The sequence below is a fragment of the Falco peregrinus genome, chromosome 2, assembly GCF_023634155.1.
Source record: "Falco peregrinus isolate bFalPer1 chromosome 2, bFalPer1.pri, whole genome shotgun sequence".
Taxonomy (NCBI): Eukaryota; Metazoa; Chordata; class Aves; order Falconiformes; family Falconidae; genus Falco; species Falco peregrinus.
This window is the reverse complement of record NC_073722.1, coordinates 69710316-69782404: the sequence shown is the minus strand read 5'-3', so window position 1 is coordinate 69782404 and position 72089 is coordinate 69710316. Positions and strand designations below refer to the sequence as shown.

The window sequence follows — 72089 nt, the reverse complement described above, 5'->3', positions numbered from 1 at the left end:
CAAACTTGCATACTGAGGATACACCAAGGAGTTTTCTACACCTGTTCTTGAGCAAGTATCTATAAGAGCACTATACCACGTTCAAGTAGGAGCTAGAGCAATGCCAAACTACTACAAGCTCAGAAAGCATACAGCAAAGGGCTTGGAAGGCCTCTCAGTCAAGCATTATTGAGGTCTCTTCCCCTTTCTTTTGTTTCATTAGCAGCATGTTTCATTAGCAGCAACGGGATTAACAGAGGTTTTTGTTGAAATCTAAAGAGAGGATAGAGGGAGCACCAAAGAAAAGCCACCCATGGCTGTTTCGGTAGCACTCCACTGCTATCCTCTTGCATGGCTCTGGGCAAATTCTTCAACTGAAACTAAACTTCTCCCAAGAGACTGGGGAACCCAGTGCCCAGCCAACAGGCTCGGGGTGTACTGCTCAGGCAGACCTTACTCCTGCCAGCTCTGGGTAGGTTTATGGGGTGTAGCGGGTGTACCTACGCTGACTATTTAGCCCTACAGCAGCTGTGAATGACTAGCAAGGTTTGGGGTTTGAGTTACTAGTGAGAGGGGGTTTCCTCCTAAATGTGTGTTACAGACCACTTGGGATGGGCCAGTACTGAAGCATCTGCTGTTCCTGTGACACAAGTGAATGAATAACATTGCTGAGACAATAAATGCCCAAAAAGTAGGGTAAAAATTTAAAAAGAAAAAAAAAAACTATACAAAAGTCAGCACCTTCTTCGGCTCCCTCAGAATTTCAGGTTTCAGCCCACTTATTTTATCCCTTTTACCCTCCCCATTGACAGTACGGAGCACTGCAGCTGGTACTGTAGAGGACAACTATCTGTAAGGTTGTTTTCCAGCTGGGGTCTGGACTGACTCCTTCCTTGCCATTTGGCATTTGTCATTCCTGTCACAGATACAGTGAAAGCATGCATTTTTCAGAGACCCCCTGTGAGCTGAAGGTGTTCCCCATCCTTGAAAAATCAGATTTATTTCCAGGTAAAAGCTGCACTGGGTATGCCGACATGGAAGATGAGCCTACTGTATGCTCATAACCTACTTATGACTGCTTATCTATTAATGAATAAGGCCTCGGGAAGTCAGGTTTAAAACAAAAACAAAATTGATAGCTAGGAGAAATGAAAAAGAAGGTGAATTTTCAAAAGCACTTAGCATCAACTTCTAATGAGTACATTGATTTCCAACACCATTTCCAGCAAAATAGCTCCAGTATATGAAATAGGCCATAAATATAGCAAAGATCTAATATTAAATCATAAGCACCTCATACCCCAGTCTTTAGACCAAGGCTGAAGCATGTAACTAAGTATTTGGAGGACCTTCTTTTCTAGAACTCAGCTTGAGGCACTTTGTATTTTCACAAGCTGCTCGTGATTTGGCAGCTAAGGCGGCCAGAAATGGTGGCTCCTAAAAGTTTGTAGACACTTCAGAAAAATCTCGGTGTTCAAACCAAACTGCCTGAGAAGATTGGCCATCCTAGACGGCAAAAGGCAGGAAGCTGGAAGATAAAAATCCCGCTCAACACCAACACGCAGAAAACAAAGTCAGTAAGTACTGAAATAATTTTAAAAGGTCAGTGGTGTAGGAAGCAGACATTGAAAGGGAGAAAAAAAATCTAAATAAATGTAAATCCATTCAGTCTTGCCTCCTACAAGGCATTCAATATTTTCCAGCAGCGCTGTGTTAGTTGCTCTGCCTTCTTGGGCTCTGAGGAGCGTTCCTGCCCGCTCACACCATAGTAAATGGCCTTGACCCAGGCGTTTCCAAAAGGCAGCATCTTGCCAACCTCTCACAGTGCTGCCAACAACAGCTTTTTTATCCCCAGCTAAACGGGGGGGGTGGTTTAGGTTGATTTGTTTCCCCAGTGTCCCTTGGCTCTGAAATGGATTCCTTTGGGATTTGAACGTGCCAAGATGCACTGACCTCTAGCTTGCACTCTCCAGTTGGGCTGTTCCCATGGTGTGTTGCCAAGGTGATGCCAGGAATGGCTCAGGATGGCCCAGAGCGAGGACTGAGGGAGGAATTGCGTCGATTGGCTGGGCATGTGTTTTCAGGGTATTGTCTTAATTTTATATACTTAAGGCATCTCTTAAGGCACTTGAGCCATCAAGAGTGGGCTTAAAGCACTTACCTGAGGCTACGCCATTGAGAAGAGCAGATAAAAATAAAGGCAACGGTCAGAGCTCACTGTTCATCGAGGTTATGTGTGGGGACTAAGCATGCAGTACGCAGTGCAGGTGAGCCCATTCCAAAACTCACCTTCCTCAGCATCCACATCCCTGGAGTGGGCACGGTGCTGGCCAATTTATTGTGGCTTCTGCAAGTTTCTCTTCTGTGCCTGCAGGTACTGATGGATGAGACATTTGAATTCACTGGAAAATGAATAAATATTTTACTTCTTTTTTTTAAACCTTTCTGTTCAGCATTTTCAGGCTTCACTTAACAGCTGGAATAGGTAGTTTATCTCTTTTCCTTACTTTACCTTTCTTCACTTGAGTATCAAAAGCAACGATGTAGAGGAAACAGTGGAAGGTATGCTGGTTTTGGCTGGGATAGAGGTAATTTTCTTCACAGTAGCTGGTATGGGGCTATGCTTTGAATGTCTGCTGAAAACAGTGTTGATAACACAGGGGTGTTTTAGTCATGGCTGAGCAGCGCTTGCACAGAGCCAAGGCCTTTTCCACCTCTCGCCCACCCCACCAGCGAGCAGGCTGGGGGTGCACAACCACTTAGGAGAGGACACAGCTGACACCAACTGACCAAAGGGCTATCCCATACCGTATGGTGTCAGGCTCAGCAATAAAAACTGGGGGGAGAAGAAGGGAAGAGTGGGCATTCAGAGCGATGGAGTTGGTCTTTCCAAGTCACCATTACACGTGATGGAGCCCTGCCTTCCTGGGGATGGCTGAACACCTGCCTGCCCGTGGGGAGTGGGGAATGAATTCCTTGTTTGGCTTTGCTTGTGTGTGCAGCTTTTGCTTTGCCTACTAAACTGTCTTCGTCTCAGCCCACCAGTCTTCTCACTTTCACTCTTCTGATTCTCTCCCCCATCCTGCCGCGGGAGGAGTGAGCAGGTGGCTGCGTGGTGCTTAGCTGCTGGCTGGGGTTAAACCACAACAAAGACGTGGGGATCCGGGGGGCTGCATAATAGAAGATAATGATAATCAAGGTAGAGGGTGATGCCTGCTTTCTGCCTTCAAACCGTCCAAAGCATCTGCTCAGCCAGTTGGTAGAGTCAGGTTTCTCTTGGGGAAAATAAGTTCCCTTTTGGGGGCTGGGGTTGAAACTGCTCTTGTGAAACATCTGCTGACAGCCCTGGCCCACATACCTATGTCTGTGGAAAAAAATCTCCCAGGAAAATTAGGAAAAGAATTGATGTTTTCTGTCCTTTTGGGCAAAGGTTGAAAGATAAATAATTAAAAAAAAAAAAAAAAACAACAAAGCAGACACACCGAACAGCTTTCTCCTGCCATCTTTATGTGTAAGAGGAGCCCTGAGGGTGGTCCCCCATGGGCGAAACGGGGTGCATCTTCAGATGCCCTGCTGAAGAAAGGTATAGGGCATCCATGTGTGCTTCACAGACTTGCAGGGGAGCCTCTGGGAGAGATCTGGGTGGGACGGAGAAAAGGAGCCCAGGTAACAAGTCACAGTCTGAATTCAGCTGTTGCCTGTGAAAAGCATGGCTGAGAATCTAATTTTTGGTGTTACTTTGCAACACTTTGGTAAAACAAACAGCCTCTCTGGACCAGCCGCGGCAGCCTTGCATGTTGGAGATGTACAAGGATGAGGAGATCAGCTCAGTGTGAGCACAGCATGACCGGCCATGGGGAAAGATGCGTGGGCCACACCTCCTGGGTGACCAAAGCACAGGTTAATTTTTAGCCACAGTGTATACTCAGTGTTGGGCACACAGTGCCCTTCCCTGCTATTTTACCATCCTCGGCAAGCAAACGTATCCTGGGCCAAGTTCACCCCTGGCCAGTGGAGTTGCACCAAGGTGCAGCAGGACCTGGCCATGGAAAGCTTGTTTTAAGAGGATGCTGAAGCAGGGTGCGGCGTGTCAAAGTGGGTAATCGGGGCCAGGGAGACCAAAAGCCGGGGAAGGAGGGTGCGATAGCTCTACTGAGGCCACGTCAGTGGGACAGTGGAGCATAAACAGCCACAGAGGAAAATGAAGGCAGAGTATTTAAAGCCGGTGTGTATTTTCAAGGCAGAGCGAGAGACATCTACCGGTCTCTGCATCCCCCGCTGCCAGGGCCCCCTCCCACTAATTACGGCAAGGTTTCCTCTCCTTTCAGCTGACAGCCAGGGAGCGTAATTAGAGTCTTATAAAACCCCAAAAAGTCACAAATGCAAAAAACGGGCTAAACAATAAACACTGGGGGCTGAGGAAGGGCGGGGGCATGACGGCCGGGTAATGCCTTGGCTAAACGGTGCGCGCATCGACACTGTCACAGTGGCGGCAGCCCCGAGCGCGCCGGTAGCCCGCTGCAGACAGACAGCTCGAATTAATCCCAGGAGGCACGCGTGACAGGCGAGCCAGGCAGACAATTAGAGTGAAGGAGGAAATTGGAAATGGCAAAGGTGTGAACATATGTCAAATTACAACTAAATGATAAATTACAATTCTGTCATTGAAATAAGCAGTAATTAAGAAAGATTCCAGCTAGTCCTCTTGGAGGAAAAAGAGGAGGAAGAGGAGAAAGCAGATTTTCCTGTTATACAGCCCCCCCCCCCCTTTTTTTTTTAAATAATATCGTTTCCATGTATTGAGTGTATTGTTTCCATCCATCGCGTATGTTGGGGCTGGTTCATCCTGTTTCTTTCTGACTGCGTTCGTGTACTTAAAATATAATACCTTTCTTCCCCCTCCCCCCTCCCCCTCCCCCCACCTGGCAGAGTGACGGTGTCAGAAATGAGCAGGGAGCTGATAGCAACCGATAAAAACCCATGCAGAGGGATTAGGAAAAAAAAAAAAAAAAAGCCCCCCCCAACTGCCCCCCCGCCACCCCCAGTCTGTTTAAGCCGCCACACTAATTATTTTAAACAAGCCCAGTGCAGCACAGCTGACAATTAGGAAACGCTGCCTGCTGGCTCTGGGGATTCATGCGAACCCTCCTCATCATCGCTGGCTCCACGTCCTTCCCATTTCGGCAGCTGCGAGGGATGCAGGCAGGCAGGGCTGCCTGCCTTCGCCGCCTGCTCAGCCAGGGAATCACGACCCTGGAAGGCAGAAGCCCAACCCAATTTGGGGGCTGCGGTACCTGGGGCCCCTCCGGCCCCTGGGCACCTCCACAGCCAGTGGTTTTTTGGAAATGGGATTTCTCCGGTACGTGACCGCTATTCCCCAGCCAATGCTATCTGCAGAAAGCCTGTGTCAGTAGTTGATGGCACTTCCCCCCACAGAAGGGGAAAGCACGCCCGGGTAATGATGAATGTTTAGCTTCATGGTAGCACATTTTTCATGTGAAATTAAAATAATATTGTGTAAACAGCACCTTTCGGCCAAAGATCTGGAGGTGCTGTGTAAATACAAATGAGGTGTGTGGGGGGTTAATTGTCCGCTATATATATAAGTAGACTTTGTACCTCAATATGACCCTTTTATACATAAAACAGTTATTGCAGAAATTTATCTATTGACAATAATTGTTTAAAATCCACTAAAGCTGGTTTAGCGTACAAATCAATACTAAATCTCTACAAAGCAATCGGCTCTCTTTGCGTTTCATTACACCTATTAGGTTTAATTAATCTGCAAATGGAGTGACATAAAGATTTTTTTAAACAGCAACATAGGCTAATTACAGGTCAAAGGCTTTTTATACGCATCCTTATAATTTCTTATGTATACATCCATTATACGCAAATGGGTAAGAGATGGCCTATAGGTAGATTTGCACATTTACGTTCTGGCTTTGAAATGTAAGGTTTTGCCCCATACCTCTATACTTAAACAGGAGAGAAGGGATAAAATAATTCAAAGAGTTAAATGCATCAGCGTGCCTCCCTGACAGCGAGGTTGGCGCTAGTGACCATCATCAGGGGATAAATCATTTTGCAGCCACTGCAGCCAGAAAGTGAAGTTCAGATCCTGGAGAGCTTAATTAGGAAGCATGTTAAAAGTGAAAGGGTGAGAGTCATGTTAATTATGTGGGGTTCCTCTTGGAGCAAACCCAGGCAACAACTGTGCTGTAAGGCTAACGTGGCATCATGTTATCCCCTGAATTAATCAACCTGCATTACTGGTATGACACAATGGCTTATACAAAAACCCCATCCAAATGCAATTGCAAATTGCAGAAGGAAGCTTGGATTTGATTATACTTGATTGCTGTGACATAACCGCATGTTTTTGGAGCAGCTTCATGCTCCAAATGGTATTTCAGACACCAAATGGGGTGTTACAAGAGCTCTCCAGTCTTGCCATGAACATGCAGCCCAAAGGTTATGACCAGACCCTGAGGACTGTTGGGTGGGGGTATTTTTTCCGTCCTTAGAAAGGTCCATAGAATTGAAGTCCTGCTCTTGGTTATCACATGTGAGAGAGCTTTTGATATGAGGCACCAGTGGCTTTGTAGAAGAGCAGTCCAATAAATTTCTCTGCTTTGTCATCTTGTTGAGGGTTTAAATCTTGTTAAAATCCTAACTGTGGGGTAAATACATGTAACCCTTACCAATCCTGCCTCAAAATGAATGATGATGATGATGATGATGATGATGAAGAAGAATGAAGTTTAGCTTGAGTAATCCATCAGTGATGGTAATTAGGATCATGGTGAAACTTCTAGCTGTGGCTCTCTGAAGACTTTCAGCTCCCCCACTTCTCCCCTCTGGAATAACCACCACACTGAATTTCTGGAAAACTCTGTCAAAATTACCTGCTTTCAGACATTTGCCCCCAGGCACGTGTGACCCACCAGCAATTTTCCTTTAGCCAACCAGCAAACTACTGGGAGAGGGCACACACTGGTTCCCCAAGAGCCCTCTCTGGGGTTCGGAGGGGCGCAGTTCCCCCTTACAGGCACCTCCTTGTTCATGCATCATCTTGCTCAGGCAGCGCAAGGAGAAATCAAATATGGAGGGGTTTTCGATAGTGGTGGAGAACCCCATACCAGCACCTGTAAAAGTCTTAGACAGTATATCAGTGCGCTGTCAAATCCTTTTCAGTGATAAAGACCTCAGTGATACATTTTTCCTACATATTCTTGGTTCACGCAGGGAAAACTCTTTAACTCTTCTGTGGGCTTGTCCCACAAAACCTCTGCCCTGTTAGTATTACTTACGACTCAAAAATGTTCATAAATCACAGTTTTCAGCTGTGATATTAGTCTATCAAGATCTGAGGTGCAATCAATAAGGTTTTACTAAGTAGTCCTTATAAATGATGTATTAGAGTAGTTGACAAAGGAGGTCTGAAACACTTCATCCTTTCCATAACGTTAAGTATAAAAGAAATTAGAGAAACCAGTGGTATCAGCAGGGAAATGGTTGATTTGACTGGTGATCGTGCCATGTTCTCTTGCTCTCTCTTTCTCCATCCACTCACCTCCCGTATGCCTGAAGGGTGGGAGGGTCAGCCTGTACTTACGTTTCAAAAACACCACATGGAAATTGCCTTACAGCTGATGCTGTTTCCAAGCTTTTCTCTTGGTTTGTGCTGTAAAGGTTTCAAAATCCAGAATTCTGTCCAGAGACCTCAACCCATTGCAAGTGCCTGGAGCAGGTGCCAGGAAAGGACCTCTGCGGCCATTTCCACAAGAACCCATTTTTCCGGAGGGGTTTCTGCCTTAACCCCACCAATATCTGGTATTGCGTCACCAATCCTGAGACGAAAAATAAAAATCCATCTCTGCCTTTGTCGGCCCACTGTTTGATGGGGGGGGGGGGGGGGGGAAGAATAGGAGGCAGGGAGCATCTCAGCGGAATATACATGTACTTGCCCACTAGACATATTAAAATGCAGCAGCAGCAGCTGTCATTAGCCACTCCAAACACTGAGTTATGGCAAGGAAAGCAGAGCTTATAAGCACAATGAGGGGGAAAACAGTATTTAAAGCCAGGAATATATTTGGCATTGATAGTACTCTGAAATCATTTGGCATGAGAATGCCACCCATTACAGAGATGCTTGAGCATGTTGTTCAACCCTTTTGCAGCCACAGGTCTACAATTGGGTGTGATCATCACACATGGAAAATGAATTTGCAGAAAAGATGGCCTGTGACAGATATTGGACAATCATTAACCCATTGAGGCTGTTCCTTGTAGATCCAAAGCAAAAAGGATAAGAACTAAACACTAATTATTCAGACTATTCTAAGAATCCCTGAAGATATATTCCAAAATTAACAGCATATAAGGTAGAAAAGTAAAGGAAACTGCAGGAAGAGGCAGACCAACTGTAGTTTACACAACATTCTTTCCACAGTTTTAAGAAAAAATAAATTATCATTGCAAATACTTTATCTCAACAATCTGGGACACTATTACTAAAGATTTTCTACCCTGACAAGAGCCCAGTATTACAGCCTTCAAGAATCTTGTATTAGATCACAGTTGTTTTTCACATTTTAGAAACCCCAAGTTTAGCTTCCATTTGAGATTAAAAGAACATAAACCTAGTAGTTTTACTGTTGCCATGCACATTAAATCATGTTCTAATAAGAAGCAGCTGAGTGCACCAAGCAAAGCAGATTCGGACAACTACAACCTCCTTCGCTCTGCATCGCTTTCAGAGATTGGAAACAGGCAGGAGCACATCACGTTTGCAAATGTCAGGCACCGCAGATACGTTTGAATTCATAAAAATGTCAGGCTAACTTGGAATATTGTTTTATGGATTCATTTCCGCCCTGTCCTTCCCCCATCCCTCCACACTTTCAGGAAACCTCCTGTGATAGCGGTCACTGGACTTCGCCGTGCCGCTCCAGTCAAGCTGTCCTGGCCCTGACTCAGATAGCTGTCTGCAGCTGCAGCACATTGATTTATCTCCCCACTGGGGTTGCAGATGATGACCAAAACACCAGAGTAATTTAGGATTTGTGGTCATCTGTATAATCTGATTCCCCCTCCCACCACCTACCCACCCACCTTATTTTTTTATTTTCAAAACCTATAGATGCTTCAGAAGCCAAAGTAATGCTTCAGTCTATCTCCTTCCCACCAGTGTTCTTTGAACTTCATTTCATAACCATAATGCTATGGTAGCAAAAACATCTGAAAAGGATACAGCAATTCGCAGCAAATTAAAAAAAAACGTGTCCCAGAGTCTACGCAAAGAATTTATAGTCAGCAAATGAGTATGGAGAAGCCAGTACACAAATCATAGTCCTGATTCAGCAAATATTTGGCAGGTAACCTGATGTGCCCTGCAAGCCCAGAATGAAATAGGACAGGGAAAAAAGCTGAAGGAAGAGACAAGCTGGGAGCTGTGCTGTTTGGGGAGGAAGCAAGAGCATCTTCCATCATCTTTTCGAGAGCGAAGGAGGGCACTGCAGACCAGCAGCGAGTCCACAGTGTGTTCATCAACCACAGCAGCTGCAACATTTACCAGTGACAGCACCTTCAGCCCCGCTCTCCCCTCACAAACATACTGTGCCCTACAGCCACAGGCCCAAAGCTGCTGTACAACACCCTTAGGCACGGTCACACCGTACCCCTAGGCACCAGGCTGGGAAAAAGGTGGTGAGAAATTACATTGAGATGGAGGTAGGGGAGAGCTCACCCCACTGGAAGACAAGGGTGGGACCTGAAGTTCAGCTTCAAGGAGCCCACGATGCTCCAGCCAGGTCCCCCTCCTCCAGGGAGACTGGCATGGAGCTGCGGAGTGTGAGAAGCTCCTGCCAGGGTCAGCTGCATCAGCGCCAGGTGGTGGGCAAAAGCAATGGGAGACCCCACGGGACCCCCACTGCAGCCCCAAGCCCGTTGCTACGGGCCCAGGGGTGCATTCCCAGCCCCCTTCTCCTCTCTGGTTTGGGTCCCTTGGGCTGGGACCACACACAGAGCCCAGCACAGGGGGGGTCTCTCCCTCCCCTGAGCCCACAGGTACCACACCAACACAGAGGCCAAGGGGTGACAAAAACATCCAGAGTACCGGGCTCATCCATGACACTGCCGCTTCCCAAACTCCCAGGCAAAAGAGACTATCATTACCCACTCTTAATGAGGCCCTTAATGATGATCCTGTTGCTCGGTGACTGGCACATTACCGAGAGGTGCATATAACAACGTATATCCAGAACTGCTTATAAATTGGTGACCTATTCTAACTTACACTTGCTGAGGACCTGACCCAAAATATTTATTCCTTCGTGGAAAACAGATACTTCAGGTCTCCTAATGGTCTCCAATGTTCCCAGCTGACCCAGTTTGGAGTGTGAGCTACACTCAGCCTTATTTCAGCGCTGAACTAGTTCCATCAGAAATGGTTTCCTTTAAAACTGCTGCTAACAAATGACACACCATGAAATGTTTAAATTTTTTTTTTTTTTTGAGAAAGAGAGAGAGAGAAAGCAATGGAACTAATCAGAAAACATACTGGGTAAACTGAAACGAGCATTACGTAACATCAATAGAGCTCCTAATTAATTCAGATTCATTCAGATTTTACAATCCTCTCCAGAATCTTTTCAGACGGAGGGGAGAAAACTATAAGATAATATAAAAAATACACGTAACTGCAGCTTCTGAGCATATTAATGGAAAGTAGAAAAGGCAGGAATTTTTCAGGAGCAGAATAGTGTCTACAGTGATAGATGCAGGGTACAACAAAATAGGTCAAGAAAGGGAAGTATGTGTAATGAATTATATAAAACTCTACGTATAAAAAGGAATGTATTGATGAAAAGTGATTTTAAAACAAAGGCTCAGATACAAATCATTAGTCCTATGGCTAAGACTAATATGTATTCTGCTGTAATAAGCGATGTCATTACAAGTGAATAACAATGCTGTAATGGGCGAGGAACCTCGCTGGGGGAGGGGATTATCAAGCAGTTAGGAAACCTCTGAATTATTTGCGTAGTCTTAGTTACCTCAGGTGCTGGCAGGGGCTGTTCCCACAAGGCAGCGGTGATGCCAAGGAACACGACGAGGGGAAATCCAAAGTTTGGAGCGGTGATGGGGATGCCTCTGCAGGGCCTCTGGTAGGGGCTGGCCCACAGGAGCTGTAGGAGGGTGCTGCTGCATTGGGCAAGCTTGGGAAGTGAAAGAAATCGCCCTACTCTTTGCTGGGGGAGCAGAAAGGACTGCCGAGTGCTTGAGGACAGAGCGAACCCCCGGCTGCATGCACCACTGCATCCCCACGAGCTCACCCCTCGCGTGTGCTGCCAAAGCCCAGCCTGCCTGCTGCAACCACCTTCTCTGCTTTTCGCACTTCTAATGCATGCCCAGCAGGCAGGCAGCGCGCATGAGCCCTCTCGCTTCCCCTCCTTCACGCCATTCCCTTGGCGCCAGAGCCCTCTGGCCCGTGCAGCATCACCACACGGGAGTGACAGGGCCTGATACGTGCTGTCTTGCCGAATTGGCGTCTCCGCGGCCGTGAGGGAATGGATGTGTAATGCTGCGCCGATACCAGCCGAGCAATATAATGCGGTGCCATTAGGAGCATTACTCATAGCTGATGAACACATACCTTTTCCAGTGAAACACATACATTCCAGAAAGAAATGCATAGATCATTTGCTGAAGCACATTTATTATAGCAAAATGTGTACCTCAACTAATGAAACGCATAGATCATATAGTAAAATGATTATGCTCATACCTAGCAGGCTCAACCATTTATTTATTTTTAACCAACTGATTTTGGTTAGGAGGCTGATGCAGCCCTCCCCCTCCCAGGGATTAGCAGTCCAAAACACATTCTTTCTTCGAAAGCGTATTTATATTCCCACGATACAAACCCAGGTTCCCATCCCAAGCTCACCAAAATAAATCAGCAAGGAGCACTCTCTTACAGGAGCTGAGCATCCAAGTTGAAGACAGTTTTGCTATTGAAGATGGATTTTGTTATTGCGTATTAGTGGGTGCTGCATCTGGTATGCTTGCTAATTAAAAATTATGGCTATGTACCATGAAACATTTTAGGCACTCTCCCTGAAATGTTAGTTTTGCTGCCCACCTGAGACATCTTCTGCAACCTTATTAGCATCTTCAGCCAGAAACAGGTTGAGTCAGTGCCCCTCCAGGGTCAGCCATAAACCAGACATTCCCAGTACATAAATTCAGTTGGCTCCAGCTTGCGCTTGCCCTGAGGAATGAAATGGGTCAAACACTTTGTTTATGACTAAGGAATCCCCTAGTACACACGTACCAACCATAACAGCTCAGCCACGCTGAGGCCGGGTGTAAATCCTGCAGCTATGCTGCAGCACCAACATCACTCACACACTGACTGATTGGGAAAAAACCCAACACCCTGACTCATCCCGTTCCATGGGATCCCGGAGCAGACAAAGGTCAGCCGGTCTCTTTCATGACTGCTTGTTTGATTAACGACAAAGCTGTATTTTGAAAAAATAAATGAGGAGCCTGTATTTTATTGGATTGGCCTTTCTTCTGCTGAATTCTCTCTGTTTGAACAACCAACCTAGGGGAGGGGGTTAAAAAGCAAATTATTTTGGGGAGTGAGCAAGGAAGGGAAAATAGACCAATAGAAGCAAAAAGCAGCAGAAGATCAGGTACGAAATGTCTGCACTCAATATCCCCTTCCCCTTTTTTCTCCTGAAGTCCATTGGCTTCCAATTGTAGAGCGTATCGATTTGAATTTTTTTCATGTTAACTTTTAATTGTCTAGCTGCAGCTGCAGGGCAGCACCTTGCTGAGCCCATTTCCAGCCACCATCCCGAGCGCCCCACCAGCCCCAGCACCCCGTGCTCTCCATCAATAGGAAATCAAGCGACTGCTCGCAGAATAACTCTCCCTGCTTTTTGCACTTAGAAGCGAGGCTTTTTCAGCTTGCTCGCGTGTCGCCAACCTTTGGAGCAGCTTCGCCGTCCAACTATCAGCCCTGCTGGAGACTTTTTATCTTCCTTACAAACTTATCTTTCGAACATGCTTTTTAATGTGTAATCGTTGTTTGCTTCAGCAGGGGAGGCTTCCTTGGGGCTTATTGTGCTCCACTGGCCCTATTGTTGTGAGCCTTTCTGATAGAAAATGTTGCAGAAATACATGCGGGTCGGGCTGGATATTTGTGTTTGCATTTCATGGAGATAACGGCATTTTCCTTAAGTTATATGAGTCCCATTTCATTATTTTCATGAACCTCTCAGTGAACCTCAGGCTTCACTACATAATTTATGGTCCCTGATACAATCCAACGGTGTAATCTCATGATTTATGTGCTTCATTTATAATTTGATCATTTCAGTATAATATGTGTTTTCCTAGATGATTTATGTACTTTTTTCCATAACGTATGTGTTTCATGCCATGATATACGTATTCATCAGCCACACGTTATACCCCTGATGGCACTTTCCCAGGGAGGAAGGTGGGACACCCCAGCTCGAGGCCAAGTCCCGAGGTTAATTGCAATCAATTCACCTTCCATGCAATTACACTTCCATCTGTACGCGCCTGTGAAGTGAGCATGCTTAACGTCGTATCAGCGGGAAAGCAAATGTGCCTCTTTTCCCCTTAGAGCCAATAAAGCCAGCCGTGGCATAGGATTACAGGGGGACAGCGGGAACGGTTTAGCCCTCCTTTCTAACATTTCTATTGAGAAGGTGCTGAGAATAATTAATTATCTCCCCGTTGTGCTGATTAACACAGGTCTCGTTTTGGCATGTCGACAGAAGCGTATCCCAAATGCTGACGAGGCAGCAGCAGCCTGCTCTGATTTCTGGAGAGCATCCTCATGCGGCACAAAGCCCAGGCTGAAGGAAAAAAACTTCAGGAAGACAAAAACACACCCCTCACCAATTCCACCACCCCACCCCCCCCCAAATGAGGGCTGGAAGGAGCCCCAAGGACCACCCTGTCTGCCCACCCAGTGGGATCAGCTGTGCCCAAACTCTTCCCCACAGCGGCCAGCCCACCTCCTTCCTCCAGTCACATGCTTTCTTCCAGCGTTTTGCACCTTGACCATCCATCTCTCTCATTTCCAACCTCCCAGTCCCTTCCTGACAGGCAGCCACAGCTCCTAGCCCTGGCTGCAGCAGGGAGAGCATCACCTCGCCCCCGCTGTCCCACACCCACCATTTGGGGAGCCTCAGCCTCAATAAACCCCGTTCCTTCCCCCCTCCCATGCAGGACATGCTCCCCAGACTGCACATCGCCCCCAGCGCTCTCAGCTGAACTCTTGCCAATTAATCCATATTTTTCTTGACCAGCAGTGCTCACACCAAGGCAGACACTGCCAGCTGAGCCCTTGCTAGCACTGAGTGGTGCAGAAAGCCTTACTTGCCTGTGATTCCCCCCTTCGCTTCACCCGCTGAGGCGTTTCATTTTTCCACAGCCACGCATTGTGTTCAGCTTGTGATGCTCTCCAGCCCCAGCAGACCCTTTTCTCCTGTTGACCCACCATTTTGCTGTTTGTCACCCAGGATGTCTGTTGTTTATTCCTACTTAAAACCAGTCCTTTGCCCTTGCTTTACTGAACCACATCCCGTTTCCTCCAGTTCTCCCCACTGCCTCCCACAAGCATGTTGAACCCCTGCCTTCCTGTGGTCTCCCCACCTCTCCTCCCTTGATCCCTCTGCCCTCCCTTGCCCATCAAAGGGATACACAAAAACACCATGCATCCCACCACGGGGACAGGGCACATGGCTAATGGCTCATCGTGGGTGGTTTTCTTCCTCTCTTGGTCCACGACCCTGTGGCATCTTAAGGAGAGTGCAGTGTGAGACGGCATCAGAAGCCTTGCCGAGCAAAGATATATGATATTCATTGCCTCTCCACAAGGCTTATTGCCCTGTCATAGGAGGAAATAAGGTGAGTTTGACATGATTTGTTCTTGACAAATCCCTGTTGGCTGTTACTTATCTCAGTGCTATATTCTAGAGGCTCATAAATAATTTGCTTGATTATTTCTTCCAGCATTTTTCCATGCGCTAAGTAGACTGACTGGTCTACAGCTCCTTGGCCCCCTCGGTTTGCCTTTTTTCAAAGACAGGCACTCTGATTATCCTCTCCCAGGCTTCCAGGACCTCTCCTAGTAGCCACCAGTTCTCAAAAAAATACTGCCAACAGCTAATTGATTGTTTCTGTGAGCTCCCTCAGATCCAGTCTAGTGGAAAATATCCTGCTGTCTTCTTCTTCCACCCTAAACTCCATGTCCTGCTTGCTGAGATTAACGCTGTCAGCCTAGGCAACATTCATTGGTGATTACATGGGTAAAGCTGAAAGAAAAAAAAAATAAAGGCACAAAGTGCTTTTGTCTTCTTGGCATCACCTATTGCTGGCTTTCCCATCTCATTTAACAGTGAGCCACCCCTTCCTGGTCATCATGAGAAGTAACTAAAATACCTGTGGTACATATTTTTTTTTCTTTATGTCATTTTCAGGTTTTATCTCATTTTATGCCTTTGACCTTCTCAGTTTGCCCCTGCAGCTCCACAGTGTTTTTCTATTCACTGACTCAGCCCTACTTCTCACAGGGTCTCACCTACAAATCTTTCATTTTACTGATGTCCATCACTGTTCTTTTTCTTTCTATGAATTATGAACCACATAATTTTACGCTTTGACTATCCTAACCCAACTTCTATTTTCACATTTTAAACAAAGTACTTTCTGTTGATAGAGTCCACTTGTTTTCTGTACTTGCTGTCTCAAACACCTCTTTCCAGCATGCCCAAGGTCACCTAGGACGGGTTGCATCGTACTGTGTTCCCTTTCTGACAGAAGCAAGGGTCAACTGTTCAACTGTTAACTTTCACTGTTTTCCATTACTTGCCCAAATCTGAGCCGAAATTATACATCGGGTAGAGCTGTGGTTGATACAGACAAGATGATGTGCATATCTGCATCGGAGTCAGATGTTTCCTTTTCCTCTCTTAGAACCGCTCAATAAAATGTATCTATATATGGATGTCTATAAATGTATGGATGTATAGCAAATATAAATATGTGGGTACGAAACAAGCTGGTACTTTGAAACCAGAAGGGGTGGGATGCCCATGTGAACAGGGTACTCCTCCATTACCAACGCTGCTCATTTTCAGATATCCCGGCTGTGAGGTAGCGTGCCAAAAGAAATACCACCAAACCTCAGCTTTTTACCACGTTATGAGACAAAAGCCCAGTACAAGCTTGGTGTGTTACAACCCAGCTGTATAAACAGTAGGAAGCTGGCCTGTGTGGAGATGCTTTTAAGCGTAAGCCTGATGTGAATCCAGCCATGGTGCAGCCCTTCCAAAGCCAGGGTCTGAGGAGCAGGGACTTATGCAGCCTTCTCTGCTCCGCTGCCTGCTCTCCTCTTCCATGCAGAAACTTAGACTTAGCCCGTTGCATTCATGTTGCAACAGTGGTCTGCACCGAGGAGGAACATCTCTAGATTATCCCAAGACCTTGAAATTAAAAACTAGTTTGAGAGATTTTGATAGTATCTGGTGGGGACTCCCTCTTCAAGACACAGAAATCCTGAGCAGAGACTACTTCCTAAAAACATAAGAGATCTTTGTTTGATTGGAAATTATGCAAACAGCATTCAGGTCTGCACTATAAAAATTATAAATAAAATAAATAAATAAATAAATAAACCCAAATGCAACAAAACTCCCACAAAAAACATGCAGCCCCTCAGAGACTGTAATATACTTGTGGGGACCTGTGACTAGACCAGTTTTGTTAGATAATGTTTACTCTTCCTGACGATTAAAAGCATCTTTCAGGAATGTGGTGCTTAAGAGATCATATCTATATGCCAGAAAAGCTCAGGCCACTCGTATCTGAGATTAATTACAGCACTGGATAGGAAACAAATGTTGCTTTAGTACAAGCATTGATAGAATTTTGTCCATCTTAGCTAAAATCTGTCAACCAAGGACTGGCCTAAGGAAGCAGCCATCAAACTCCCACCACGTCAGTAAAAGACAAAGAAGAATTTATTAATTCCTGCCTCACTGGGACGAGACCTCCAAGAGAGTAAGGTTAGCTTGCATCCCCCTACTGACTGCTGTTTTCCCTTGGCCTTGCTCTCCAAGGGGCAATGCCACATCTGATCACTGTTGTGGTGTCACAGGCTGGGTACATCCTGGTGTGTCACCCATAACCCACCCATCGTGTAGCGCCTGCAGCCCTCCAGGTTTTAACAGTTTGGGGGAAGGAGGGGAAAACAAGAAGCAGGGGAAAGGTGCATTGCAGCATGTGGATGCACACCAAGCACAACAGCATAGAAAGACATGGATTCTGGAGAGACCTCTTTGTTGTTCACATGTTTGGGTGCACAGCAAGGCATCAGCCACCGGAGCCGTGACAGGACCTGACAGGGAGAGAGGACGGCTGGCAACCCATCCCAAACTGGCCCAGGCATCAGGAGCTACTCCAGTGCCAGAAATAGCCCTCAGCAACTGCAGGAAGCTGATGTGGGCCCCAGATAGGGCCGCAGTCCTGCTGGCCTAACAGCTGTCACTCCTGCGTAACGCCATGGCCACATACTCCAGGAATGTGCCTGCCATCGGCCAAACAGTTGCCCAACGAAGAGTGACCACACAACTTCATGCCTCGGTCCCCTGCTGTCAGCTGTCTATGAGCTGCTCTGACAGAAGGGACCTCAAAACCATGTATTCTGGTCCTGGGTCTGCTGCTGGGCAATCAGCTTCCCAGGGAGAAGTGACCTCACAAGCCGCGTGAAGGCTGCTGACAGAAATGACGTCAAACCCACACACTCCAGTTCTGGGTCTTCTGCTGACTTACCAGCTCCTCCTGCAGAAGCAGCCTCAGAAACACATGCCAAAGCCAGTGCCTGCTGCCAGCCCACCAGCAGCATGGGAAGCGGCACATCACAACCACCAGCAGCAGCCAGGCTTCCCACCTGCTCCCCGGACCACCCTGCATGCCCCCAGCCTTCCCACCCAGCCTTGACCTCGGCAGTCTCCCTCCCTTGACAGACTTCAATCCCTGCAGAGCAGCTGATAAAGGGTCTGCATACAAGTTTTCTCACTACTGACAAGGACCCTTTCCCAGCCAGAGTACCAGGAGCTTCCTGACCATACCCACCACCAGCAGCTTTTCCTCTCCTGTGGCACCTCTCCAGGTGCACCTCTAGTTCAAGAGTGGCCCCAAGGAAATATTGCATGGGGCTTGTGCCACCAGGGAGCCAGAAATCTTTCAGCAGATGAAGCAGATGGCACTTTCAATGATTTGCACTGTTCTTGCTAAGGAGCCACAAAGAGTGCTCCAGGGGAGCACCAAGGTGGGAGGACAAAGCGTGAAGTTTGACAACCACAACATAGGAGTGAGTAGTCGTTTCCTCCAGACACAGAAGGAAATGGGGCACTTGTGTAGAAGAGATTGTCCAAGGGCCAGCAACAACCTCACCTCAGTATGCTGGCTCCATCTGCCACTTAGATGGAGGTCTTAAAAATCCGAACAAACAAAAAAAATCAAGATCTGAGGGGGATCAGGTCCCAGGTTCTTGGTAGCAATTTTCTTTGAGTGGTGCATGGATGGACTGGTGATGGGCTGGAGGCCAGGTAAATGAAAAATTGTGGCCAGGCGTCTGAGGTAGTATATAAACCTAAAATATGGTTTTCTATCCGGTGTTCTTATTGATACAGATCAAGCCTGCAGCTGCTGTAAAGGCCCCCATTCCTAAACACTTTTGCATCAGGCACCCTTTCCACTAGTTTTCTAAGGTCAATGAGTATGTTTTTTTCAGCTGTAATTTAATTTAAAGTATCCAGTAGCAAACAACAGAGGATAAACCCCAGTCTTTTACCTTGACAAAGATAATCAAGGGTTTATAAATATTTTATTTGACAAGTGAAGGCCTTGGTAACACATGCATTGTACCCAAGCATTGAGCTCCAGGTCAGACAAAGACCAGATTTTGCAGGTGGGATTTGGCTCCAGGCAGCTGCTCGACTGAATAACCTCTCCGGCAGTGCAGATGTAACGTGGGCCTAGGATTTCCAAATGCCAAAGGACTGGGCTGGACACAGCTTCCACCAAACTCTTCTGCAAAATATCATAACATGGCTCAAGCAAGCACAACTCATAATAAATGCCAGGTATTATGGTATGGGAGGTTGAATCTGATGAAGAGATTTTTGGACATTCTTTGCTAGTGTCGCCATTTAAAGAGATTATTCTTAATTAAAATGCATCATGAAAGATCCGATGGTGGCTGAGGGATTCAAATGAAGCAGGTTTGTTGCTCCCATCATAGCTCAGCCTTTTAAGAAGCACAGAGCACACTGGCTGCTTCATTCCAATTCGTAACACCACAGAGCAAACATCATGTTTGGAAGACACATGAAGACTGGATGGTGACCACATTCTAAGTCTTCCAGGGCAGGTCTAGCAGTTCAGATACAGTTCCAGTCATTGAAGCTGACCATAAGAAGCATGAATAAATGTATTGACATTGTTCAGAAGTGGGTTTTGTTGAGGCAGGAGATGCAATGGACCATCTACAGTGTTATTGTTAACAAGCTGATAGTCAACCTTCTTTTTGTCAGATTACCTAAACAGGTATCTCCTACCATGGCACAAATGTATCACGTACATGGAGCAGCACCACGAGCCACACTGATTTAACAAGAGCTACGATTTTATGGCATTTTCCATTGGCTTTTTTCCAGAAGGTTGGTTTATTTTGCTGTCTGTGGAAGGCTTGACCAGCCATTCATTTTTGCCATCTAGCGCACTGTGACAGGTGCACCGCGAGATTTTAACTTACTAAATCTGCAACAGAAATACCAGAGCCTCTTTGCATCACAAACTAAACAGCAGCAGCAAGAGATGGAAAAAGTTTGTCTGTCCCAGTGAAGAACTGCTCACACTGCCAAGAGTACAAAGCAGAAGGCAAGAAACCAAAGCCACTCCGACACAACTAAGCTTACGTATGTCTTTTCCTGCCTCAGGCTTATTTTCTCTCTGGAGAGAGGGTACAGGGCTGACTGGGACTGCCCAAAACAGAGACAAGTGGCTAAATGCAGCTGGTCAGTAAAACCATAGTCTTGCCAGCCTCCCCCATGACTGCTGGAGCTGCATAAGGAGACCTAAGGCTCCCATAATCCACAAAGAGCATCTATATTTCTTGTGGAAATTCCCATTGATATTCCTCAGCCGGCACCCATTTTTATCCCTTCTCTCAAACCCAAAGCTGGACAGAGCATTCAGATTACACTTGTTATACAGCTCTTACATTTTTTACTAGAGCCACAGCAAAGGCCCTAAAAATGCCCCCAAAGCTCTTATAAGAAGGTTGTGGACATACTGGTGGTAATCACAAGTGGCCACTGAGAGCAACCCATGCAGTGCTCGGGTGGGAAGATGTACCCCATACCCCCTAAAGAGCTTTGGCATCAGCTTAAGCCCTGGTCTGGGGATCACAGAGCGAGGCGAGGTGACAGATTCATTCAGAGCCTTGGGAAAGCAGCCCTGGGTTTTTAACCTGAGGATTCAGAGGACAGCCTTCTTGGTCTCGTACAGATCTGACCGTTGGTGCCATTCTTTTAAACCTCACCTTTAGGACAGGAGGGTACATTAACTGCAGCTCAGCACCCTTGGGACTAGGCGCACCCATTGCCACAGAGTTTGCAGCTGGGTGCCCCTGGAGAGCACAGATGTGATGCAAAGGGGATTTTCAAGAGAGTGCATTGCACAAGCCGGGAGATCTGTGCCACTGCAGTTTTGGACCACTTATGAAAGCCAAGCTCAGCACAGCCCCGTCCATAAATGGGTACTTGTGCTAACAGAGGTGGGTGCTAGCCAGCAGTCCCTGGAAGGGTCATCAAGGCCAGTGCCTGGGAAGGTTTAGCAGGGAACAAGACAAAAACGTGATGCTATGCTGAGGTGCTCATAACCGTTGCACTTTTGAAGGACAAGGAAAGGAGAGCTCTGTTCTCTCGTGTCACAGCACAGCTGGTTTGCACTTTCCTTATAGCTTATGAACCTTTCTCCTGAATGCAGAAACCCAGGAAGCAGCAGATTAATCTTTGCTCTCAGGAGGCATGCAAAGACAAGATCAACAGTAAGTATGTCTGTAAGGAGCCCACAGGGGCCAGCACCCATGGGATCAGAAGTGCCCACTGCCAAAGAGCTGGCAACCGGGTGCCCATGGAGGCTGCAGGTAAGCAGCAAAGGGGTGACTGATGTCACCCTTCCCATGTTGATCTGGTCTGGGACTTTTATGTGTCAAGAACCAAGCAGACAATCCACCCTTGAAAATAAATCCTGGGTTCAAGTAGTCAACTGTGAAGGTACGTATGACATTACTGCTTGCCATTCCAGGCATAAACACCTTGCAAACAGCTTTGAGATGCACGTGAGGGACCGAAGTGGGTGTAAATTCAGTTTTTGGATGGGGAGGACCGAGCTGCTCAACGTCCTTCTGCTGGGGAAGGCCCCCGGCCAGCACCTGCCCTTTGCGCTGGCACCACGACCCAGGTGGTGAGGAAGAGGAGGCTGGCAGTGGGCACCCCAGCTGTCCCCAGGCACCCCCTGGCCCCCCGCCGCCCCACGGGGACCCCCTCCCACCTCTGACAAACGCAGAGACCCCACAGGCCGGGGAAGGTGCGTGTGTCCCCGGGGCTGGGTGGCCCGGCGGGGGGAAAGCGGGTCCCGGGCCGCCCTCCCGCGGCCTTGCAGGGGCAGGTGGGGGCCGGAGGCAGCCGAAGCCGTCGGGGAGCCGGGGGGTCCCTCACGCTGCCCCAGCAGCCCGGCCGCGAAGGCAGCCCCCGCTGTCCCCTGCGCCGGGGCACCTGGCGGTCCCCGCTCCCCGGCGGGGGGAAGGAGATGTTGGGGCGGCGGGGGGCCTTCCCCAGGCCCCGGGGAGCATGCCAGCACCCGCCAGGGCTTTTCTGACCCCCCTGCTTTCCCAGCATCTTTTGCAGGCTCACGGGTTTCTTCCTGCAGGACATCCCGACCGCCGCTCCACCGGGGCAGCAGCACTTCTAAGTAGGAAAAACAAGGTCCAAAGAGTTAAAAAGAATAAATAGATAAATAAATAAATAAATAAATGAAGAAAGAAAGAAAAGAAAGAAAAGAAAGAAAAGAAAGAAAAGAAAGAAAAGAAAGAAAAGAAAGAAAAGAAAGAAAAGAAAGAAAAGAAAAGAAAAGAAAGAAAAGAAAGAAAAAGAAAGAAAAGAAAGAAAAGAAAGAAAAGAAAGAAAAGAAAGAAAAGAAAGAAAAGAAAGAAAAGAAAGAAAAGAAAGAAAAGAAAGAAAAGAAAGAAAAGAGAGACAACTCTCGCCTCCGAGGCAGCGCTTGCAGCCTCCCCAAGCCCGAGGTGCAGCACCTTGCCGTCTGGAGTGACTGACTATAGGCGCGGCAAAAGCTGCTCCTCCCTCTTATTTTGCAAATTAGAAAACGAGCCTCAAATGAGTTTTCGCCCCCGGGGCAGCAACCGGTCCGCAGCGCTCCCGCAGCGCTCCCGCAGCAGCCAGGGCCGCGGTGGGCCGGGCCCCGGGGGCTCCCCCGGCGGCGCTGGGGGGGGTCCCCTGCCGGGGACAGGTTTGGGGTTAATTATTCGAGGCGATGAGCGCAAACCCGCCCCTCGCGTCGGCGGGCTGGAGCCGGGCGGGAATATTGGCCGGTTCTCGGGAAACACGGGGAACTTTCCCTAAAAAATAAAAGAAGAAAAAAAAAAAGGGGGGGAACGGGGGGACGGGGGAGCCAGCGTGTTTCTCTCTCCCGCAAGACTCCCGTAAGCTTTTGTGTCTGTGTAGCTGCAACCTCCCGGTTTCCTTTGTTATCGGGGCGCGTTTCACTCTGGTGTCAAAGTGTGTCAACTGCGAGCCGCCCCCCCGCGCCGCTGGCACCGCGCCAGCCACGGCCCCCGCCCCGCACAGTGCCCGCCCCTGCCCCGCACAGCGCCCGCACAGCGCCCGCCCCTGCCCCACACAGCGCCCGCACAGCGCCCGCCCCTGCCCCACACAGCGCTCGCACAGCGCCCGCACCGCACCGCGCCCCCCGCACAGCGCCCCGCACAGCGCCCGCCCCTGCCCCGCACAGCGCCTGCTCCCGCCCCGCACAGCGCCCCGCACAGCGCCCGCCCCTGCCCCGCACAGCGCCTGCTCCCGCCCCGCACAGCGCCCCGCACAGCGCCCGCCCCTGCCCCGCACAGCGCCTGCTCCCGCCCCGCGCAGCGCCCCGCACAGCGCCCGCCCCTGCCCCGCACAGCGCCTGCTCCCGCCCCGCACAGCGCCCCGCACAGCGCCCGCCCCTGCCCCGCACAGCGCCTGCTCCCGCCCCGCACAGCGCCCCGCACAGCGCCCGCCCCTGCCCCGCACAGCGCCTGCTCCCGCCCCGCGCAGCGCCCCGCACAGCGCCCGCCCCTGCCCCGCACAGCGCCCCGCACAGCGCCCGCCCCTGCCCCACACAGCGCCTGCTCCCGCCCCGCGCAGCGCCCCGCACAGCGCCCGCCCCTGCCCCGCACAGCGCCCCGCACAGCGCCCGCACAGCGCCCCGCACAGCGCCTGCTCCCGCCCCGCGCAGCGCCCGCACAGCGCCCGCACAGCGCCTGCTCCCGCCCCGCGCAGCGCCCGCACAGCGCCCGCACAGCGCCCCGCCGCTCCGCACAGCGCCCGCACAGCGCCCGCCCCTGCTCCGCACAGCGCCCGCACAGCCAGCGGGCAGGGCCTCCCCCGCAGCCCCCGCGGAACGGTAATTAAAACTGTTGAGGTATTTCTGTTGTTGTTGTTGTTGTTGGTTTCCGAGGCTCAACAGCATAAATGCAACTTCTGCTCAATTAAGCTGCGGGATAAAAATGAAATAAAAGAAGGTCTTAGGGCGGTTCTTTATTTCTGCGCGTTAAAGCGGGAGCCTGAGATTTACAGGCGCCCCCTCCCACCCCCCCATGGAAGGAAACCTTCAAATAAAGATGTCTCCAGTTGAAATGACCGTTATTATCCACAAGCAGGCACATATATATATATATATATATTTATAAAATGCATATGTGCACACGCACCTATATAAAACCCCTAAATCTGTTTGCACCTCTCCCTGCTAATGCTAAGGGTGCATTCCTTCCCATTACAACAGCATTTGCACATTTATAGGAGGAATAAAGAATAAAAAAAAAAAAAAAAGATGCATGATACGTGCGGAGGAGCCTTTCCTCTGCCATCCAGAGAAAGAAGAACTAAAAGGATTATAAAAGTTCAGATTAAAATGATATAAAATCTAGCATTTGGCTCCAACACTAGTGCCTTGGTCCTCTGTAGCTAATCTGTATGCACTCTGTGACCTCCTCGCAGCGAACCCTGCTAAATATATTATTCCCACGGGGGCTTTCACTGCTGCTTGGTGTCAGAAATCAATATGTATGAGGCGCGTGGATGGGAATTTCTAATAGATCTGCCTGGCCCTGTGCTGCTTTTCAATATCTGCCTTGGACTATTAGTGCCGGCTCGGTGCCTGTGAAATAACCGAGATAATCTTTTAAGGTGCACTGTTAAGGTGGAACCTAAATGTTGCCGTTTCAATTAAAACAAAATACATATATACACACACGTATATATTCATAAATCAGTCGGCACCGCACGTAACCTTGTGTGTAGCCCGATTATAAACAATGATGGGGATTAAAGTATTAGGGCGAGTATGCTAATGTCTAGATTTCTGAGGAAGAGCTTAGTTCCTTTCTTATTTTTTTATTAACAGAAAATTGCATAGATTGACGGGGGGGGGGGGATTAAAAGTGGAGGGAGCGAGGGATGGCACATTGTCTGTGCATTTGCCTCCATGCCAGTGGAGCGGTGGAGGTGAAAGAGTGAGATTGCTATATTACTGCAGATAACGCACCCATTTTACCTAAGCGACACCCGATCGTGGTTCTGCAACACTCTCCATTTTAGACTGGTTTATGCACATTGAAATCATTGCCTGAGTGATCCCGAGTGGTGGTTTTAATAATATATTATTATTAATTTTGAGGGTCGGGGGATGCGCTTTTTTTATTATTTATTTTTTTGTTAGTTATTGCATAACTGAGCCCTGTTGTCCTTTCCTCTTCTTCTTTCAGAGGTGCAGAAGGTGGGGGTGCCCCCCTGCAGCCCCCCCCCTCCGGGCCGTGCCCCCCCGCAGGCAGAGGCAGGCAGGAGGCAGGCAGGAGCAGGCAGGCACCGATGCGAGGCTCAGGTCTGAGCGCCAGGGAAGGCTGCGTCCTGCTGCTTCATTCTCCTTCTCACTCTTTGTTTTCAGTTGAATGCACAGAGGAAGCTGTCTCAGCTCAGTGCACAGAGGTGCGGCATATAAAAGCAATAACTTGCTAAAGGACCTCTCGCTCTCCCCTTTTTTTTTTTCTTTTTTATTAGGGGAAAGGTAATCACTAATCCATGTATACGCTCCCCCGGCTTTACAGGCAGCCAGGCTGAGTTCAGCTCTGTGCTGGAGATGACAAGTGGAGAGTCACCACCCCAGAGGATCCGTTTTAGCCACGGTTAGCTCTGCTGCCCTTGCAAGGTTGTCACCCTACCAGAGGTTGAAGAACTGGCACGCAGCCCTGGTATTTCTCTTCTCCCCCTCTCCCCCCTGCACACTTCACTTAGCACGGCCCAATCCACCTGACAACCCTCCAAAATGCCCTCGACTGCTTGTCTGGCCTGAGCTGGAGGCAGGGGATGGGGGCTGCAGCCCACAGTTAAGGATGTGGGCCTGGGGAGAAGCACAGAGAGCCATCTCTAACCTTGCATGGTTGCATGGTGTCAGGCCCATCTGTCAGGATAAAAGCAAAAAGCTCCAAAAAGGAGGGTTTGACCATGCAAATTTCACCACAATCCCCTGAAATGAGGAGAAGACAGAGCGAGATCTGTTTGGTTCTGTTTTCTGTAATAACTCTGCTTTTCTCTGCAGGTGCCATGACCCCACAGGATGCAGTCCCACTCCCAGAAACAAAGATCCATCCTAAGAAATGTGAACATGGCTTTTCAGACACTTGCGTGGGTCTGCTTCAGCCACTCTCCTTCTGGTTCAGCATTAGCATTGTACAGAGCCATAAAGGCGGTGGGGGGAGGGGGGAGAAGAAAAAGAAAAAAACCCCTCTGGATGGTTTTTGAAGGGTTTTTTCTTATGCCCATCTATAAATAAGCCTCAAATCTCTCTGGACCCTGAAAAATTTCACCTGAATATACTTCTGCCTCACACATGGTATATAAATAGATCAGAGCTGCAAAGCTCAATTCTAGACTTAAAAATCTACCTGCAAAGATTGCTGGTATTTACAGCCAGGGAGCAGCTCACCAACAGCTCCTCTGGAGCGGGGGACCAGGCAGGCAAGGCAGGGATGCATGCACATCCCAGCCCTGCTGCCTAAGGCTGGGTCCCAGTACAGAGGCAATGCTGCCACTGGCCACAGGAGCTAAATTCCAGGCGTGTAGTTTGGATTATCTATCCCCTGCATCCAGAAAAATGCAAATGTTTATTAACGGCTCGACCATCACCGGCAGCTTTATCCCAATGCCGAGAGCTAGCTCACTCACTGCCTCAGCCCCTCACAGTATTTATAATACAAACATTTCTAATCTAACACACGCAATTCCCAGCAGTTTAATAGGGCTGAAGTTCTCTTCCCGCCTCCCCTTTCTCAACCCATCAATTAGGTAGGTATATGTGAAAACAAACAACCTATGTGTTTTCTGCATCTCTAAGGAGGTGTAATGGTGCGAAGTGCTGGTTATACCGAGTTTACTGATGGGAAAAGAGGAGCTGAGTGGGTCTTTGTAAACTGCAGGCTTGTTTTTTCCATGAATGCTGAAGATGGGCTGCTTTCGGCAGCGCAGGCAGGGCCAAAGTAGGAAAAGCCCAGAGAAGGGCTTGCATGCGTGCCACAGCCTTATGGGGTGTCCTTAGTGTCGCTGGCAGTGGGAGCGGCAGGAATGACACCCAGGACCTAACCTGACACCTGGGACCTAACCCTGACATCCAGGATGGGGCAGGTGCTGGGCTGCAGCCCAGCACAATTCACCCCCCTGGGCATGGAAGTCCCTCACTTGTGTTTTTCCTGATCCATTTAGTCTCCTGTCTTTATGTTTACAGCAGCCGAGCAGGTTGTGGGAGTCCCTTACAGCCTACAGCTGATGGTCACTTTTAGTTCACATTGTTTCACTCTGTGTTGACCACCATGGCTCAACTACAGATCTGAGTCCATATTTAAATAGAGATTTTTAAAATCCATTTAAAAAAATCTATACTCATATTTCAGAGGGGTTGCACACCTCCAGTTCTCAAGCCTCCAAAGCAGTGAAAACCCACGTGGGGGACCATCAAACCAGAAAGCAACACATGAAGCATCCCTTGGCCTCATGAGTAACTCTCATGGTATAAAGTATCACCAAGGTGTAAAATCAAGTGTGCATATATTGAAGCAGTGTGTAAGCCATTAATGGGCAAAACCACTTGAGCTGCTGAGGGGAGCAGCCTGTGGAAGGTGAGCCAGCTGCTCCTCACACTTGCCACTATCCTGCACCGTGTTCGTGCCATTGTAGCACCTGGGCAAAGGCCTGCCTAGGCAAAGCGCTGCTTTGTCTGACCTTTTGCCATGGCCTCTGCCTTATTGCCTCACAGCCCAAATTTGCAAAGATGGGATTTGACAAGAGGTGTCATGTCCCTTCCATCCTAAAGGCAAATAAATGTCCCTTTCGATCATAGCTGTCACCCGCCGCTCATTGCTGAGCAACACCCCAGCCCAGCAAATTACTCCTACCCCAGTTGCTGCCAGCATCTGAAATACAGTTGATGAGGAGATGCTCCTGGATGAAGGCAGAACCAGAAGTAAGCCTAGACTACAGGTCCACCCTGCAATACTCATGTGCAATGTAAACACCATCGGCACCTGAATAGAAAAATCACTTTTCCAGTAAGCATGACCTTTTCAAAAGTGGGCATTATACAGCCACATTGTTAAGGGAAACACAGTTAAATCTACTCACTAGAAACCAGCTGGTGGCTCTAAGGGAAGCCACACTGGTGCAAATCAGCCCGCTTGTACTCTCTGCTGCTCAGTGCAGGTCGATGGTTCAACGCTGGGAGCAGCTGGCGGCCCCTTCCTCTGCACATGCAGGCAAAGGCACGCTGCTGCCTGCAGCCCTGCTGGCTACGGCAGTGGCCTGTGCTCCAAGGACCTGGGAAGGGAGCAGGAGAGGGGTGCTGGTCTTCAGTAGTGGCCGGTGCAAAGACAGTAATACTTGTTTGGATTGGTACATGGGCAAGAAGCTGGAGGTCAAGCCCATAGTGCAGAAGAGGCACCAGCATGGGAGGCAGCCACCATGCAGGAGCAGTTCCCCCCCCCCCCCCCCATTTATTGCTGCACAGCTTTGGGCTTTCCACGCATGCTCTAGGAAAGAGGCTGCCAGTGCCTGGTGGAGGCTGAGGTCCTCTCTTCCACTCTGGCCCAGGGAGTCCCCACCATGCCACGTGGACACCACTGCAGCTCCCCCAGATCCTCCTCCAGTGCCCTGCCTAGGGGCTGCATACGGCTCTGTGGGCCCGGTAAGAGTTGATGTAAAACACAGCTTGAGAGATGGTTGTGACAGGTGTCCATGAGAACAGGAACGAAGCAACAATGTGACCAAAACCTGAAAGAGAGAGCCCAGACAGCACCATGCAGCGCAGAGCCTCAGAGGCAGAGCGTGCGCTTGTGTCACTCCGCAGCTCCCCGTGCCAGTCCCATGGCTGGAGCAGGACGTCCCAGCAGGGCCTTTCCTGGAGATGTGGCCATATCCCTTACACCCCACTGGGCTCTGAGCCACTGGGAAGGACTGTGAGGAGCAACTTCACCTCCTGAGGGGAGAGGGAAAGGCAGGTGCTCAGCGTGGGCGGCTGTGACAAGTGAGGAGAGCCCAGCTGGGGCAGTGGGAAGGGCCAGGAGCCCAGATGCACCCACAGGAGCATGGCCACATACCCAGCCCCCCCACGCTCGGTTCCTCCGTATGCACCCAGGCAGCGCTTGTCAGGCTTTTTTCCTCTCCGACGTCCTCTCCTTGCAGCGCTACCACCTTCCTCTGATGCGGGGATGGGGGACAGATTGACAGCACGTTTCCCAGCACAGCCAGCGACGCTTGCATGCATTCGGTTAGGGCTGCGCTCACGGTTTTTTCAGTACAGGGCTCTTTGGGGGTTACCCCCCAAAGCTGCCATGCCTCTATTTGTGGGGGTGCATGTTTTAAGCAGTGTTTCAGCACTCCTTCCCCGGCTAACGCACCCTCACCAAAAGCTCTCCTTCACTACCACAGCTCCGCTGGATGTGCCGGTGGCACTCACAGTCCTGACCCCAAGCCGGGCTCCCTCCTGGGGGCAGCTCTGCCACGAGGTGGGGACCCCTGCTGAAGGGCAGCAGAAACCAGAGGCACCGATGGGCTGGGGTTGTCCACGCTCCTGGGCCACTGGGAGGCGAAGCAATTCATCTTAGCCCTTCTCAGCAAATCACTCCTGTGACCACACAACGCGAGCCAGCCATTCGGGCTGAACTCTGGCCATGTGTTATCCAGGCGATGAATCCCGCAGGGCCCTGGCAGCTCACCCCCACTCCTGCAGCTTGCCCTGCCTCCCAGAAAGCATCTCCCACGAGCTGTTGCTGCGGCAAAGGCGAAGCTCTGTCCCATGGAAAGGAGGCAAAATTTTACATCTCCCCACCCCGCGAAAAAAACTTATGAGCACAGCTCCTGCTACACTTGCCGTTACTCCAGTGCAGTCCCAGCTGCTCCAGCAGCAAACCAGGGGGTGCCAGCAGAAACACCTTGGGGGGGAGCTCCCTGACTTGCTGCAGTATTGGTGCATGGGTTTCCAGGGACAGGGAGGCCAGACCTGATGGTATTGCTTGGCTGCACTAATCAAGGTCGAACTTTTTCTTGGTCTGTCCTCTTTTTCTCCCCTTAAGGAAATGGGGTTATGGGGCCATTCAGTCGAGGGGAAGGGAGGAAGAGGAAGGGAAGGAGCAGGAACAGAGCCAAATTGCATGCTGCATCTTTTAAGAAGTAAAAAGTAGCCAGAATAGCAAACCTGATCTCCAGCCCAGCACTACCTGTTGACACTCACATGCCCACACACAAGAGAAGCAAGTGCAAATGCTCTAGGATATGGTGTCACCAATGGGTTTGACAGCGGAGACGGTCTCTGGGCTGTGGCTGGTGCTCTCGGGCTGGCTGGGACATGGGCACAGAAGCAAATGCAGGCATGTCTGTAAGCGTGTGCATCAGAACGTGCCCACACAAGTATCTCTTTCTGCCCTTGCCCCTCTGCCTGGAAGTGTCCCTGACCCCAAGCTCCAGGAGCAGAGAAGCCCCATCTGTACAGACTAGGACAGCCCTGTACCTTCCAGCTTGGCAGCTGCTGCCCTTCCCAAGCAAGTCAGGAGCTGGCAAACGTGGCTCAGCGGCATGTTTTAGGCCAGAGAAGCAGTTGTTTCTCCTCTCAACCCCATGGGCTGCACCACGGACACTCCGAACCTGCAGTTACCACAGGCAAAAGCAGGTTTGCCGACCCAGGTGACTCTTTCCCTGCCTTCTCCTCAGCTCCCAGCAGTGGTTTTGGACAGCCCAGTTAGGGCACAGCCTTGAGCAGCCTGCCACCCGGTTTCCATGGCCATTGGCAGCACTGGAACCCAGCTCAGCCATGTTCTATGGGAATATGGCAATGGTGGCATTAGGCACAGGCATGTCCCTGGTAGGTCAGATGGGGAGCGGCTTTGCTCCCTTGGGACAGTCTTCTCCAGCAAAAGTGGCAAAAGCACAAACAGTATCAACAGTGTTCGATGGAAAGGCACTGGAAAAAGGGAATTCAAGAGACAATCTTCATGTTCTGGGCTAAAAAAACAAACAAGAAGCATTTACCAGTGCAAGTTTCCCATTCCCATTTCTCATGGGTGCAGCCTGCTGTTCCCCAGCCACCTCCTCCCTCATCTGCAGGCAGAAGCAGGGGAAAGCAAGCAACGCTCTGCATTTAGAGTAAGAAAAACGCCAGCCTGCCGTGGCCACCAAGATTGCTTTTGCACGGCTCTGTATTCCAGGCTATACTGCTTTGATGCTTAGAGCCTGTGTTAAGGATCACCGAGGCCTGGCACAGCTCAGTGCACCCACCAGGGTGAGCAGAAATGCTCATCCAATAGCAACAACCAAATGCAGCATCCCTGGGTGCCAAAAGCCACACAAGATTTGCCTCCTGCATCTGCAGAAGGGCAGGAACAGACCCCAATTCTGCAGGTGTGGTAATGACAGCAGAAGGCACTCGGACACAAAAAATAACTTGCAGAAAGAGCAAAAAAACCCAAAACTCTTTGGTACAACAGACACCGGGAACCCCAACACCCATTTTAAGGAGAAGGTGTTTGAAGGAGCACTGACAACCCACAGAAGCAAGAACCACGGTGCCGTGCATCCCACATCTAGTGCAGATTGCCACCAAGTCAGTGGGAAGGTGACACATTGCACAGAGAACAACAACAACTTTAAAATGATAATTAATGAATTATTACTGACAATTGGAAAAAAAGAATCCCAGTTGCTTAAACAAATGAAACTTGGCTTCTGGAGTTTCTAGCGATAATAAATATTTAAACACCTTCCTTGTTTTAACATAAAGCAGAAAAGAAACGCAGTGACTGCAGTGGGAGCGGCAATGTGTCAGAACAGCAGCACGGAGCATCGCATCAAAACACAGTGGTGGCTCACGCCCGAGCGGTGGGGAGGGGGGCACAGCACACCCCAGCACAGCTCTGCCATAGCATTGCCATCACCCCTGGGAGGTTTCTTTAAACAACCATCCTGGATATAACCTGCCTCTATGTACAGCGTGCCGGGGCAGGCAGGTGACGAGCTGGGCTGCCTTCTCTTTTCAGTCGAGCCAGAAACCGTGGCAAAAGCGCACACGCTGGGCAAGCATCTCACCGGCCTGCTCCCTGGGGCACGATTTAGCAACCATGGGCAACTGTTTGCCTGGGGCTACCTCTACACCAGGAGCCATTGCCACCCACGTGGCTTGCCCAGCAGCCGTGCTTTCCATCACACAAGTGGTGTTCTATGCTGTGGGGATGCCTACCCAAAAAGCACTAATCCACCTTGGCTGCCACCCTGCAGCCTCGCTGGTGCAGAACCAGCCTGGGTCTCCCCACGCAGCGCTGCAGAATTAATGCCCTTCTCGCTCCCTCCTTTATTCCCAGCAAAGCCGGCGGCAACACCTGCAGTTCATGTCACCTAAAGTGCCTATTACAACGTCCCATCTTCGGCAGTTTGTAGCTTTATTCAGACCTTTAATCCTGCAGGCTGAAAGCTTCCAGGTGAGGCATCTGCCTTGAGCTCCATGTCTGCCTTGAGCTTGGTGTGCTTTCAAAGTCCTAGCAAAACCAACTCCGCTGTTCCCAAGAAAATAATTAGGCAAAAAAATAGCTAGGGCCTGGCTTATTTTAACCTGTTCTGCAGAACCCTCAGCTCTGGCAGGGTAAGGTTTAGGACACACCAGTGATGGATCGAGCACGCCTCTTATTCTCTGCCCCTTAGAAGTCCCCCTAGATTTGGTCAGCAACAGCATCTTAAGGCAGAAGGAGCCTATGTATTCACAGCCACCACTGCAACCTTCACTGTCTTCCTGCTCCTGCCATGCTGGGGATGTGGAAAGTCCAGCATCAACTGCTTTGGGCCATCATGCTCCACGATTTCCCCATGGAAACTGCTGGCACAGGCAGGAGAACAGCAACCCCAGAGCACTGCTACCTTCCCACCCTCGCTGCTCTGCACTCCGAGTGCACTACCTACCTTGCAGGTGCTCCAGCCTCCGGGAGCTCAGGCCACCAGGCAGCTGCAGCCCCACCGCCTTCCTGGGACCTGAACACCACAGCTGGGGACCTGCCGGTAGGAGCCACAGCAGCGCCTTCCTCTAGAGAAGGGAGGAGCTACAGAAAGGAAATACAGGGGAAGGGGGAAAAAACCCAACCAAACCACCACCACCCCCAAAAAAAACCCCGAACACAACACAACAAAGAAAAAGTGAGCAAGTGAACTTCTTCCTCTGCCTGGCTTGGGGGAGCTGCAGTTCTCCCCAGCTTCCCTTCTTCTTCCAGCTGCTGCAGTTCTAGCTGGTTATTGGAGCAAGATGTGCTGGGTCGCAACAGGGAAAAAACCTATCAGCTAATAATCCTGCTCACGCTTTATCTTTGTGGTGAGATTGCCTTGGGATCGCTCCCATCTTACAAAAGTCACTCTTTCCAGCAAAACTAGGACATGAAAGGCAGGGGCCAGACGGGTGTGCCCCAGAGGTCCCCGGCTAGGGTGGCTGTGCCTCTGGTGGGTTTGGTGCTATGGAGGCTGGGTCCTGTCTCACCCAGCTGCACAGTTCAGTGATACTCGATCTCACCGCTCGTGTCCAAGGCCTGAAAGCTGACAAAGCATCAGCCCTCCTTCAGCTATCAAATTCCTGCACGCTCTTTGGCGAGATTAAGGTCACGTGTGTGCCCTGGGCCTCCAGTGGTTTGAAAAATACAATTTTTATGCATGCTTGTGACATGCGTCAGACTGACATATGGAAAGGATGCTGACTTCTTTACATCAGAGGGCTGCATGCAGTTGCGTGCAGGCATCAGGCCAACCGATTTCTAGCCCTGCTGCCTTTCCCTGCAGAAATGCTCTTCCATCCCAATGGTCTCCTTGAAGAGGCCATTTAAATGGTTACCAATTACTACCAGCTCACTCATCTATCGAGATGCCCTAAACAGCTCACATGGGAATTCATATTCTGTTTACTACACACACTTACTATCGGCACTTCTAAGCTGTCTGAGTTTGAACTAGCCATCTAAGAGAGAAAATACCTCCACCACCCACAGAGTCCTTTCTGGCTGGACTTTTGCCATGCGTTGCAGGTCGGGGAGCGCCGGGACCCCGGGAGCGTGGGAGGATGCTGGCCCCAGAGCTCGGTCTGCGGAGAGGCTTTCTGCCTGCGCGTGCTCCGGCCGCCCCTGCACCAGCACACAGGCTGCAGCGAGCATTGCCCGGCTAAAGCGAGTGAGCCATACTGGAGGCAAATGCTCTGCTTAATTGGTCTCAGCTGGAAGCTGCTCTGTGCATGTCAGCGTGCTTAAGGAAGCAGGTCTACAGGAGAGAAGGCACCAGAGTAATCAATTAAAGAAAAACCCCTGATTTCCCTTCCCCCTCTCTCTTGGCCCTAAACCCTGAAAGTTTGTTTTATTTTAAATGAGGAGTGTTTCTGCCAATTAAATCAACTTGAGAATAAGGTTTTGCTGTTGGTTTTTCCAAGTTTACTACTGGTAGCACCTGTGGAGATAGCTATAGAGACCTGGTTAAATCAAGTCAAGGTTTGCACCTTTATGTCTCCGTATTATTTATTTTCTTAAAAAGAGGAAAGAAGTGACACAAGGAAACTCTTCATCCAGTTCAAATCCAAGTTTATTAGCCTGTAAAAGTCTGTTTCCACACAGTAATCATAAGAAATGAATGAATGTTTATGGAGTGTAGCATAAAAATATACGGAGTCAGCCATAGGTTGGAGTTTATGATTGCTCACAAAAATTAATCAGCAGATCACATGGCATTGCATCAAAAAGGCAAATCAGTCCTAGGAATGCAAACAATCAGGGTAAAAAGGCAAAACAAGTAAGAGCAGAATATCAGAAAGCAATAATTAGTTCACAGTTCCTAATGTGGGTGACAGCTTTCTTTAGATCAGGTTATTTACCCACTAATTCTCCAAAAACGGGCTGAAAGCCAGTTGTTACAATTTTACATTAAACAGTACATTCTCAGTCAACATATCAGCTGGTCAAATTCACAATCAGTCTCCAAGAATGACTATTAAAATGCAGGCACGTAAGAGACTAGAGATACTCAACAGTCCAGTTATTTCTCCTAAAGCCTGGTGGCCTCAGACACTCACAGCTAGAAATGAGAAGCTAACACGAGACCCATGGGTCGAGATACTCTAGTCATTGTCCAGGTGCCTTCTCTCCTCCTAAAAACCCTCCAGTGTACTATCTACTCATCAGACCAGGGGATGTTCACCTCCCTGTAGGCATGAACTTTCCTTCCTTGGGAGGGAAAGGGATGTTGTAGATGTGGCACAAACTTGTGTGTGTCACGTGTACCAGGGAGGCAGCGGTGGGAATGTCCCCCACTAGGGTCTGTTTGCTTTGGTGTTGGTCTTCTGTAGGGCTGTGTCTGATTGCCAAGCTGATTCATGGACTTTGCTCACAAGATACACCTGATGCAGAGAACACCGGTGTTAGGAGATTTGGGCAAGCAACAGGGCTTTCTGGTTTCTGACCTGGGCTAACTCTTCTCTCTCTCTTTCCAAAGGAAAATGTCTGGCCAAAAAGACATCTATTCCTTCTAACCTTCTGGGTTTTCCTGAAGTAGTGAGAAGGTTAGCGTTATTAACTTCATAAAGACAGCAGATTTAAAGGAGTGAGGGAAGAAAGGTGTTTTCTTCTCAAATGTAGGATGCTTATACACATCATAAACCAAGCTGGGGAGAACTGCACTGAGTAATTAATTGGGCTTTGCCTGACATCATGACACATACAGGAATTCTGCTGATTTATTTTCTAGCAAAGACCTTCAACTCTGCAAGTCAAAGGGACCTTATACAGACCAATGAACCCACAGTTACAGCATCTTCTCTTATAGGTAAGTCATATTAGACTAAGTAGTACCTTCAAAGTTTGTTGGAAAATTAACCCGTTAAGGCTAACTTCCAAACCTCCTTGTTCAGGGAACAGGCAGTAGCACGACAAATGCTTCCTGCTTATTAACTTAAGAATAAACTGACAATCCTTTAATAGTTCAAAAACTTAGAAGAGCAACGGAAAAAAAAATCCCAAACATTGCAGTTTATTTAGGCAACCTAGACCCTTGTCTCGCCGGGCTACAGCCTGCCACCAGCATGTCCTTTGTTCTGCCTACCTTAGGCAAAAGTGCCTTGCTGAAGGAGCCAGCTACCCAGCCAAGCGTGCCCATCCTAAAAACCAAATGGCAAAGAGAAACAAAGCTATGGTGGCGGAGGATCCCGATGTCTTTGCTGATGCTGAACTTCACCCTCCTTTCCTCAGATAGTTCCAGTGGTCTCAAACTTTATCGTATGTTCTGCAGTTATTACCGAGATGTATTTCTTACCTTTATAGATTTTGGGGCCACCTATCCAAGCTCACCATGCACTGGTGACTGGCTAGATCTTTACAGTAAAGGAAGGTAGAACTTACAACTAAGTCACCTATATAATATATTCCAATTTCACAAGCTATCTTAGTAAAGCCCATGGGAATCTGTGGAGGACTGAAGCCTCCCAGAAGGCATGTTGCCCTGTATCACTAGACCATTCGTAATTTCAGAATTACTCCTTGGAAAAATGTAAGACAGCACTCAAATAGCTAGTGGCAAAACCAAATGGAGTCCAACACAGCCTAGAAGAATTGAGCTTCCACACAAAAGGGTATTTTCCCTCCTTTTAATAGTCTCAGTAATGAGTTTGTCAGTTTGGGCTTTGAAGAATTACCTGCTGGTAGTCTGGGATTTTTTTAATATTTTTTTTTTAAATTAAAAAATAAAAGCTATAAAAAGCTAGAGGTAGTTTTAAACTGCAAGGTTCATATCTGGGGCGAGTATTTCTCCAGAGCTGAGGGACGTTTTTCATTCAGACTAGTATAAAACAATACTCATGGGGAAAAAGAAGTTGAAAGAGAAAGCATTAAAAGACTAGGAACTCAGAGACCTCTTCTCGCTTCCAAATCGACCATCTCATGAAATGAGTGTATTTCCTCCCTGTGAATTCTATATTTAATCCAGAGAGATCACTGACTACGCCTGAGCAACCTGGCAGCCCTTTTCCTCCTCTTCAAACAGACCTCAAGATTCATTCTTGGCATTGTCTAATGAGCGGCCTACGTCTCCCAAGAACACATAACCTTACGGATTTCAATGAAAGCAGACAGGATCAGTGGAAAATCCACTTCTATTCCCTTCACTATTGTTGCTTTCTTTCAAAAACAAAAGGCTAGACCAAGGCTTCCCCTGGAAAACCAGCTGGCATTGAAGGAATCTCACAGACCAAAGGACCTACCTCATGTTTCAAACTCTTTCAAAATCCTGTTTTGGCACCTAAAAGCAGGCATTCTGTTTATTAAAGGAATATTCGCAGAAAAAGACATTCTAGATTTCACCAAAATCAGGCCGGCACAGTCACAAACCTTCTCACCTATCTGAAGTTGCTTTAAGTAGTAAGGGGAAATAAAATGGCAAGAGGAAACCATTTCCTTTGCTACTGTGTAGTTCATGAGGCAGGTAAAGAGCAGAACCTTGAACTGAGAAGCAGCAAACCAAAAACGAAGATACGTCATTCTCTCACAAACTGTATCTGTAATCCCAAATACTCTAACAGCAACAGGGATGACCTAATCTCAAGACTGTTTGTTGCAAGAGTTACAGATGAGATATCACCGTCGTATGCTTTTCCCTACAAAGCTAACTGCTAATTTATCACATCGCCCTCACTAACCCACTCTTTTTATACAACAGAGGTCTGTGTTAAAGGGTTGAAGGCTTTTCTGCAATCCGTCTTGCTTCTACTTCACTACCTTCTCGTAGCCTCAAAATCTCAACGTAACATTCCCAGTCTTAAAAAGGCAGTATTTTTTTTTTTCTGCTATTTAAAAAAATCCAGAATACAATGTTACCTTCAGGTAAACAACTTAGGGAGTTTCCATCAATTGCCAATTGAGAAGGAATTAGTTTTGTAGCTATTATACCATCACTTCATAAGCATTCATTCCCATATGCAAGCCTGAGGTCAGCATTTGGACCTGCTTGCTCATTTTGAGGATTCTTTTTTAAAAGAGGTTTTCTTTGTTTAAGATCCCACAAACAAAACCTGTTTATGGAAAAAGAGAGATATTTTGAATACTAAAGTCCTTTATTCAACAACACAGAAATATCACAAAAACAACTTTACTGGGCAAATTGAATGTCTTTATACAGTTTTGTACATGCCCCATAAGTGATTATTTTTTTCATAAATACACTGTTTTCCAAAACTGTTTTTTTTCCATAATTGCACAAGCATACATACACCTTACACAAATATCTATTAGAAAATTTAATAGATAACTGCACAGTTCAGAAATAGGAGAACACTGTGAAAGGAGTACATTTCTGTGGCCTGTGTTTCTGAAAAAACCCTCCTAGTTCCCTGCAATTGTGAAAATGGAGTACTTTCTAACATAGGAGCTGTCTTTTATTCACTAAGAATACAGTAGAGCTCAGCGTGAAACTGCCAAATTTAATAAAAACAAAATCTGAAACATTTAGCTGTTACATGAGAACCCACTGTTTGATATCGCTATGCATCTAACCATGATCAAAGACCCACTACTGCTTTTTGCTGAATGCATTCGACCCTGAATAGTATGTTCATTTAACTACTTTCTTTCTTCATTATTTGATTACAGATATAGCCCATTTAAAGACTTTATATTCTTTAACATTAATTGTAGGACTTACAAACCAGGGGTTCTGTACAAAAGCGAGTATTTTCCCTCATAGGGCGGGTCTGTTATTAATTGACAGAATGGGTATGTGTGCCTCCCTTTCAGCCTTACCATTTTTCGTAAGTTTATCTGGGGTATGCCAAAAATGCTTCCATTAGGCTTAGTGCTCACACCTAGAAGATGGCAAAAGTATGTTCTGCCTTTTTTTTGCCACCTCCCCCGCTTTGTGCTTTGGGTTTTTTTTTTTACATCATGAGAATGAAAGACAGAGTGGAATACAAATTTTCACACTGCAAAACGGTACCGGACCTTGTGAAAAGCACAAATTTGGTAATTAGAACTGGACAATAATCCAATTGACAAATATGTGCGTAAACTGGGGGGTAGGGCTGCAGTGGAGAGAGACAGGCCAGAAAAGGGATTTCCTTCTTCAAACATCACTAATTAAAATGCTCTATGTGCACTACATCATATAAATACTGTTTCAGCAAAATCTAAAAATCTGATGGTGCAAAGAAACAACATCCAAAATTAAAACCATACAGGTAAATCAAAGAAAAATCAACTCTTGTTCATTTTCAGTAATTAACAGGTTTGCTTGTTTGTTTGTTTGTTTGTTTTAACAATTTTGAATTGACATGTAAAACACCACAATTACAATATACAGATCCATCAGTTCTTTAAAACAAAACGACAAAACAAAAAAAGAAACCACATCAAGACATGCAACATTAGGGTATTAGACAGTAAGTACATTGCTATGAATATCTTTGTACACCTAATGTAGCCTGAACTTAATTTTGCCTCTGCTTCTGTAAGAGCAATCACAGTTTTCCAAAAAAGCAAGGCAAGCTTACCAGCCAAATGTGCAAATAAGGCTTCAGTTTGTAAATCAACCAGCATTTTGGTAGAGAAGGCCTTACAGAGCTCATATTGGCCTAGTGGTCAGTAACAGAGGCCCTAACCAAAAAGTTTCCAACACAAAAAAAATCTGTACACGGCTGCCATACAAACAGACGTAAAGCTCATTGAATGGGTATGGGTTGAGTATTCAACTGAGGATCTCTCACAAACTGTAAGAGGGGCACCATGATAGAAGCATTTCAAGTGTGACATTCCATCTCTGAAGCCAGGTATGTGAGGTCATACGACGCAAAGACACAGGCACAGGCATTGACCCTAAGTTGAGGACGCAGGTGTAAGCCCAGCCCGCCCGCGCTCCCCCAGCTATCCTGTGTCATCCATGCTCTGCCCAGCCCTGCTGACCCAACACGAGTGACCTCAGGAGGTTTCTGCTCCTCCATCCCTCAGTCTTCGCTTTCTGGGCCATTCCCAACATCCGCCAGTCCTGTGAGCTCCCCCCACCCCTGCCAAAGCTGGCGTTTCCCCCTGCCTGCATAGGTCCCACACCGCAGCATTCCCAGCCCATCCCCTGTTCTTCACCAAGTGAATGTGACCAGGGGCCAAAGGCCGAAGTACTTGGCCAAAAATGGAGAAAGTGCTGAAACGACAGCAGATTGGAACATGCTGTGCATCATTATCTGGTTATTTCCATGCCCAGCACCTTGTCTGTGAAACTACTGGTAGTCCTATCTTGTACAAAATGATAAATCTATCAAATACATGGCACAACAGCATTCGTTTACTTTGATGGGATGGCCTTCTCGCTCATGAGTGGTATGACGAAGCCAAGCAATAAAAAGCAATGATCAACTGATAAGTATCCCTAAGTTCAGTATCCTCCATATTTTTTATGACATGTGAGTTATATCCCTCCGTGCGCTGCCTTTCCAAGGAGCAGGCATCTCCTCTGCGCAGCTAGAGCAGGAAGAACGGCAGAGCATTCTTCTGTGGGCCTAAGGGACTGGCCGTTCAGCAAAGCCGAGATCAGTCAACCAAGAAACGTGAAGGGAAAAGCGGTCTTTTTTTAAAACTTTTTTTTTTTAAAGTTCATTTTTATACTGCAAAAATATCCAGGCTCTCAAATGAACACAAGTGCGAGACCAAAACCAGTCCAACTGTCAAAACTCACTTAACTGTTATAAAGAGTTCCACTTGGACCAAAAATATGGCATTCCACTTAATAAAATATTTACTCCATTGACTGAAAATATTACATAAGAACTCATAGATGAAGGGTAATTAGGCTGAATCATAGTTTTTTCTAAGGTCTCATACTCACTTTGTTTTGCATCCTAGAACAACCTTTGTATAGACGACTGGTTTTGCCCATCTGCCTATGCTGGGCACTCCACGTCAGGGCACAGTGAAAAGCAAGTCAGACACCAGACAGCATTTCTGGAGAGATACCCCAATGTAAAGCTCCTTTAGAAGCAATGCAAGTGTACAAACCACTACGCTAATACAGTGCTTGAAAGATTAATTTTAAATGTTACGTCTTCCCCTCTTACACCACCACAACGGAAGGTAATTGCTAGATGTGTCACAATCTTTTGATCTTGGAAAACTTGGCATCAAGTCTCTATGGAAGGATGCATGGTAAAACAGTGCTGCTGTTGCTGCTGCTGCTAAACAACGAGCAAAATAATAGTTAAAGCTAGAATTTTATTGCTCCGGATTTAACTCGCAGAACCACACCGTTGTGTACAAACCGTTAATCTCCATAGATGCTCAGACATGATTGTCTCCTTGTGTCTAAACACACAAAATACAAGCGGCTATCTGTACAGTTTACAGTACTGAAACACATATATTTGAAAATGAAGTATAGATATGTTACTTTTCAAAGATACATGACTTTATAGCAGGGGTTTACCCAAACTTTTTTTTTTTTTTTTACAGCCACTTTAAAAATAGACAACAACTTCACTAGTATAGCTAAGTTACATCAAAGAAGGAATCAGTGTACTGAATGTGAAGAAGCTGGCCAATTCCCCAGGCTCCCAGATTTTTGTCTTTTGCTTTTGAGGAAACCCCTATACATAAATGAAAATAGTATCTGAGTATATTCTTCAATGGTGGACTAAGCAGTTTCTTAAAACAAGACTTTAGCTTGCCATTCACTTCGGACTGCCTTGAAAATAAGATACACTACTGCTTAAAAGAACCATCGGAATGCTTCAGCGCTGGGAACAGGTGTTCTCTAAAAAAAAAGCAAGAAAACAAGTTAAGCTTTCTTTTGCGGCATTGGCATACTTGAGTTCTTCTAGTTGTTCTTTTCCTTTACATTTTAGGCATACTTTCAGTTATCTAGGAACAACATGATGCCTCACATTGCTCTACAATAAATCAAAACATCCTTTCTCCAAACACACCCCATTTTAGAATCACACGCGATACATCATACTCGGTATATACCACACCTAACATGCTCTCTTCTCCTTAGTTAGTTAAACAAGGTAGTCATGGAAATGTAAACATTGCTAGAAAAAAAAAAAAATCTCCTGGAAAATAGTGCTTTTAGAACAACCACACAGTTGTACAATGGTTTCTGCCTGTGCCTTGGCATATGGGATGTGCAGCCATGGCTTGGTGGGTTTGCAGGTTAGACACACGCTTTGGCAAGAACACTTCTTTTGATCAGGGAATAATGAAGGCATTGATCTGTCATTCAGAAACTGTGCTCTGTCTACGGACGCCTTGGGAGCAGAGGTCGGCATTTTCAAATCTCAGGCCAGTCACCTCATTCCACATTTAGGTTGCAATGCAGAAAGCACTTAAGCACATCCTTGACTTCATTTCAGCGAGGGAAACATCCTGCTGACTGCGGGGGGGGGGGGCTGCCCAGACTGCCCCTGTGCTTCCTTTTGCATGCATGCTAGACCCTGGCTTACACAGAAATAGTCTGCTTGCAGAGCTGACACCCTCCCTCCTTCCCCCGCCTGCTGTCCCCCACAAATGATACCCACTTGCATTCAGGTGCCTCCATACACATCTGAGTCCAGGAAAATTCCCTTCACAGCTTTAAAGTACCACATACATGAGAGACTGAGGCGCTGAGCCTGCAGGGGCCGTGAGGTACTTCTTGCCCTCAATTTCCTTCAAAGTCAAAAGATGATGAAAGTGCCCTTGAACCCATGCATCTAGACCCACGTCTCTCCTCCAGAACTAATGACCACGCACTGACCAGGGAGGCGAGAGCAAGCCCTGAGATGACTTTGTATCAGTCAGTCTCAGCTCACAAGTACCTGTTTCACTAACAACTGCCCACAAATAGTAGCATCACATCTGATTAAATTCCCCTAAAAACAAAACTCTGGAAATATGCAAATAAATACCTGTAATGAAAGAGTTCTCACTGATTTTGCTAGTGTCATATACAAATACCATGTCTCTTTCTGAAGGAATTCTTCCATTTTTGTTTCAGGAAAGAGCTTTTACACATTTTCCTATTTTTTTGACAAAAATCCCCAAACCATGGACCCTGCAGTATACAGTGTGCCTTGTACTTGAAGTCAGAATATATCTTTCGGAATTCCAGGGAACTGCTTATTAGTATGGCAAGTATTTTTTGTTGAATAATTAGCCCATTTTGTGATAGTCAGCCTCAAGCAGTACACAGCTCCTCTTTTTGTAAAAGCCGTATGAAAAGGGAGCTGTTATTGTTATGTTTATCGCTCATGCCCATGAAAATACCAGAGATGAAAATACTTCTGCTGTGTCACCAGAATTCTGACCTGTGGTCAATTCAATACCCTCTCCCCCTCCGCAAACATTAGGGTTTAATAAATCATCCGAAAATTAACTTTCAAAGACAATGAGCTGGTCTGTTGAATACAATCGCCCTCACCAGTATGAGTTTTCTTTGTGCCGGTGGTCCAAAAGTAGGAATTGCTCCTATCCACCCTTACCAGTCCCTGTTCTGCCCCATTATGTGTGTTTAGCCTAAGCACAAGTAGTGACAAAGCGCAGCAGCCCTCCTCCCCAGGTACACCGAGGAGAGCTAATGCAGTTGCTAGACCATCCGCACCGGTCTGTGTGGGCTGTAAGATGGCTGCTGAGAGCGAGGTATACAGATTTATAATTTATAAAGAGGTTGACTGCAGAAAAGGCTGGAGTTCAGAATGACAGGAAACAATCATCCGACTAAATTGACCTCAAAAGAGCAGCCAAACATGCAAATGTATTAAACCCAATAGATTGCCTTCACCTGAAAACTAAATGTAATACTCCGCTGTGGGTCCATCTGCCTAAACACAAAACCACAGCTAGACAGAGAGATTTAAAGACATAGTGACTGAGATGGCCTTTATTTATTTTCTTGCAGCATCAGGTTGAGTTACTGTCAGACGTTGTCATATCAGCTGGAAGTAAAGGTGCAGTGTCTGATTAAAAGGTCATTCAGACATTTAAATACACGGGAAAATATTTTTGAAGGGCAAAGCTGTGGTTTAATAGGTGTGCTTTTGAAAAACTACAAGATAAGGAATTTTGCATCCACGTACCGAGTTCTAATTAAAGATACACATTTACAATTAAATATCCATTGCGCTAACCCCCAAATTGGGAATGAATTATTAATCCACGCTTAAACAAAAAAGAAAGCTTTTAGAATTGAATAGGTGGATCGAGTTAAATCTAAACCAATTTACGTGATGAAATCCATAGATTTTGCCACTCCAAGAATCAAGGCTATTTCCAGACACAAGGCTATTTCCAGACAAAAAGAGACCCTTCAGCCCATTTAGTGGTTCAGCACACCAACGTACGAGCTTAAGTGCAATGACCATCTACCGCCTGGCTGTATAAACCTGGGAGTCCCAGCTGGGGAATCAAACTCTCGGCAAGATTACAGCGCATCCCTGGATCTCTGTGCTGCCAGCAGGGAATCGTTATCCTGAGTGACAGGAAAGACAGATCCCCTGGAAGCCTGGGGAGGGGTGGCAAGGAGCACAACCAGAGCTGATCAGTGTGGTTTTGCTGTAAAAACCTTCGTTGCTCATGCCAGTGCAAATGCTGACAAACGGCAAGCTCGCTCCCAGGAGGATGCTCAGAAACCCGCAGCCCTGGCTTCTCCGAGCAGGTAATGCCATAAAGCATGGCGCTCGAGAGAATTTATCCCTGCACAAACCTGGTATGAAATGACCTCCATGCTTTCAAACTCTCTATTCTGTTCCCTTCTTGCCAGCTTTCACTGCAAAAGAAGTAGCTCAATCATCTGAAATCTGAAATTTTAATTGTTGCCTTGAAAAATCAGCTTCATATAGGCAAGCAAGCACACTATATTTTTGGAGGAGGAGGTAAAAAAGGCAACGGAAACTAACAGAAGAGTGAAAATCCCTACAATGAAGCAGCAATGGAAAAACGATACCTACGTATGTATCCTGGTTGCCCCACACAGACACATAAAAGCAGACCTGTGCTACGTGTGAGCGTGTGTGCACGCGCTGCCAACGCATGAACACCGCACATTGGCAGGTGCTGTAAATTCCTCACCAGAGACTCTGTTTCGACAGCTGTGCTCTGTATTTTCACAGCGAAAGCATCCATTAAAGAATGCTGTCTCCCACGGCCCCCCAGAGTGAGCGACTGGCCAACTGATGGAGCAAAGCGTGGGGTGCGAGACAACAGGCTCTGCTTGCCCAGCCCAGCCCCATCCCTTGGCAGGCTCGTGCCTACAAAACCTGCCGGAGATGCCTCTCTCCTCGGCTCTCTGAGTCTCGCAGCTCACAGCAGCCTGAAAGATTTGGTGTGGAGATTAGGATTCGGGAAAGCTGGCCACTCCTGCTTGGGATGCTGTAGCGTGGGGTGCAGCCCAAATTCACCGCTGCATAAAGTCATCTGCATTATGATTTTCTGCAAGGCTAGGGAATCACTTGGGTTGAGATGAACCACATTGAGAAATAAAATAGAATAATAAAACATATCAGAGTGCTACATGATTATGACCTAATACTTTACCAATGTTAAAAGATGTTGCATTATGTAAGAAACCTTTGATGTTTGATCCATGAGCAAAAATCCTGCTCTCATTGAAGCAAACTCACACATTGGCTACAGCAAATTATTGGCCAGGTGTGGCATTCCTCACTCCTCTTGAGGAGTCCTGGCTGAAATAATCCAGCTCAACAGAGGCCCTTTGGGAAGTATATTGCATCTGAGGCATGTTCAACAAGATCTGGGCTACCTGACAGTCTTTACAAAGATCGACACAACCACAGAAATAGACAGCGGTTAAGGAACCTTGTCCTTAACAAATCTCAAATTCACATGGCAAGGGCAAACGAAACCAGTGTATTCCCCAAAGCAGCTGGACCAGTGCTGGCCACAGGAAAAAACGATCTTACCAAGGTCTGCACAGAACCCTATGCGGGTTTTGCAGCCTGGAGGACAATCCTTTCTTGAAATGCCTTCCACAAGAGAAGCAGTTTGGCACTTAGGCCAGGCAACATAGAGCATGAAATCTGGCCCACTAAGTTATATACATATATATGTACATATATAGATACATGATCAGAGATAGAGAATGCTGGTGCTCCGCAGTGGCCGAAAACATTAGCTGAAAAGCCATGGCACCTGCACAAAATGCAATTTGGATCCATCAGCAGCCCAGCCCAGCCAATGCTGACCACCACTGGCCACAAACCAGTGACTGTATGCAGTTTTCTTACGCCTGTGCAAATGCGGGCTACACACCTAATCAGCCTCAGAAACTCAAGCAACTGCCAGCAGGAAAGCAAACTGGCCTTTCCTCCACATCACGCCTTGTATTTTCAGTGCCGCAAGCTAATCTAGGTGTCAGCTTGATCACGCTGGAAATGACATCAAATATACACACAGCGTTGCTCATACATAAACAGCGCAGAATCTGGTGCAAATCCACGTGCTCCAAAACTCACTTTCTGTCCCTAATTTCCCTCTCTGGAAAGCCCCTTCCCCAGCCACAGGCTGGGCTGCAGGGCACGCGTGGCGGTATGGACCCAGCCTCATGGCTGAACAGGGCTGTGCGCCTCACTGGGACATACTGGTGCACAGCAGTGACACCATCTCCTGACCCACAGGCAGCGGCTGCCCTGGAGCAGTGCCCACGGCTGGCGGCGGAGGGATGCTTGCCACCTCCCCTGCACCAGCCTGCTCTGCCACCACTAAACTAAACGCGGTCTGGACAGCATCTCCCCTCCTTACTTGCCTAAATACCGAGCCACCCAGAGAGGAAAGCAGCCTTTGAAAGTATCTATGGCCCACTTTGTTCCGCTCATAAATATACATTACCTACAGCAATGACTTTGGGGAAAACCTTCTGACGCTCACATTCAGCTCACACAGAGTCTCCTTGAATGTTTTTCTTCAGGCAGGGAGGCTTGGGGGCAAGAAACCGGTGTGTGCATTGCATCTCCTGGAGATGCGGAAGGAAGGAAAAGGCAGAGCCTGGTGCACAGCGAGTTTCCCCCAGCCGCTCCGCTCCCTGCCCGGGAGGTATGTTGGGAGTCCCACCGTGCCCACACCGAGGGGGCTGGCTGTGGGGTGACGAGGCGCTGCTCCTGCACGCGTTGCTGCTTCAGCACACACGAACACCGGCTGGCATGACAGAGCTCTGCGTTGGAACAGCCCGTGCCTCCAGCTCCTGGCATCCTCCCAGCCAGCCGCAGGCCCACAGGAGAGACTCGCCAGCTCTGGATGAGGTGTGAAACAGTCCACGAAGCTGCTGCTCCCCACAGCTGCCAAAATCCCTGGCTGCCCACTGACGCTGCACTCCTGCTCGCCGTACGTGTTATCAGGCAGTAACAGATGTCTTCTAATAACAAGCTTATTATTGGACTTAGCAGATAAAAAGGGACGTGTACGGCGGGTCAGAAGCTCAGTGGTGAGTTTGCTTCCACAGCCCACCTTAAAATATCTCTCCCCATACCTGAGCTACAGGCCTGTGTCCCTTCATACCAAGGATGAGATTTAACACTTACTTTAAAAGTCAGCTGTATTTGCCCCGAGAGGACATGCATCTGTGTGCTGGCAGTTATTTTGCCACTTGCACCACGTATCTCTCAGGCTGTATTTGAGACAAACCAGATTTAGAACATACCAGATTAGGAAACTCATTTGACTTTCTCCACCACCAGCTCCACCAAGTGAAAAGTAAACTTCCGCCACGGGACGCTGCAAACAGAAATTAAAAAAATGTGCTCCTAGTTCAGGGCCATGCTTTGAAAACCCATCTCCTCTCAAACAGCTCGTGCAGAGTTAACCTCAGCAGATTTCAGTGGGGCTAGCTGGAGAGTAAAGGGTTTGTGCCCATGGTCACGGATATCAGCCGCTGTAGGGCTGGATCCTGCCACTCGGACTCGGCATCAGCAGCAGGCAGCAGCTCCCCAACTAAATCAATAGGATTAGTCTGAGGAGTAATGCGTTTCTCCACGGCAGAAAGAAAGAGCAAATGTGCCTCTCATTTACATTCAGTACACACCACAGTTTATTTTCTATATTAATTTTTTTCACTTTATATATGAGATTAAATTTGGAGAATGGGTAAACAATTTCACTTTTTTGATCTGAAAAAATGCATAACACCACTGGGGAAAACAGATGGCAAATATAGATGAGAAATCATAAGGAATCCAGACCAACGCTGTCAAAAGAAAAACAGCTCAGTCCCAGGACACGTTAGTGACGGAGCCCCTCTCGGTGCCGGCAAGCACCGACAGCTGAAGGCAGCCACGCCAGCTCTCAGCGGAGCGGCTCGCACACTCCACCGCTGGGCCTGGAGTCCCCGGCAGGCAGCTCGAGCCGCTAACCATTGCTTGCACCGAGGCTGGCAGCACAAGCGTCGCCCCAGGATGCGGGCAGGCTGCTGGAAAGGTACACATCTCCTCTCCCCCTTCCCTCCCGGGCGGGGAGTAATTGGCTGCGGCCGCCTTCCAGCACACTCCCTCCCTTGTGCCAGCGCAGCTCTTTTGGCCAGCGAGCCCAGGGACGGAGCCAAGTCTCCACCTCTGCCGTCCCGCTCACTCCCGAGGGATGCAGCCGGCTTGGCCGCCAGCTTGCCCGTGCCTGGCATCCCGCGTGCAGGGCTGGCAGCACCGGGCAAGCCGGGGTCAGGAACTCCTCCTGCCGTCTGCCACCCGGCAGCTGCCTTCCAGCTGGCCGCTCTCCGGCCTCAGACAGGGCTCCCAACTGCTTTCTGGCAAAGGCAGCAGGGAAGACATCCGAGGTTTGGGGTTTCAGCTTAGGGGTCTCTCCTAGCTCACTGCCAAAGGGATCCACGCTTCTTTCCCTGTTCCTGCATCTCTCCCAAGCACTTCATGCAGTCCCTTCGGTTTTTCAGTTATCCCTGAGGATGGGGCTGCTAGACCTGCTAGAGTGCCTATTCAGCTTATGTGACTATTTTGCCTTTTTCTATTTATTATTTACATTCCAGCGGCATCTGAAGGCCTCAGGCAGGATGAGGGACTGTTTCTGCTGGTTCTGCCTCTCAACCAGTAGGTCTGGCCCGTCTCCTGCTTTTTCAGGGACGGGGAAGGGCTCGTACAGTCTCTAACACAGTGTTACTTCAGAGCTAAGACTGATGCTAAGCAGGTCAGAAAAGCTGTCACCCGGTGCTCCCATACTGACGGTGGGAATTAGCATCAAATAGCCAAATATTTTATTAGCATAAAGCAGAAACCTCCGTTTCTGAGAAAAGTTTTATAGAGAAATTCTTGGATGCAGGTTTGTTACCACCATGCAACATAAACCCCAAATCCCGGCAATGCAAAAGACACTGAAAAGGAAATACCCACACCACTGCTCAGCTTCTGCTTTTGCCTAGGACCCGCCTGGTTACTTCTGCTGACTCTCTTCTGTCAGACATTATCAACTAGAAGTGTGCCTGCCTTCTGCAATAGATGTACCATGTGCATACACCTCCCCCCCTCTCTCTCACACACACTACCATTCACCTTCTCCCTAATCAAATCTCTGTGAAGACCATCCATCAGTCCCTATCATTTATCCTTCCCACACACACAAGCTCACAAAACAGAATTATTCTTGTTAACATTCATTCCATTAATGAGAAATCCCTGCTGGTTCATCATCCAGTGGTACAAATCTTTGCACTCACAGGCTGACATCTCTATCATCCTCCAAACTGCTGCTCTGGGGTACAGTAATCTCTTACAGACTGGTCTCCAAGCAGAGGGGAGGCACGTTTCTCAGTACCAAACCTAAATTTAAATCTCTTTCCCCTAGAGCTGCTGAGGCTTCAGCATCTTTTTCTCCTGCATGGAACCTACAATCGGCTATGATGCCTCATTGGTTAGCTAACTCCTTCTGTCCTTTGGGATTTTTCATAGGCTGTTGATAAAAGAGCCAGTGAAAAATATATCCATTGAATGTTTGGCCTCTGCTTGCTTGTTTCTTTTTCTGCAAAATTCGGGGGAGGGCGTGGGGGGTGGGGGGGAAGAGAAAAAGATTCACTCCAATGTAGTACTCAGTCAGTTACCTGGGCTGAGGGAGTACTTTCAGCCCATGCCTAAGACTGGTTACAGGGGCCAGCTTGGCTCTCTCACAGCTGGTGAGCGCCATGTATTGCCTGATTAGATGCAGAGAGAGGAGCAGCAACACAAACTCTTATACAGCAGGTCACCACAACTCCTGACTGGAGGGGAAAACATTAAAAGATTGTAAATGGCTCTGAACCCCATTCATTCCTGGGTATGTCTTCTGAAATTTTCAAGGATGACAATTAAGACCCATCTCAGTGATTATTTTCATGACACTATCACCTCTGATGGACTTTGACCTCCAATTTATTTTACATCAGCTTCTAAGCAACCAGCCAACTGTGATCACTGCCTCCCAGAGCTCAGATGAACTGGTGATTTAGACGGAACAGGTTTTACATCATTACTAAGCTTGTGTCATTGAGTCCTCTCTCACCCACTCCCTGCTGGCTAGCTATTCCAACCCACACCCCTTCCAAATATATTTTCTCCTCTTTTGCTCACTCTAAAACCAACAGCCTTTGTCTGACTGATACCACTCACTTTGGAGATCACGTATTTAACAATATATACTCCTTCTCTCTCCCTTTCCATTTATGACCTCTTTAACTGCACCACGATAATCACACTCTGCCCTCCCTGTACCTTCTACACAGATGGCTAAGAGCTCTTCAGCTGTCTTCCAAGGCTGCTGCACCACCTCTGCATCCCCCACCCAGCAATCAGGATGTGCAGAAGGATGGATGTCACTGAACCACAGTTGTTTTTGGGTATTCCTTTCGTGACGATGGAGCAAATTCTTTGTCTCAAGGTAGTGGAGACTGACGTGCTGTCAGCATGCTCCAGCTTCCCTGGGACATGCGGTACACACCACCAAAGAAACTTCTAAGCCCAATCAGTCCTTATGCAACAAATCATCATTTTCTGCCTTTCATATGCAAGCATCCCCTCCCTGTTTCACATCTGTCAGCTTGTCTGTACAGATGCCTTTATAATTTCCTTAGCTCTTGAACAACCTGTTTAGATCATGTGATTCCTCCCATACCATGTGCTCACCCCAATGCCCAAACTCTCTCCATGAATTCTAGTCAATTTGAAATATGAATTAAAGAAACTGGATTACCCTGCCAACAAGGGCACGTGGAAAGCCCTACTCACCCTCACCACGGTCCCCTTCTGCTGTATGAAGTCTTGGCCTTCCCCCTTAGAAATGCTGTGAAGACTGTTACCGGTGAGCTCTTCAGCTTCCCCACCCGAACTATTAGTGGCAAACCTCCTGCTCACAGCAGCAGATATATTCTGCACTCTTCTCACCAGGAGAGATCTCACCATCACCTTCAGCACTACCATGGTACCCTGCCCGTCAGCAGATCACCTCCCGTGCTTGGCCAGTCTGCTCCAAGGTAACTGAGTCACTGCTACGGAGGAGCAGACACAACCTCACCAAGGCTTTGCATGTTATAACAAACCCTCAACCACTTTTGCATCCTTCTCTATTTGAGCACTTGGCAGCTCTTTCCTCCTCCTCTGTCCTCATCTTAGGTGATATGATATCCATCCTGAATTCCCTAGGATTTCCCATCATTTTCCAGTATTTATTAAGTTCTTCCCTTCACCTCAAATACTAAACTGCTTCTCCACTTCCTAAACCACTGAATAATCTCTCTCACTACAATAACTCCTAGTTACAAATAACTCCTAGTCAAATAAGTCTGATACCAGCTAACAGGGATCCTACACAGAAGTACAACAGAAACCATGACCACAGCAGTCTGGAACTGAAAGGAACACTGTCCTGAGACAGGAGAGGTGCAAAGATTTAAAATGTCCAACCCTTTAGAGACTGAGATAAAGGAAAATACTGAAGTAGTGCAAGAGAAAGAATAAAACCCTATAGTGCATAAGGGAAAGGCATTTGATGAGTTTGCTGCCCACCAAGAAAGTAGTATCCAGCATGACCCAGGCTGCCTTTATTCCTTTTATGTTCTCATACCTTACTTGGCACTGGAGAGCCTGGTTAAACAGGGAAGAATAGAGAAACTCTGGAAAACGGCAAAAAAATTACACAGGCTTCATGCATACCTGACTATGGAATTTTATAGCGTTAGTTAAGAGGAAACCTAGGAGTTCCAGGGAGGAGAAAATATTTCCCATAATGTCTGAGAGTAGAAGTTAACAAGCCTGCTGGGATCTTTTTAGCCCCTGCAGAGCTAAGGCTTCAACATTATTAAATGGCTGTCGCATCTAAAGTATGGTGCAACATAACTCAACACACAAGAGGAAGCGCAGGATGCTGAAATGGGGGATGACTTTAGATCACGCCGCAGAGTAATTCAATTTCAGGGCAGGTGTTTGCATGTGACTGAACAAGACACGACTGTGGAAAACAATAAAGGTACCCAAAAGAAGAGGGAAGACAGACACAGCAGGCTGGGCTCTCAAATAGCAAAAAAGTGTCAAACGTAACTGCATGCTTCAAGACACCATGGTTCAGTACAACCATTCAAAGCGGATGAGCTATCAAAAATTACAGACGCTACAGAAGCAGAGAAATGCTTTCTTTGGATGGTGGTACTCCTCAGAAGACATGGTATGTGCTGGCAATTTTTAAGCACATAGTCGGTGACTCAGGAATTCTTAGCAACTGAGGCCAAGTCCCAGGGACTTTCTTAGGGTGACAGGAGTTACTTTCTCATTCATCCTAACTCACCTGGGCCCATCTGCAAAGCTTAATCTTAAAGCCTTTCCCTACACAATCAGCAGCCGCTTCCCACTGCAACCAGCAATTGAAAGGATTATGCTGTATTTGATGAGACAAAGGTGTACGCTCTAGGTTTGCCTGCTTAGAAATATTTCACCAAGCCTAACCCTTAAAATACATGCACGTTAAGAGTTGGAATACTACTAGTTTTCTTTTTGCAGATACAAACTTTCAGGATATTTGGCAAGCACATGTTCTCAGTCATTGCTACGCATCAAACACATGACACAGCGTACAGAAATTAGTATCTACCTTTTGTTTAACTCTCTAGAGCACGTTTATTTTGAAAAACAAAAAATGCAGTACCGGGATGCTGGTCTTCAAAAGGGACTGCTTTCTGACATCCTAGTTTATTCGCCAAGTGAGCAAAGTCTTCCCTGACTTCAGTAAAGGTGTTAGAATTGCATGGAAAATGGCTCAAAAAACCCAATTATATGAACATATATAAACAAGCAGACAAAAATTGAGACTGTAACTTGCTGTTTCCCACTCTGACTTAGCAGTATATAACACAATATTCACCTATCTACCAGATTAAATGAGGCTCCCTACATGAATAAGGCATGATGTGTACAGCCCACAACATTTTGTACAAATGCAGAATTGATAAGATTTTCCAGAAGTCCTGTAGCTGGCATAAGAGTCCAAGTCATGATGGCTCTATGCACCTTCAACTGAAATACGTAGTTCAAAGTGAGTTAGACAATTTGTTGGAGGGAAAAAAAAAAGAAAGATAAAAGAAAAAAGAATTTATTATGCTAATTACTGCTCTAGAAAAAAACCTGGCTTCATTCATCATCTTTCTCACAATACGTGCAACTTGTCCAGCCTAAACAATACACAGAGATTTCATTATGTCAGCTTAAAAAATTAGACTAACCGATCAGTCACGACACTGAAATCCAAAGTCTGGCACAGAATCCCGATGCCGCAACTGTATAAGCTATATTAGTACTTAGAAAAATGTGCAAAGAACTATTCAGTGCAATCAAAATGCAGAAGCACCACAACCCGTTAACCTCTCTTACCATACGGACAATTTCACTGGCAAACAATCATAGTTCAATGATTTAAAGCAAGCAATTTCCAACGCAAGTAGAAAGCAGTGTTTGTATGAAAGAGGCTGTTAAGCCTCTGCCTGACCTACAATTTTGCTGAATTCCTTGAAATTCTGTTCAGTTCAGTACCAAATCCCACCACTAAGCTATTACCTGAGGCAGGAGAAACTTAATTTTTGCTCCCTTTTAACAAACCACACCATATCAAACAGCAGTTCATATAATGTATATTCTAAATTGAATGCTAATGTCATGGGGTTTGGCCACTTTCTTTCCTTTATAAGTATCACATGAGGAAAGGCAAACAACACCACATGAAACAGTTCAACAGAAGACATCCAACTCCATCTCAGAGGCTATCCCTTGGGCTCAGTAATTTGCCAGAACTGTATGGAGACCAACAGCTTGATTCTGCTGGGCTCTCAACACCTTCCCCAACATCACATCTCCCACCAACCACAACGCATTCCCGCCTTGCAAGATGTGATCTTAATGCAGAAGTCAAATAGCGTCAACAAGATTTCCAAGCAGCAGAAGAGATCAGGAACCGGTGAGCAAAGACGCCTGCAGCTGCTCTGGTCTGGTCTCTAACAGAGGTGGCACTAGGAGGCCCTTGTGTCATCCCCAAGAACCCCTGGCGGTCAAAAGGAGAGCTCATCGCCAAATGTATGTTTATCGCAGACATGTAAAATCTGGATGAAAGTGACAAAAGCCATTGCAAAACGTTCAGCAAAGGTCAAAACTCGCCAACTCGCCCTGCCTCTTGCCTCCCCCCCTTCCCTGCCAACACCATCGCTGCAGGATCATGCGCCGTGCTGGAAGCCCCCAGCAAGGGCTCTCGTGTGGTGCCAGCAGCCAGTTCCAGCGCCAGGTGCCCTCCCCGCAGGCTCAGGCCTGGGAACGGAAAAACAAGAGCACTCTGGCAGAGCACAACGTGCACACACCAGGAGAGAGGACAAAACCAGCATTCAGGGCTGATCAGGGTTTTACTGCTTGTAGCCACCATGAACTGCACTCAGGACTGTGGCTCCAGCTGTAAACGCCCAGGGACAGGGACTGCTTCTATGCCTGCTTGCATCACATCACACATGGGGAGCCTCGGCCAGATGGAGGGCAACAAGGCAGTGGCAGGGAGGAGAGCACTGCCACACAGCAACACTGCAGTGAAGAATGGCAATGCAGGCTACAAGGTGGTCTTTCTTTCCACCTTCCAGTTAGCCACTTGGATCGTGTTAGCTGCCTGCTCCTTATCACGCTTTTCGGTTCCCCCTCCACACTACTCAATTCCATCGTGCCGTCGCTTAACTTATGCATGTAATTTAAAGCTAGATAGACGGCAGGGAAATTGCTTCCTCTGAGGCCCCTGCTAATTGACCCCTATCCACAGAGCTCAGCAGTCTTCCCTTAACAGCGCTCACGCGCGCTACCACAACACGGAGTGCAAGTTCGGAGGTTGCCAGCGCAGCCTCTCTCCCCCGTGGCAATGCCATATGGTGTTAAGATTTTCAGGATCAGATGCCGTTCCTGCTGAAATCAATCATCACAACCCTATCCCCGGCAAAGGCCATCTCAAACTCCCGCTGGCTGGAAATGCAACTCAGCGAGCTTCCTCGGATTTGGATGCTGGTATTTACTATTCCAGGTCGGTATGCAAATGTTTACTTTAATAGCACACATATCAATTAGTGGGGCTGTTACGAATAAAGCAAGTGGCACCAGCTATGATGACAGCATGCCCAAACAGCAAGGATCTCACGTTTGGGCCGAACCCTTCAGACCCTGCCAATGCGAGTCAGCCCTTCTGCCTGACACTGCTGCCACGCTAATGAAAACGAAGAGCGGGGCAATTGAGATTCACACCCTGAATCAAAATGGTTTACGTCAAAGAGAGGGGGATGTAAAGTAACGTCAGGCTCCTAATCTTCATAACCTGCAGAAGTTATAGACACGTATACCAATCAGAGGAAAATAAGTAGTCTCTATGGGTAAATAAAGATTATGTCTCTTTAAGCCGACTGTAAATCTGAATGAATGCAGAATATACATACACAAGTAGGCAGCGTGCAACGTGACGTCAATCTTATTTTTATAGATTTATTATTACCGTACATAAAATTTCCTAGTAATAATAACATTCTATGAAAAATACTAGAGCATCGGGACACTTTTAACGTGAAACCAGTACAAGAAAAATAGGAAAAAATAATTCAAGTCTTTAAAAAAAAATGCTTGGGGGGGAAGCATTCCATTAAAGATGCAAGGGTCAGGGACTGGAAAGCATTCATGTGAATCTGTCTTCAACTCCATGTACTAACCTTGAGAGTTATATCCTAATGCCTTCATTGCACCAGTAGAAGAAGAGATTTAAAGGAAAAGGAGAGAAATGGTTTCTGTGGGACCAGCCAGTTTATTGGTATTATTCTCATTTTTCGTTTATTTTGTTTTTAAACACAGTTCAGCCCCCTGCCTTGAATCACTTCCCCAGCTCGCAGCCACCGTCGATCACAATTCACAAACCTTACAAGCATGTAGTGGAAAGCGAGCCCTTCGATCCTTGTCGTGTTTCCACGGAACCATGCCCACGGAGGTGATGGGGGATGACCCACGCGCAGACCGAAGGAGCCCCAGCAGCTCGCCACGCAGGGAGGCCGCCCTCGGCCACCCCCAGCCACCGCTGCTGCCACGGTGCCCCCATGTAGGCCCTGTCACTCTCCCACACCCTTCCAGCTGGTGGCCTTACAGCCAGAGCGCTGCTGCTGCACATGTGCTTCAGGCAGCCCTGCTGTCACTCTTTATTAGTTAGTTTAAACAGGGGGGGAAGGGGGGGAGGGGGGGAGAAGAAGAAGAAAAGAAGAAGACAGAAGAAAAACCACCATGCAAGAAAGTTACTCTTCCTCTCTTATTGAAAATCCACATTTCTGTAAGGAAATTAGCCACATCCGTGACGAAACTTTGCGCTGGGCCATGACCTGCAGAGAAGCGATGCCTTACTGACAACCCCACAGCTGGAAAGAGAAACCTGCTTCGCTCGAGGCATGACATAGCGGCAGAGGAGCCTTTTGTGTTTACGTATCTGACGGATCACAAACAGGAGAGAGGGAGCAGGGGAAAAGAGAATGAAGAAAAGAAGCAAAGGCAGGTTGTTATGAAGAGTACACAAGTGGCTAATAAAACCATGGTTTTTACTAGTCACAGCAGTTAAACAATTTTAACGGGCGGCATTCTCATAACACGCCTGAGCAGTTTTTAAGGCCGTTGAACACCTCTGTCAGGAGCAAGGAAGTTCTGGAAATGTGCTCAGAGATGCAAGCAAACCCACAGGAAGATCTGATAACGTCCAAATTCGTTTCTTCCAGAGATAGCTCACTTTCTGCACAAATCGATAAGCCATCAGAACCTATCATTTATCACAAACATTAAATCCCAGCAGCGTCCTGGTTTGCAAGCCTAATGAGGGAACCTGGCACACAAAGGCACCCCCCATGCTGGGTGGTGCAGGGGGGATTCTCCACGTCTCTGCTTCAGAGGAGTCTCTTTTAGGCCGTACTCTGCATGATAATCTGTCATTAACAGACCTCGGGCATTAAGGATCTTCTTTGCGAACTTGCTATGAAACCAACAAAGGCGTATCACTGAGAAATGTCTAGCTTCTAGCACCTGGGAAGTCCATCCTGGTCTTTCTGCATTGGTGATGCTGGGTCACCGCGCATTCACAAAGAAGGGCTAAGAGGATGCAGAGCTACAAATCAAACTTTCAGCAAGGACAGTTCGCTCTTGCAAGGAGGAATTGGTTGGTTTGATGAGGCTGGTTAGGTAAGAGTTAATGGTATCAGCCAAACGTCAGTTAAATCCCCGGGTGTTGCTTTTGTCCCATGGCGGTATCAATACCAACACCATTATCTCCATTTATTTAATGCAGATCAAATTAATGGGCTCTTGGTGTTGCCTGGAATCTTTCCCTGGAAAATCCCTCATCCCACCTCTTCTTGGAGAGAACTGCAAGCAGCGTGTAAGGGAATAAACTGCTCTGCACAAACGCGCACACAGACACCCGGACAGAGGGAAGTTGCAATTTCTCACTTAGTTGCCAATTTCTGTGACTACGAATCTTGGTGTCACCCAGCATACGCTACTCCTCTGTACTAAATCCATCATCCTCGACACCTTCAGACGCATCTGATCCGTGTGTCTAACCAGCAACACTATAATTTCAATAATGACAAGGGAATAAGTATGATTACTAGTCTTTCCTCTCGCTTGCTACCTTTGCCTAAGGATATCAGCCGATCGCCGTTTTCCTTACGGTTGTGTATTTTGGTTCCCATTGTCTGTCGTGCCCCATACGTTAACTGAAATGTCTGTGACACAGGATCTGCCTGTCTCACACGCCTAGCCAGCCCGAAAACCTGTCCTCACAGCTCTGGGAAACGCGGTACATTTGTCAGTTCTGCAGACACGTCGTAAAAATAACCGTATATACAGTTTAGTCAGAAATCAGTCCGGTCATTACCTGCACTATTCTTCCATCGTGTTTTATACACCATGAGCGGGTTATTTCGTGAAAGATACTGCCAAAGGGATTCCTTGGGCACGTTTCACCGACTACCAGGCTCTACGGCCAGCTGTCTTGGACAACGAGCTACCAGCCAACCCGGAGATGAACTCGCCATTACTTCCCCCTGAACTTCCGACGGCGGGAGCCAGGCGTTCGGCTAAAACTTTCCCTCTCCCACCTCCCCGTCCCTACAAACCGCCCCGAATCGTCATGAAAACAAAAACAAAACAAAACGAAAACCAGAGGAAAAGGCAAAAAAGAAACCAGAGCGAGCCAGCAGTCTTATGGAAACAGCACGGCAGGTTAAACCAGGCGAGCAGCGTCTCGTAACGGCCACGAGCTGGCGGGGAGGGGGCGGGCGCCCCCCGGCTCTGGAAGGCTGGGCGCGGCGGGGGTGCCCGGCGGGGGTGCCCCGGGGGCGGCTCTCCGTGCCTCCTCGGCGGGGCCGGCTGCCGGGGCCGGGGCCGGGGCCGAGCTCGGCGGGGCGCCGCGGGGGGCGGCGTTTCTCTTCCCTGCGGGGCGGAGAGGGGGCGGGCGGCGGGACAGCGCCGCGGGGGGCCGCGCCCGCGGCGGGGGGCACCCTCAGAGCCTGAAGGAGGCCTCGGAAAAGGGATGCTGCATCTTGAAGCTAGACAAGAAGCACTGGAGGGGGGAGGGCAGGGGGTTGAGGAGGGACGGCGGGAGGCTGGGGAAAAAGAAATCATCTCCTCTGACCTCTAGCGAAGTGCCCGGTTTTTTCTTAAGCTCTTCACATTTCCTAAATTTGCAGATCTGGTGTCCCGTTTTGCGGTTCCTGCAACTGCTGCAGACTCCACAGTTGATGAGCCGCTTGCAGGGCACGCACACCCCGCAGCGTTTCCGCTTCTTCTTGGCGGGGTTGCCCGCCCCGGCCCCGGCCCCGGCCCCCGGCCCCGCCGCCGCCGGCCCCCCCCGCCGCCGCCGCCGCCTCCGCCGCCCCCCGCGCCGGCGGCGGCGCCCAGGGCGGAGGCGGGCGAGGCCGAGGCGTGGCTCTGCGGGCAGTCCGCCAGGTTGGCGATCTGGAAGGCGCTGTCTGTGACGGCGGCCGAGGCCGCGGCGGGGGAGTGCAGGGCCGTCATGACGATGACCCCGGGGGGCAGGGAGAGGCCGCCCAGCGCCGGGATGGCCGAGAAGGTGCCGACGCGCTCGGGGAGGTTCATGATCTCGGCTTCGGCGGCGCCGCACTTGAGCTTGTTCATGCACTCGCCGGCCAGCGGCCGGCAGTGCTCGGGGGAGAGGGTGGAGAGGAAGTTGCCGTTCGCCATGGGCAAGGCGGGCTGCTCGGCCGGCGGGCAGCCGGGCTTACCCAGCCGCTGCGCGTCGCTCCGGTGGTGCATGCCGCCCCTGCCGGCGTGCAGCGAGGAGGCGGCGGCGGCGGCCGCGGAGGCGGAGGCGGCGGCGGCGGCGGCGGAGGAGGGCTTCCTCGCGCCGCCCGCCGCGCCGCCGCCGCCGCCGCCGCCGCCGCTGCCCCAGAGCATGGCGGTGGCGGCGGCGGCCGTGGCGGTGTCGCAGTTCCAGGGGGACATGCCGATGCGGGCGGCGGCGGCGGCGGCGGCGCTGGGGAAGATGGGGGTGGTGATGCGAGCGATCTTGGCCGCCTGGGGGAAGGCGCCGCCGTTGGTCTTGTAGAAGGTGGCGAAGGAGCGGTACCTCTCCATCTCCGAGTTGTAATCCACAAGGCTGTTGAGGGCCCCCTCGGGCAGGTGGCTGTCCTTGGGCAGCCCCGGCGCCTCGGGGTTGGGGCCGCTCTCCACGCACACGTTGGTGTTCATGGTGGCCGGGGGGGGTCGGCGGGGAGGGACGGGGCGGGGGGGGTGGGGGACCGGGGGGAGAGGGACGGGGCGGGGGGGGGGGGGTCGCTTAATCCTCCTCCTCCGGGCGCATTCCCGCGGTCGGTGCCTGGCCGGGCAGCCGCTCCTCCTGCATCCTCACGGGAGCTGCCGCAGCTGAAACACAGAAAGTCATTGCCGAGGGGGTGCGCGCGCGGGGGGGGTCGCCAACAGTCACCCCGGGGTGGGGGGTGGGGGGCGACGGCACGGGCGGGGGCTCCCGCCGCCGTACCCGCGGGCAGAGGGGGCGGCCCGGGCGCAGCAAGCCCGGTCCCGGGACAAGCCGGCGGCACGGCGGGGGGGGGGGGGGGGGCCGGGAGCTGCCCACCTACCCTCTCCACCGGGGAAAATTAAAAGGCAGTGGAAAAAAAAAAAAGACGGGAAGGGGGGAAAATAAATAAAAGGAATTAAAAAAAAAAAGAAGAGGGAGGCGGGGGCAGGGAGCCGCCAGCTGCCACGGTGTCCTTCTGCGCCCGGCGGTCATTAGCTGCCTGCCGGCACAGCTGGCTCCGCCGGGCGCTGGTCGCGGCGGCACCGGGCCCCCCCGCCGCGGGGCGGGGGGGCTGCCTGCGGGCCGCGGGGGAAACCGGGGCTAGGTTTTAAAAAAAAAAAAAAAAAAAAAAAATACTTCAGGCAGGCAATTTCACAGCTTGTGATCCCGGCGCCTGCAGCTGTACTGAAGACGGAGTATTTATCCTAGCCTCTCGGGAGGATTCCCCGCCGCCGGGGGCTGCGCAGGGAGGGCTGGGGCGGGGGGGGGGACACGGGCACCGGCACGGGGACAGCCCCTCCGCGGGGGTCACAGCCCGGGAACGCTGGGGGGGGGCACGTCGTTGTACCTGCTGAACTCGCCCCCGGCGGGGAAAGATGGCTTTCTGCCCCAGGGTTAGGAAAGTTTAGATGGGGGTAGGGACACGGGGGTCGCTTGATTCCGCCCCCCCCCCCCCCCCCCGCCGGGAGGCGAAGGGGGTATTTTAGTTTATGGCAACGAGGAAGGTACATTATGGCAGCCTGCGCGAACTAAAGCAAAACATAAACATAACTTTAAAAGCCCTCAGTTTATGAACACTGCCTCTTTGTTTTCCACATGCTCTACCTGAATAGTTTAGATATTTCCAGCATCTTTTCTGAGGTAGGGCTATCGATCAGAAACGTTCACTTGGGAGACACTCGTGGGGCTACGTCTAGTTTCCAGACTCCGGTATGTTTAGTTCAAAACGGTTATCAATTATGGTAATTACGATCATAATTAGATTAATGAACCGTTTACAGCCCAACCTACCGAGTGCAAAAACTTGATCTTCTCCCGACGTCGTGCACTAAAAAAGCGGACTCTATGTAAACAAATCCAGATGAAGGGAGCGTAAATCTACAGCAGAAACCTCACCCTCGGCTGCGGTAGGGACTGGCGGGCGGCTTTCCATCGGAAAAAAAAAAAGACCCCGAGCCCGCAGGAGCCACCTCTGTGCTTCCACGTCAGGGAAAAACCCAGACTCGCTGCCTTCAGAGGGCTGGTGGCAATACAAAGGCTGCCCCGGAAAGCTCTAGGCTAAGCGTCGTCTTGTGGAGGGATGCGAAGGATTTGCATATAGCAAAAAAACCCAACCAAACAAAAAAAAACCCAAAAAAGAACAAAACCCAGACACCACAAAAAACCTTCAACCCTTTCCCGTTTTCAGAAAGGAAAACCTAGCCGCATGTCCTCGATAACAACTACTCAATAAAACTAGTTTTGCCAGACATGTGTAGGAAAGCCACGCATCTGGTAAGGAATAAAGCGTTAGCGTTCAGCCTTTTATGCCAGAAGTCAAGTAACGTACGCATTTTCTTGCCCTATTCCCCCCCAGCATTGAAGTGGCTTCTCTCCACAAAAGCTTCCCTCGCTGGCTACCTCTCCTCTCCCCGCAGCCCTCTCTCGGGGTTTATTGCCACCAGGAGCGAGAAAATGATGGTGCCCACCAACCGGGTCATTATTGTTTAATCGATGCATCTCCGGAGCATGAAAAGGGTACCCGAGACGCAGTTATTGATCCACCAGCACCACCTCAACTATCGCCCTCTTTTCCACGAATGAAATAAATAGAAATTGCTAGCCGGGCTTCGCGATTCTCTCCCTGCTTAAGCTAAATGTGACCGTACATGTTCAATATTGCATGTCTGCTCTGCCAAAGACAGAGAGATCAAAGGTCATATTTAACATTCAGGAGGAGGGGCGGGTGCAGATTAATTAATAAATTAATATAGCGGCGCCTTTTATTGCCCAAGTCTAGCATCAATCTACTTTTACGATCCAGAGAACAAGAACAAAATAGAAAAAAAAAAATAAAAGCTCCCGACAAAACCACAAAATTAAAAAAAAAGAAAACCCACCCCCCTAAAAAAAAATAACAACCCCAAAACAAAACAAAAAGCAATCCACGACAATTAAGGGGGGAAAGGAGGGGGGGGGGAAAAGCAAACCAGTCACTTACCAGGCTCTTTATTTGGGGGGGCTTGAGTGTGCAGGCGCTACCAGCCTGTCTGCCTTTAATTAGTTGCACATCAGTCCCTAACACAAAGAAGAAGAAGAAGAAGAAGAAGAAAAATATCCAGATGTGCCTTGGCAGCTCCTCAATTACAACTTTGATACTTGTAAACAAACTGCGAGGGGCGGTGGGGAGGCTGGGGGGGCGGGGGGGATAAATTAAGCCGCCGATCCACTAAACAAATACCTGTAAGTGGCTTTTTTCCCCCCCTCTCCCTCTCTCGCTCGTTGCAGAGAAAGGAGGGGGGGGGGGGGGGGGGGAGCCGGGGAGGCGGCGGGGGGCGAGGAAGGAGCAGGCACAGAGGGAGTGTGCGTGTGTGCGTGTGCGCGGTGGTCTCTGCCGCTCGCCGCCCGTCTCCCGGCGCCCGCCCTCGCACACAGCGCCGGGTGTGCGTGTGTGCGCGCGTGTGGCGGGGCGGGGGCGGGGGCGGGCGGGAGGCGGCGGCGGCGGCGGGGCGATCGCCGCCGAGGTGAGGGAGGACGCAGGGATGCGGGCACCCGCCGCCCAGCGCTGGCGGGGCCGCCGCCGAGCGGCGCGCACGGGCCGCGGCGCAGCGCGGGGGGCAGCCCCCCTCCCCTCCCCTCCCCTCCCCTCTCCTCTCCTCTCCTCCCCTCCCCGCGGCGCGGCTCTGCCCGGCACTGCACGGCCCGGCCCGGCACGGCACGGCACGGCACGGCGGGGCGCTGCGGCCAGCGGCCGCCCGGTGCGGGGTTGCCGCGGGGGCGGGGCCGCGGCGCGCCGCAGAGGGGAGGCGGCAGGCGGGCACGGGGAGGCAGGGCGCGCCCCGCCGCGCCGCCCTCACCGCCCTCCCCGCGGCGGGCGGGGAACCGCCGGGAAACTTTGTGCCCCGGGAAGTTTGCGGGGGGCCCCCGCCTCGCCCCGCCCGGCAGCGGCGTTACCGGCCGGAGCGGCGCCCGCTGCCCCAGCCGGCGCACGGCCCCGCAACGCCGAGTTTCCCCAGCGTGGCTCCCCGGTGCCTGCCGCCGCCCCGCCGCCGTTTATCCTTGCAGGCGGACGAGGTGCTGCGGGTTTCAGGCGTATTTAGGCGAAATGGAGCCAGCTCCACCGTGGATGTTACGCAAGTGGCTCGGCACGGCTGGAAGCGGTTTCCCAACACCCGCCGTTCGTTAGGAGGTTTGTGCCAGAGACCGGGGGGTGCGCGGCACCTGCCCCTGCAGGCCACGGGCACCCCGCACCGGCGCTGCCAAGGCTGACACGCTTCTCTCGTCGAGCTGCTGGCGTGCACATACTGCCTGCAAACACACTGCAGTTCCTTAAGGAATTTCAACAACTAAGTGTCACCCACCCACCCACCAAAAAAAAACCACCCAAAAATCCCCAAACAACCAACAACCAAAAACAAACCAAAAAACCCACCCCCAACCAAACCCACCTGCCTTCCCCAGAGTTCTTGCAAGCACACAAAAGGGCCTGGATTCACTGAATAAATAACGCATCGCAAGTTCTTCATCCAGCTCCTCTTGGTACCTCCACCGCGAGTGTTGGCACTCACAGAGATGCTGGTGCAGCCAGTGCAGGCACTAAGCAGTTAAGAAACGGATGTCTCTGCCAGGGAAATAATTTTAGCCATTTGTAAATTACAGAAAAAGAAGGGAAAATTGTACCATTTCACTGGCTTTATATGTAAGTAAATGCTGGCTGTAGTCGCAGACTGAAGTTTTATTTCCTTCTGTTCCAATCTGAATTCAAACTTGGGGTGCTCAACGCTAAGGAATTACCCGCAGGAAAGTGCCGCAGAACTTTTTCCCAGAAGCAGTAAGAAGAGGTGGATTTCAGCAGCAGGATTTGGTGAGGACCAGCAGCCTTGTGGTTAATACTCCAACAAGTGAGACTGATTGGTACAGAAGAGGGACAGTTACGGTCGATCGGGTGGCTGGTGGATCTCCCACAAGTCACACCACTGGCATTTATGTTATGGATTGGTACGCTTTATTTGGAACCCGTACAGTTTATCAAACTAATAACCTGCCTCTAACCACATGATATGCATTTTAAAATACCCCCAAACATGTATTTACATAATAAAGCGCAACATTCCGACTAGCTAGCATCATTGCTTATGACAGTTCTGCTGCCTTTTTCAAAGTCTTTTCTGTTTTGATATGAACTTATGGGGAAAAAATACAAATGAGGGGAAACGATGTTTCGGTAATGTCACAAAATGACAAAAAACAAGCGCTTTTCCTGTTGAGGTTCATTCCCTACCACTTTTCTCCCAAATTAGTTGTCAAAAGCCATATGCGATACTCCAAACACTGAGGATGTTTTTCAAACACAGGCTTCTCCTGAACGCCAAACTTCCTTTAATCACAACCCGGGTCTCACTTAAGCAATCCCTTCCGAGTTAATTTATTACTCTTGAAGGAGTTACATTTTTAATAACCTAAAAGAGGAAAAGGGGGAAACTGATAATCTTTTCTCATGCATAAGGAAGATCGTTTCATGTATTTTTTAATTGTCATGTGAATTAAATTGCAGTGCTATATATAACCTTTCTGCTTCAGCCTGGAAAACTTGCATACTTTTCTGGTGTTGGGGTAGAAGCGTGGAATCCAATTCAAATGGGTTTTCCCTGAAACCTTTTGCTCAGTAGAGGGCTTTTTTGCTCTCAGATATTAATCTATTTTATCCTGCAGTCTGCCCTGAGCCTGGGAGCCAAGGAGGACTGGAAGAGTGGAAAATGTACAGGTGTTTATCAATGAGGTAGCCAGCCTTCCCGCTACAACTTTCTCATGGCGAGTCTTAAGAAAGCAATTCCAGATTGTCCTTTTCAGCATAATCCGTGTTTTGATGGGAGGGACGGAAAGTTAAAAAACGCAGGCTCTGGTCCTTGTCCAGAAACCATTCCTATTTCATTTGTAGCAGGAATGCAGGGAAAGCAGCATGTTGCAACACTGTGAACATGGGAGCTGCCCTGCCTTTGTAATATTAAGGTCGTTCTGAAAGAAAGTTGCAAAAAAAAGGAAACAAATTGAAATTCACTTTCTGTTCCTGCTCATTCTGTTACCGGCTCTAGTGTGTGTATCTGCAAAGTGGCCACTGTAAACCTACCCTGATCCATCAGCATTATAAGCATTGTGCCAGAATTAGAAAAAAGGGGTGAAGCAAGCCCTTGGGGAATGCAGCAGTTCATTACAGACTTCTAGCTGGGTCTTTTTTCCTAGTATTATTACTCTTTCCTTTTGTGTGCTCTTTTCCTAGGGCTCCTGAAGCCCATGGATCTGCTGTCAGGGCTGGACTCTCGCTTGGCTGCTGTGTTTGAGTTCCCTTCCACTGGGTCCAGGAGCTCTAAAATGTCCCTGGCCGCGCGTGCTGGGACTCTGGCTCTCCCCTGGGTACTCCCGGCACATGACCTAAGCAGGCTGCCCTTGGGGCATGGGCCTCTGCTACAGAAGAACTGCAAATGGGGACTGGAAAAACAGCTGCCCCTGCTCCCCTTCTTACTCATTGGGAGATCTCCTGCCTTGCACTGGAAGTGGTTGGTTTTCATTCAGGACCACATTCCTTTACCTGCCCCCAGCTCTATGCCTCACCTCCTGATGAAAATGGAAATGGTGCCTCAGCTGTTTCCCACCCTTGAGGAGAAAGACACTTCTGCCAGTCTTTCTTCTAGCACCAGTCTTGTGGGCACTCCAAACGTACAGTCCTCCACTTCTGAGACAGGAGGTAAATTGAAGAAGAGATGCACAGGTTTTCTCAGAGTTCCCAAACAGATTTCTTTGTTATTCAGTTGGTGCAAGAAACACATGGAAACACACAGAAATGTCTTGTACACCATCCACAACAGCAACAGCACACCTGCACTCTGCTACCTGGAATCCCTCGTAACTCATAACTTCCGTTGAGATACAAATTATTCTGTGGACTCTCTGGGATCCGGGCTCCAATCTAACCTGAAAGCTGTCTGTTTGCACTGCCATGATACTGAGCGCAGCCCCTCCTGAGCTGCACTTCACCTCTGTGACTTCCAGCAGTGCTAGGCACCCTCCTTCATTCCTCTGTAGATGCCCACCTCTCTGCTGGCCCACAAGTACCATTCCTCCTTCTCATGGCTGAGGCCCGGCACCTCCTGAACACCTCCCTCACGCCTGCCCCTGCTGCTTTCCACACATGCAGCCCACCCCAGCTCCCTGCCTAAGAGGAAGGCCTCACTGCTTGCCAGCTACTGTGGAGTTCTTGTATCACTAAAGGAAAAGACCAGGCATGAGCTAGTTTTTGTGTGCTGCAAGAAAAAACACCTGAGAACTGCTGAAACACATAATCTGCCAGCAAAAATAAGGTTAAAACCCATCCATTAGAATGCCTTGCTTATCATCTGGATTACTGAAAACTGGTCTTACTCCTTTTGTTTGAAAGGAAACGCAGTGATTACCCTCCTATTACAGACACCTACAAATATTTACTAAAATAATGTAGCAGAGCAATTTTTTAAAAAAGTTGTTACAGATTTAATATTTCCGTTAGTCTGAATCTGGTTTGATTCTGCTTCAAGTACAGCTGCTTTCCTGCTGCTTCCTAGGCAGGAGTCCAGGCTGCTGATCTCCAGTTCTGCTGGCCCCCAGAGGGCTCGATCCCTTGCTGTTGCATGTCAGCATCGCAGCACCGTGTTCAATGAGATGCTGCCATCTGAGAAACAGCAGTGCCCAGGAAAAAGAAAACTCACAGTGATCTTCATACGCTTGATGTTGGGATCTTCACAGGACACAGACTGAGAGCTCTGAAACCTGGGTCCAAAGAGCTGGCTACTAAAAATACCTGAGCTTGTTTAGACCACCTCGGTATTTCCAGATGTCTCTCCTCAGTGAATGCTGGCCCACGTGTTGGTGCCACAGTTTCATTTCTTTCTGGTTCCTAAAAACTGCCCTTTATTGGAGGGGGGCTGGAGTGGCTTTTATGCTGCAAATGCTCTATGAATCTAAACGACATGCCAGAAATGTTATGCCAGCCGCTAACAAGGGGGTTTAGAATAAGCACTCCCTGGCCAGTATGCAGCAAGTGTGGGCTTGTTCACCTAATCAGCTTTAGGGCTCCTTGGTGCTAAGGGGGTTGTATTCTGTTTTGTCAAATGGCATCGTACAAATGCTCCTCTGGGGCAGCTACTCAGAAAAAGTATTTGTTCTTTTGGGACTTGCATATCCCTGAGAAAACTGTAAGAAAGGTTTGTATCACTGCTGCTAGTTCAGGATGCCTGACAGTTGGTGGGTTTTTTCTTTCAGGCCCTATTTTCAGATATTTCTTGATTTGTCAGGTTTCACCTCTTTGAACTAGAAGTTCCCAATTTGAGAGGTATGCAGTCTCTAAAACTGTTCAGCTGGTTTCCTGACTTCATTCTCAACAAACACATTTTCTCTGCTAAAATAATAACTATTTAAGAACTACTTTTCGAAGGAGCTCTAATGCCTCTGCACTTGTCCATAAAAGTTCGAAATTGGTCATTGTGAACGTACCTCATTCAGCCAAATTGCACAAATTTCTGAACTATAAGAAAAAAATCTTAGTTCACACATAAAAGAATTGTTAGAAGTGCAGCAGGGAAAAATTCTCTAAGTGTCTCTTTTTGGGTGATCTTTGAAAAAGATTCCCTCTGTAACCCAGCACTGGAAATGCTAAGTGATCTGACAATAGCAGAAGGTAAGCATCTGCCACAGAGCATTCAAATCTAATGATCTCTTTTATTAAGTTATCAATACAAGGATGATCCCACTTCCAGAGTGTGGAGACAGACTCATTGATGCTTGAGAAGTACACAGGTACCACAGAGAGAAGCTGTAGAAATTTTGCAATATGGATGTGTGGAGTTGGGGCAACTTTGTGAAGGAAGAAAAAAGACTGATGCTGAAAGGGGACCACAGATTAAATGAGTAAACAGTCCTGTGGGAAGACTAGCACGCAATCAGGCAATTAAGGGCCTGATCAGGTGTATGTATCAGGGTAGTAAAGTAAAGATTGCATGGATAAACTCAACCCAGGCATCTCCTAGCTTTTGAGCACTTCAGGCTCTGTTGGACTGGAAGAGCATCTGAAACCAAAATACTAAGCAAACTCAACTATTTTAGCATCTCATAAAACAACAAAAGAAAAATTAGTATCTGCTTCAGGTGATTTCTCTAGGAAAGGAATTTGAGTGAGATTTTTCTCTAGAGAAAAGTGTTTTCTCTGTAGCAGTGCCGTTGCATAGCTTTGGTCATCTTCTCATTAAAATAGCCAGGGATTCTGTGATCATCTCAGTTCTCACACTCTGAGGAAAGGCACATGTATATTTTACTATCCAGTTTTGTAATTGCTTTGCTCCCCTCATCTGTCGTCACTGTTAAAGATTCAAGCTTGTCTGGAATAAAGCTTATGTTTTTGAAACACTTGATTTCACACAATACTATTATTTATGGTTAAGGCTTCATTGGGAAGAATGACGATCATGACTCAAAGATGTTCTAGGTGCCAGAAGCACTTGTATCCTTCTACAGGCCATCATTCTGACTTGCAATAAGCACCAGCAGGCAGTGGATGGTCATTTCCCTTACTAGCCCCTGAGGTCATCTTCATCAGCCCTCGGCTTTACTTGTCAGAAGGCATAAAAATGGGACTCCACATGCTGCAAGCATAGGACCGGTGGATGATCCTAGAGAAGTGCTGTTGGTCCTCTACTGGTGTCCCCAGAACTTGATTCTTTCTCCGATTTCAGAGGTATCCACAGATGAAGAGGGGTGGGGAGGCCAACTGGCTGCTTCACACATCAGGTGGTTTAAAAGATGCTACAAATAGCTGGAAGCTGACAGCACAGTGTCTGTCATCTAGATGACTGCAACTAAGCACCTCCTTTGTAAGGCAGGACATTCAACAGCAGGTATCGCCTCACAGAAAAGGTAACTGCTGAGGTTCAGATAATACCAGTTTCCATCAGTTTACGACTGTCACCCTGGTTCCCTGAATGCTTTTCAATAGTCACCTAACTGACAGCTGTGGCCCCAGACATTCAATAAAGAGGATTTTGGGAAAGGTAGGCCAATGGGTGGTCAGAAGAATACACTACATGCCAAGAACGGCAACAAGATGTGAGCTACTGGACTTGGGAAGGACATAAATGAACATATTGAAAAGCAAACAACAACAAAAAAAAAAGCTGTGGAAGAGCAGTGGAAGAAATATGGATAAACTGTATTGTGAGGATTTTACAGGAAAATCAGGGCAGAACAAAACACAGAAGGTGCCACAAGGGACATGAGCAAACTTTCTTGTTTCACCAAGATAGCTATCCTTTCTCACACGTGTACAGTCCCGTACAAATGTGCAGTCACACAAATATTTTAAGCTGCTCTCTCCTGCCAGCAAGAGAGTTGTTATTATGGCAGCCGGTGCTGCGCCGCCTAGATGAGCCCCCAGAGAAAGCCCTCTCACTCACTCACTGGCATGCCAGCCAATTCCCTGCACACCTTACTACGTGCTCTGAATGACAGTTATGTTTCAGTTAGAGCTTCAACCCTTTCTGGGTGTAACTTTAGCCCCCACGAGCAGACGCACACCTGCTTTACACTGCATCTGCAGAACAGAAGAAACAAGGCCCTGGGTACAGAGATCTTGTTAAAACATGCTATAGGCAGACCAGGAGATATTATCAAGCAATTGAACAAGGACCAACACACCTTCAGTCTTGAAATTCTGTCTGTTACCCCTGCTCCACTGGATCTGCTTGATTCCAAGTTGCAAAGCGTCATCCTAAGGAGGATGATAGAAATGCCCATTGTTAATTAATTTATTATTTTATTACTCTTGATACTTAATGGCCCAAGTCATTTTAGCTGACAATTGAGATCAAGTAACAGTGTTCTTTCTTTTATATCTGGACTGTATGCAAGTATATATATATCTATATATTAAAAAAAAAAAACGCTATACAAATACTTTAGGGTAGAGATCACTCAGTATGCAGAGTTTTCCTTGACACCTCTCAAGCCCATTTAATATTCAGGTTTGCTGTTAAACAAAGCAATAAACTGACCAAAAAACAATTGCCTTTATAGGTAAAGTGAACATTAAGGCTTTAATTGACAATGCTGTCAAAGTATTTGGAAGAAATTAGATTATCATGCATAGCAAAGAGGGGTTTCTTGAGACTTCTAATGAAAGCTGATATAGCCATTATCTGATTACTGTAACGTACACTAAATCATTAATACAAAAGTCCTCTTTAATGATCTTTGTTTTATGGCCACAGCCATCCTAGGAGGAAAATGGGAGGTGGGAAGGGGAAAGTATTGCTTCTTGCTTTTGTTTAAGCCAGTTCTAATGGGGTTGTGACAGTGAAGAATGCTAATTTGAGACTGTTGTTTACTTCTTGGCCCTGATCCCAAGACGTGGGTCAGACTTACGAGAGGTCAGTAGTATTTGATGTCCTGAGGGCAAAATGATGCTATTTGAAATTAATCCACAGGCTTTGCCAGCCTTCTGCAGTGCCAGGTATTTCTGATTGGCACACGAAGATGGTGTGAAACCACGCTCCCCACTGCAGCTGAGCTGAACCAAGCCCAGTTATGAGTATGGAGCTGTGCCCTGGCACCTACATGGCAATGATGATCCTGCTCTTCAGTAGCAGTGAAACATGGAGAAAGTAAAGATGCATAAGGGGTCTGCTAATTATTTCTCAAGTTTGTTACAGCAAACGACACTCTGTTGTTATTTTGCTGCTGGCTTCTGCTAATAATTTGCTCTCCGTTTTTAAAGAATAGGCCCCAAAAGAAATTTTTTTGGCATCTGGCTCAATCAAAATGGAAGAAGTCATAATAAGGAAACTGTCTTTCAGAAAAAGCGAGGACTGTGTTCTCTGAATGTAGATTTTTTTAATGACTTTGGATTTTGCAGATTGTAGTCATTATACAGCTATTTATGAGGAAGTATTATTGTTGTCTTTGTCAACAAAAAAAGCCTTGAGAACACTGTCTGTCACCTAGGATTAGTATTGCCACAAAATAAATGTTCTCTCAATATTTTTGTGGATGTTTTCACAGGATCATTAGAGAACCTGAACCCCACTATTACCGCAAATTAAAAATTATTTAATAGTGCTGCCTGTGAAAGGGTGTTGTTTTTACAGTTGTCAAAGACCTCAGACACCGATCATTTTGTTTAACAATATATTATTTTCTTTTAGTACTTCTAGAGAAATTGCAGGCATTCTTATGATTCTTTAAATGTCTGTGTTACTGTAAAAGCACTAGTATGACTGAATAAATAGTCACCTAAAATGGATACTGATTTTGAATCTTTAAAAGCAAGGTACCAAGAACTCCAATAATATGTTTACCTCAAAAACATGAATGTCTTCCTGTACCATTCAATTCACAC

General features: G+C 48.4%; 1 protein-coding gene across 1 annotated transcript; it reads right to left on the bottom strand.

Annotated features, from left to right (window-relative positions):
- Positions 1–38012: 38012 nt before the first annotated feature.
- On the bottom strand, positions 38013–63293 carry CXXC4 (CXXC finger protein 4). The gene is given in 4 exon segments (XM_055796625.1): positions 38013–59280; positions 59283–60321; positions 62676–62752; positions 62916–63293. Coding segments are annotated over 2 exon segments (1206 nt in total). The 5' UTR covers positions 60148–60321; positions 62676–62752; positions 62916–63293; the 3' UTR covers positions 38013–58939.
- Positions 63294–72089: the final 8796 nt, after the last annotated feature.